Here is a 72,089-nt window from a genome sequence, read left to right as displayed (position 1 = left end):
CCCCTCAGAGGACAACAAAAGATCTTGAAGGACCGATTTGAAAGCTCTCGAAAAGGTTGATGAAACGCATATTATAAATCCAAATAGATTGAAACTAGGTTCAGACTGCAGCAAAAACGTGTTAAACATGAGAGACAAGGAAAACACACACATACACACATATGTTTTGCATAAACAATTTGATGCTTGGAGAGAAAGGTATGTAGCCAAGGCAGGGATAGATGCTTTAATTTATTTTATTCAAATAACGTAGTTTTTCCTCTTATATTAACTAATCGTATTAAATTTGATTCTTTGCAATAAAAAAAGAAAGTTACTTTCAATAATCTATGTAGGCTCAAAGATACTATGCTTATTGCCTTCAATTTTCATGAATTATGCTGATAATAACCGATAAGCAAGATTTTTCCTAAGCCTAACAAACGGTCTTAGGCTCTTATTAGATGATGATCTGCCATAGCATATAATTGTTTAGAATCCCCATCTATCTACATATTATAGCCATGTCTTGGGTTATCTCTAAATGCTCTTAATTAGGGAATGTATAGTAAAGTACCATAATTTTTCCAGCATAGTAGGAATGTATCAATTTTGAAACAGGGTTTTTGCTTCGGCATGTAATTGAAGTCAAATTTGACCCCCCCCCCGCCCTTTTAATTTTGGACAAACAAACGCAATGCTTGAGGTACAAGAAATTAGTCCCACGAAGATGTTTATACTCCACTTGCATGTGCAATCTAATATATATATATATATATATATATATATATATATATATATATATATATATATATATTCTATACATACGGTTTTAGGGTTACCTAAAAAAAATTAAATACTCATGTAAAAATATTTTTATATAAAAATAATAGTTAAAATATTATACGTGTTAATCACTTTGGTAAGATATTGATGAGTTTGAAAAATTTTAAATTAATTTGATAATGATCAAACATTATTAAGATAATTAATTATAAAAGTATTAATATGAATTTTAGTTTATAATTGTTGATTAATAATTGTGGTATGTAGAATTTGTGGTTGGGCTGAAAATTGAAACAAGCCCAATATAATGATCAGCCTTGTGCAGAAAATGTCCTTAAAAATTATTGGCTGAATTATTATTGTGCTATTCAGGCCAGAAAATTGAGAAGCAGGCCCAATTGTTTTTTTTTTTTGTGAAAGACCAAAAGGTTTGGTCTGAATTGAAAAAAAAGAAGGATGGAACTTTGCATGCTTAGTTCGGTTACCTCATTCACTCCTTAGTTGGAATTCAAATTTAACTAATTTGGGTTGGTCGAGTGGTCAGCTCACTCGTCCGCTTAAGCAAGTGTTGGGGGTTCGAATCCCACCTTGTGCATGCAGCAACCCATTGGCTAATTAGTTCTTGGCTTGTTGGGCTGAGAGATACCGTGGGCAACCAGTTGGAATTCAAATTTAATTACAAAACATGAAAGAGGAAAGTGGGTTTTAATTGATTGTAATTGTTTTTAATTTCCTTTTTTATTTTCTTTGAAAGCATTCTCTTTCTTCTCTCTCTTCCCTTATCAGTTTCGGTCATGTCACAGAGAAGAAGAACAAACAAGCTATCAGAGATAAGGCACTATAGCAGTGAAACTACAAGCAAGAAAGAAGCCATTGTAATGATGGCGTTAGAAAAAAAGAAGTTCCACAATAGGGTGTGGCTGAGATCTTTGCCACTTATAGTAAGAAGTGGTGAGAAAGTCTCAAACTCTCCATACCAAAAAATGGAAGAAGATCCAACTCGATCAGAGGTTTGTAAGAAAAAATCATAAAGCAAAAAAGGCAGAGTATACAAAATTAAAAGAAAAACAACCATAGATGTCCTTAGAAGTCCTTTGTACATCTATGTTGTGTTTTATGATTCTGTGGGAATCTCCTTGCAAGTTAGGTTAACACTTAGCAGTTGAAAACTTGGTAGGTAACCAAGTCAAGTTCAGGATTGGGGATAGATTCTGGACTTGTCTCGGATAGGAAGGGTAGTTCCTAGGAAGAATTGGTGTCTGTAATTTGCTTGATTATAGTGAAATTCCATCATTGTTATGATGGAGACTGGATGTAGGCTGCACTGCACTTAGCAGCTGAACTAAGATATTTCTGGGTGTGATTTTCTCTCTCTGTTCTATTTAATCTCTGATTCTGTTTGTAGGAGACAAAATTAAAAAATATCTCTTCACTGGTTACGAGACAAAAAGAAAAAGTCTGTTGACTAGTGACGAAACAAAAAGCAGGAATATCTCCTAAAGCATTCTAAAAAACAACAAGTGTTACTAAACGAAAAAGATGTTAAGATTCAACTCTCTCTTCTCTTAGCTATTGATAACCATCAAATAGATTAAATTATTTAATAATTTTTAATTATTATTTTTATATAAATAATCATCTTCAAAAAATTGAAATCGTTTCCCTCTACTTTAGCTATATCGTACGCTTATTAAAAAGTTCTACAAACATATAATCTTTAAGAATATTTTAATTAATAATATTATAATTAGAATAACTACCATCATAGTTATCAAATCCAGCCTAATTTGGTTGGTCGGATCGAAATTCGGTCATCAATCTAAGTTAGGTTATCATTTAAATCGGTTAAACAATTAATTTGGTCAAACTTAATTAAATCCAATAAAATTTAGTCAAATTTGTTTAAAATAAGTTTAAAATTTAGTCAAATTTGTTCAAAATAAGTTTAAATAGTCATAGTTAAATTTTGTTAACTAAAAAAATATTTTTTTTATACATAACTTTTTTTATGAAATGTATTACATAAATAAAAGTAAATTATTTTATAAATTTAAAGAAAAAATGTTTTATTAATTATAATATATTTTTTATTTCCATGATTGTTATTTTTTTTATAAATACTTAAAAGATAATAAATATAAATTTATAAATATTTGAAGAGTATAATAAATATAATTAATTGATGAGTTATTAAAATTTAAAAATAATAATTAATTTAATATAAAATAAAAAAGATATTTATTATAGAAATAAAAAATAAAATAAATTTTATATAATTATTTAATTATGTTCGTATTAACTAGTTCAACATGTGATTCACTGTTTGAATTATAACCCAATGATTCGATGATCTAATTGATTTGATTACTGATTCGGTTATGATAACTATAATTACGATTTGGGAAGTGTTAGGTAAACAATGATTATCTTGAACAACATAAACAACTACCAATCAAATAAAAATACATTACACTTTTAAATTACTCACTTAAATCTTACTATTAAAATAACCATCCGTACACCTAGTAAAATAAATATCCGATATATCTATTGTTCACATTGTCTACCTATACTTTTTCTTATGATTTACCATACTCAATCAAGGATCACATAGTCCTTAACAAAACTTTAAGGTTGCCTTGGTTCTAAGGCTAGGACTTAAAATACTGAAAACAATACACAAAAGACAAAAATATAAAAATTAGTGTATGTTCTAGTATTTTGTTTGATGATAAACTAGAATAAATTATGAAAGTATAATTTATTATATTTGTTTATTCAAAAAATTTGGAATAAAAAATATAATTATAAAAAATTAATAAAGTTAATAAAAAATAAAATAAAATATAAGTTGTATCTTTTATTAGTGCTCTATGTTTTTTTTATCAGGATGAATACAAAATATATTAATTCAATATTTTTAGATATAATATCTTTATTTATATCTCATCTGTCAAACATGATTTTATATCTTTATCTTTATCTAAATATCTCGTATCTGTAAACAAATACAGCCTAAATGAACAAGCGGTATAACAAAGTTTTTTGAGACATTCCAATTTTCCCATCCAAAACAACTTGATTTTAAAAGATCGAATAGTCTCTATTTTCCAAAAAAAAAAATTTTGATGTCATTTTTTATTAAAAAGAGCAAATATATCTCAAAATAATTAAAAACTGCTTTATCATTTATTTTTTATCATTAAGAACCGCCACGTATTTTTGGTGAAAATGAAGAGTAGCCTAATTGAATATTACCTCGTATATAATTATACAAAATATTGACTCAATATTTTTTACTTGTCAAACGTGGGTTCCTGTCATTGTTAATTGAATATTCTTGTAACTTGTAAGACTCGTTATAAGCTATAACTTTAAGTTATAACTCATGTATATTATCAATCAATAATAGATATTCACGCTTAATCTTGCAGCCGGGTAAGGTAGATTTTTCAAATAATTCAGAGAATTGATCGAATTTGCAATTAATGGTACGGTTTCCTTTTTACATCGTCTAAAGTAATAAGAGTAACATTAGAGTATCATCAGAAGTTTTTTTTTTGTGTCTCGGGATATTTTTTTATTAGATAAGTTAAAAATTAATCTATTATATATCTAAATTTTTTTTTAAGGATCTGTTACAATGATATTTTCTGATTAGTTAGATTAAGAATTAATTTATTATATATCTGAATTCTTTTTAAAAATCTGTTACTAATAAATGAGTAGCTACATGTACAAGATAAAATTTGAATTCTTAACGTTTACTTAAAAAAAAAAAAGAAAAAATTCAGCACTCGACTAGTTTAATGTTTAAAAGTATGAATTAAAAATATATTGTTAAACAACTAAACAAAAAATATTAGTCACCAAAAAAAACTAAACAAAAAATATTGAATTAATGGCTAAAAATATTGGTTAAAACCAATAAATTCTACTCACTTGAATCAATTAATTCAACAACTAACCCCAAAGAAGAAAGATATTCATGAAGATGTGAATTATTGAAAAATAATGATATATTATTATTACATACCTCACTAGCTATGATGACACCAGCAACAACGGGCAAGAGTGTTGCATAGGTAAGCCAAGCCTCTCTTTTTCTGGTGACAAAATAAGCACAAACCGCAGTGAAGAAAGGTGTGGTGGCACCAATTGCTTGATTGAAAGACACGGGTATGTAATTCAGTGACACATTTCCACAAACAACTGAGAAGCAAAAGACAAGGCTCAGAACACAAATCTTCACCAACTGTTCCTTTGATTGTATGCTTTGAAAAGGGACAATGTCCATCACTTGAATACCAATGAAGCTGAAGATAGAACAACACATCATGTGGCACATGGTGAGAAACACTGGGAACTTGAACCCGTATTTTGTTAGAAGGTACTTGTTCATAAGGAGCACACCGATGTTTGAACTGTACCATGAAGTCACCACCATGATCGTTGACCATGGAATTGAGTCCATCATTATCATCAATATGATGATCTTAATCTAAAAAGAAAAAATGGGTTTGTGTTAAAATATGATTTTTATTCTCTCTTTTTTATTTTTTTTTTATGGAAAATTAAACCTCAGAGAAAGAGACAAAAAGAGAAACTTTGGAAAAAACACACACCTTAAGTTTAAGGATGATGTGTTAGAAAAGAGAGAAGAGAAAGTTCAATAATGTAGGAAGGTATAAATGTATAATTAAGCTTCATTCCAAATGCATGCTGATATATAAGGACAATTAACTTGTTTCTTTAGAACTAGGCTCCTATTTCGTTCTCAGAACATAATAATAAGATATTAAGAATAAAATATAAAAATAAAGACATAAAAATTAGTATTATTATATTTTATTTAATAATAAATTAAGATAAATTATAAAAATTTAATTTATTTTTATTTTTTATTTAAAAATTTAGAAAAAATATAATAATAAAAATTATAATTATAAAAATTAATAAAAAATAAAAAATAAATTTTGACTATTTTTTTGTCTACCTAACATTATTTAAATAAATACAGTTTAGATAATTGAAAAAAAATTGAAAATTCATTACTGGTTGATTTCGTTATACACTTTCAATTTTGAAAACTACTTGTGTTTTTAGAATTTATATGGTGATTTTATTTAAAAAAATATTAGAAAAGAGAGACGGAGTGAGAGAGAAACTTATTAGAATGCGTTTGATTTGTATTTTTAATTTTTTTATTTTTATTTTTAGTATTTTCTGTTTTTTTTAGATTTTGTGAAAAAAAATAAAAAACAATAAAAATAATAAAATTCTATTTTCTATTTTCATCTTTTATTTTCACTTTTTTTCAAAATTTAAAAAATAAAAAATACTAAAAATAAAAATAAAAAATAAAAATACAAACCAAATACACCTTTTGTTTAATAGTATTCTTTAGTCTCTACTCTCTACGCAAATTTCTGCTCTTTTTTACAATAAATGACTCATCTCACTTGATACTCCATAAATCACATGATTATTATTAATTGATAAGTCTTTTCTCACCTAGCATAACAACACAAAGAATGAAAATATAGGTTTGTTTTATTTAATTGATAGTCTTCAATAATTTCTGTGATTTTAATAAAATATCAACTAAGCAGGCTTTATTATATTTCTTTAGAAATTAGGTAACCAAAATATAAATATTAAATCTATTTAATAAAATGTATTATAATAGATAAGTAACTTATAGAATCAGGTAATCCATAGGATAAATTAAATAACTAATTTTATTTCAGTGTACAGTGTAAGTTCATAGTATACAATATATAACCTGTGAGAGGGTATGTTATAGCTCTAGGTGAATCATAATTCATAATATACCACAATTCCAACTAGAAGCTGACAAGTCATTAGTACTAAATAATATATAATTAATTGCCGTCCTTAATAAGTTAATAATAATACTAACAAGAACGATGGATTATTAAATTCGCATTGAAAAAATTGTAGTGATGATCGAGCCCAAACCAAGGCGCAATACAAGATAGTAGCAAAAAATAAATATGTAGCAGAAGCGTAAATGAGAAAACTCAACGAGGTTTGACTACTTAAAGCTTACATTTAGGCAAAAAGGTAATCCAAATTAAATATTAATCAAAAGATAGTACTAAAATAGTGATATTATCTGCATTTCTACTAATCTCAAATTCAAGTTTCAAATGCACATGAAAAGTATTTCGTAACAATTTGCTAGATTCAAACCATTCCACTACTACACACAATTCCTTATGCAAGATATTTTGCGATAGGTTTTAGGTTTGGGTTTCGATATATAGAACCCAAGCATTAGTATATACTATATAGTACTAACGTGCATTAACGTACCACGCACTTTGTCAAAAGAAGACGCCAATTTAATCTAATATCAATCATTTACCATGCCTTTCACTTGCCTAAATTTGTTAAAAATGTTTAATTTGTTGTAAAATAAAAGATATATAAAATAAAAATGTATAAATAGAAGACTCTATTATTAATATAATTAGCTCAATAATTTTTATATATATATAATAATATTATATGTTGTATTGTGTATATATATACAAAGATAAGAAAAAGTATTAAAAATAAAGAGAGAGAGAATTGCATTTGTTTATTGTTACTATCTCAATATAATAAAGATGGTTAATATTGCTATTAATATTATATGTAAAGAGTAATAGAAAATATAATTTAAAATACTTATAAAATAAAAGAAGAGAAAGAATTGTAGTAGAAATACAAGGAAAAGAGTATTTGATTGCAGCACAAAAGAGGATTGATTTATTTGTATGAAAAGGAAGGGAGAATAGTATTTTGTTCTGTTGTTATGTAACTTTCAGAGGCTTGGACCTCTATTTATAGATGTACATAGGATAGATTTTCAAATGCTTATTAAAAGCATTCTTCCTTGAGAATACTACACCGCCCTTCATAAATGGGCATCCACGTAACAAATCTTATCTCAATACTCCCCCTTGGATGTCCATTTAGGATTATTGCCTCGTTAAAACCTTACTAAAGAAAAACTCAGTGGGAAAAAAAAACCTTAGTGAAGGAAAAAGAGTACAATATCCTTTAGTGATGGGGACTGCCTCATTAAAAACCTTGTCAAGAAAAACCCAATGGGAACAAAACCTGACCAAGGGAAAAAGAGTACAGTCTCCCCCTCTTGCCGACATCATTTAATGTCTCGAAATCGGCGCATTCCAATCTCATGTACCAATCTTTCAAAGGAGGATTTTGGGAATGACTTTGTAAATAAATCTGCCAGATTGTCACTTGAACGGATCTGTTGGACATCAATTGTCCCTTGATTTTGAAGGTCATGAGTGAAGAAGAATTTGGGAGAAATATGCTTTGTTCTATCACCTTTGATGTATCCACCCTTAAGTTGAGCAATGCATGCTGTATTATCTTCAAACAGGACAGTTGGAGCTATCTTATGATCAATCAGTCCACATGATGATAGAATATATTGAATCAGGCTCCTCAGCCAAAAACACTCGCGACTAGCTTCATGAATCGCCAGTATTTCAGCATGATTAGAGGATGTTGCAGCAATCGTCTGTTTCGTGGACCTCCAAGATATAGCTGTACCACCATATGTGAACAGGTATCCTGTTTGAGATCTCCCTTTATGTGGATCAGACAAGTATCCGGCATCTGCATAGCCAACTAGTTGTGACTTGGATCCATAGGGATAAAATAATCCCATATCAACCGTTCCATGAAGATATCGAAAATTTTGTTTGATTCCACTCCAATGTCTTCTAGTTGGAGAGGAACTATATCTTGCTAGTAAATTCACAGCAAATGATATGTCAGGTCGCGTATTATTAGCAAGATACATTAGCGCTCCAATGGCACTAAGATATGGTACTTCAGGACCAAGGATATCTTCATTTTCTTCTTTAGGATGGAATTGATCATTTTTCACATCCAAAGATCTTACGATCATTGGTGTACTTAATGGATGTGACTTATCCATATAAAATCTTTTCAAGATCTTTTCTGTGTATGTTGTTTGATGAATAAAGATCCCACTCTTTATATGCTCGATCTGCAGGCCGAGACAAAACTTAGTCTTTCCAAGATCTTTCATCTCAAACTCTTCTTTTAGAGTTTTTATAATTGTTGGAATCTCTTCAGGAGTCCCAATGATATTTAAATCATCAACGTACACAGCAATTATAACGAATCCAGATGCAGGTTTCTTTATGAAAACACATGGGCAGATATCATCATTCTTGAATCCGTTTTTGGCCAGATACTCAGTAAGACGATTATACCACATTCGTCCAAATTGCTTTAGACCATATAAAGATCTTTGCAATTTGACTGAGTATAACCCTTGCGAATATTCATTGGATGGTTTAGATATCTTTAGTCCTTTAGGGACTTTCATATAGATATCCCGATCTAATGAACCGTACAAATAGGCTGTTACCACATCCATTAAATGCATATGCAGTTTATGATATGCAGATAAACTGACCAAATAACGCAATGTTATCGCATCCACTACAGGGGAATACGTTTCTTCATAATCTATACCAGGCCTTTGTGAAAAACCTTGTGCCACAAGTCGGGCTTTATAGCGCACAACTTCATTTTTCTCATTTCGTTTTCTCACAAATACCCACTTATATCCAACAGGTTTTACATCTTCAGGTGTACGGACTACCGGTCCAAAGACTTCACGTTTTGCAAGTGAGTCTAATTCAGCCTTCATGGCTGCTTCCCATTTTGGCCAATCATTTCTTTGTCGACATTCTTCAACTGATCTTGGCTCAAGATCCTTACTTTCATGCATGATATCTAATCCCACATTATATGCAAATATTTCATTGACAATTGTCTTATTTCGGTCCCATTTCTCTCCTATAAAGACATAATTTATCGAGATCTCGTCATTTTCACAATTTTCAGGTACCTGAACGTCTTCTGGCATTATATCAGAATTTTGGACAACTGCAGGTGTCTCTACTATGTCTTTTTCAACAGGAATATTATTTACCTCTTTTCTCTTTCGAGGATTTTTATCTTTGGAACCGACAGGCCTGCCACGCTTCTGGCGTGTATTTGCTTTCGTGGCTATTTGTCCTGCTGGGACATCAATTCGAATTGGGGCATTTTCCGCCCTGCCACGCTTCTGGCGTGAATTTGCTTCAGTGGCTACTTGTCCTACTGGGACATCAATTCGAATTGGGGCATTTTCCGCTGGTATATAAGATTTGGTTATCCTCTTTGTATCGGAAAATGCATCAGGCAATTCATTTGCTATTCTTTGCAAATGTATAATCTTTTGAACTTCCAGTTCACATTACCCTGATCGAGGATCTAAATGCATCAATGATGATGCATTCCAGTTAAGTTCCTTTTCAGGAAACTTATTCTCTCCCCCTAATGTTGAAAATTTTGATTCATCAAAATGACAATCCGTAAACCGGGCTTTAAACACATCACCAGTTTGTATCTCAAGATACCTCACTATAGAGGGAGAATCATATCCAACATATATCCCCAATTTTCTTTGGGGTCCCATTTTGGTGCGATTAGGTGGTGCAATGGGAACATATATCGCACACCCAAATATTCTTAAATGGAAAACATTTGGCTGCTGGCCAAAAGCTAATTGCATAGGAGAGAACTGATGGTAACTCGTTGGCCTCAAACGAATAAGTGCTGCGGCATGTAAAACTGCATGCCCCCAAATCGAGGTTGGGAGATTAGTTCTCATAAGTAAGGGTCTAGCAATTAATTGGAGGCGTTTAATAAGTGATTCTGCTAACCCATTTTGTGTGTGAACATAAGCTACTGGATGTTCAACACTTATTCCGTTAGCCATACAATAAGCATCAAAAGCTTGGGAAGTAAATTCACCAGCATTATCAAGACGAATTGCTTTAATTGGGTTTTCTGGAAATTGTGCTTTTAATCGAATAATTTGAGCCAGTAATCTCGCAAACGCCAGGTTGCGAGAAGATAATAAGCACACATGTGACCATCTTGAAGATGCATCTATGAGGACCATAAAATATCTAAAAGATCCATATGGTGGATGAATAGGCCCACATATATCACCTTGAATCCTTTCTAGGAATTCAGGAGACTCAAATCCAATCTTTACTGGTGATGGCCTTAAAATTAACTTCCTTTGAGAACATGCAGCACAACAAAATTCACTAGTTTTAAGAATCTTCTGGTCCTTTAGTGAATGTCCATGAGAGTTTTCAATAATTCTTCTCATCATGGTTGTTCCCGGATGACCCAAACGGTCGTGCCAAGTTATGAATTCATTTGGGCTAGTAAACTTCTGGTTTACAGTGGCATGTGATTCAATTGCACTAATCTTGGTATAATACAACCCAGATGAAAGTGAGGGTAATTTTTCTAATATAACTTTCTTATTTGAATCATGAGTTGTGATACATAAGAACTCATGATTTCCCTCGTTCATAGTCTCAATATGATATCCATTTCGGCGAATATCTTTAAAGCTCAACAAGTTTCTACGAGACTTGGTAGACAATAGTGCATTATTTATTATGAATTTTGTTCCTCCAGGAAACAAAATTATAGCTCTTCCGGAGCCTTCAATCACATTGCCTGAGCCAATAATAGTATTAACACATTCTTCTTTTGGCACCAGATGGGTAAAATATATATCACTTTTGAGAATTGTGTGCGAACTTGCACTATCCGCAAGGCATACATCTTCATTACATATCCTTGCCATTCTCTTCAAAAACAAATAATAAAATGAGTAGTATGCACAGTTAAATTGAATACTTAATCAGAATTATTTTTCTAAGAAACACTGTACATAAAATAATGTCATATACTGAAATTTTATTTTAAAATTTGACACATTTAATAATTTCAAAATTCATATTAATATTTCATTATTTATGTACATCACATTTGAAACTTAAATACATAGAAAATAAAACTTAACAATAAGTTCTTTACATTATTTATTTACATATATACTTCACAATCCCACATGTTAAACTATTCCATCATTGATCAAATGACCAATATTTCCTTCAGGGTCCTCAAAGAAATCAGATACATCATAATGAGTGGTGGAGTTCTCAGCATCATTTGAAACAAAATTTGTTTCCTTTCTTTTGTCGTTCTTTTTCAAAGATGCCTGGTAAAGATCGACTAGGTGCCTTGGGGTACGATAGGTACGTGACCAATGGCCCTTTCCACCACAGCGGAAACACTTCTCCTCGGTTGATTTATTCTGCCCGATATTCCTTTCTTTATCCCACTTCTGGTGAGATCCTCTCTTTTGAACATAATTCTTTTTCCTTCCATAATTTTTCTTGTTATTAAAAGCTTGCCATTTACCTCTTCTGGGATAATTTGCCACATTTACTTCAGGAAATGGGGCGGCGCCAGCTGGGCGCGCTTCATGATTTTTCAATAACAACTCATTGTTGCGTTCAGCAACAAGAAGGCAAGAAATTAACTCAGAATATTTTTTAAACCCTTTCTCTCGATACTGCTGCTGCAGGAGCACATTCGAGGCATGGAAGGTTGAGAAAATTTTCTCCAACATATCATGATCAGTTATTTTTCCCCACACAATTTCATTCGTGAGGTGATCCGAAACATTGCAGAATTATATTCATTTATAGATTTAAAATCTTGTAAACGCAAATGCGTCCATTCATATCGGGTTTGAGGAAGTATTACCGTTTTCTGATGATTATACCTTTCTTCAAGGTCTTTCCAAAGATCTGCTGGATCTTTTAATGTAAGATATTCATTTTTCAATCCTTCGTCAAGATGACGACGAAGAAAAATCATGGTTTTAGCTTTATCCTTCTGGGATGCATTATTTTCAGCCTTAATGGTATCTCCAAGATCCATTGAATCAAGATGGATTTCAGCATCTAGTATCCATGATAAATAATTATTTCCAGATATATCAAGAGCATTAAATTAAAGATGAGAGAGCTTCGACATAATGAAAATTTGTTACCTGAGTCTTCCTAAAAATTTGATCAGAGTCTCGTGCTGATAACGTGTTGTAAAATAAAAGATATATAAAATAAAAATGTATAAATAGAAGACTCTATTATTAATATAATTAGCTCAATAATTTTTATATATATATATATAATAATATTATATGTTGTATTGTGTATATATATACAAAGATAAGAAAAAGTATTAAAAATAAAGAGAGAGAGAATTGCATTTGTTTATTGTTACTATCTCAATATAATAAAGATGGTTAATATTGCTATTAATATTATATGTAAAGAGTAATAGAAAATAGAATTTAAAATAGTTATAAAATAAAAGAAGAGAAAGAATTGTAGTAGAAATACAAGGAAAAGAGTATTTGATTGCAGCATAAAAGAGGATTGATTTATTTGTATGAAAAGGAAGGGAGAATAGTATTTTGTTCCGTTGTTATGTAACTTTCAGAGGCTTGGACTTCTATTTATAGATGTACATAGGATAGATTTTCAAATGCTTATTAAAAGCATTCTTCCTTGAGAATACTACACCGCCCTTCATAAATGGGCATCCACGTAACAAATCTTATCTCAATATAATTTTATTTTTAAAAAATTTTATTTGTATCAAATATATTTCTAGTAATTAAATTGTCAATAAATTTAATACCAAATCAACAATAATACTTAACAACTAAGCTAACTTTATTATCCAAAATCGTAAGAGCTAAATACTTTAGCAATGGTAATGCTATAACGACAGAAATTGGAATCTTATCTTCTTGGGAATAGAGAAGCATACTGAAAGATCGAAAGATTGTTAAAAAAGATCTTAATTGGGTTGTGGGTACTGGTGAGAATATCCGAACCTTTGAGAATCCTTGGCTGCCTCCTCCATATCCTTTAATGATTTCTGACATGCCAAATAAACAGGCTATTTCTGAGTTGGTTCCAAGAGTTAAAGATCTAATTACTGAAGATAGGAATTGGAATCAGAATCTCATTCAACAATTATTTTCCCAAAACATTGCAAACAGGATTTTGTCAGTTAAAATTCAGCAGAGTAGGGACAAATTGCAATAGGATTTGAACAAATCCAAGCAATATGATACAGCTTCAGTTCCAGAATTGGCTATTTATTTTACCATCTGCCTCTGGAGCTTTGCCCTAATTATATGCAGCAGAAAAAACCGTGGATTGATCTATGGAAGTTGAACTTACCTCACAAAATTAAGCTATTTATCTGGAAAGCTCTCCATGGCCAACTTCCGGTGCTTCCTCAGATTCATCACCGCATCCCATCTATATCACCAATATGCCCCTATTATCATGAAGCAACGGAAACAGTCACTTATTGTTTGATCGATTGCTCTAGAATTAAAGACGTATGGTTTCAGAGTTATCTTCGTGACTGTCTTTCCCCTCAGAGTTCTAACGACTTTTGGACATGGTGAACTGCATCAACAGAGATATTTAACCCGTTGAAGAATGCTGACCGTAATTCTCAATTGATTGCCAGCATTTGCTGGAACTGCTGGAAAACTCGCAACCAGTCGATTTTTGAAGGTTCTACTTCTATGTCGTCTGCCATTCTAACAAACTTTGTCAAGTTGTTGCGTAAAATCCAAAGAACTCCCAATTTAGGTCATCATCTCCATGAGGCAAGCTTTTAGTTGCATTCAATTTGATTTATTATTCTTTTTTCTTTAAAATTTTTCTACTTTTTTCGACCACGCACCGTTGGATGAATACCTTCAGTGTAGTGTTTTTGGAAAATTCCCATCTTTTATTATGCTGTCCTGCTTTTAAACATCTTTGTATTTTATTTTTCAATAATTAATAAAATATAACCTACTATTTTTGAAAAAATTGAGCTAACCTTGTGAAATTATCGTTAAATTGATTTTAATTTTTTTTAAATTAACTATTAGTAGTATATTTTATATAAATAAAATTTTTTTATAACAATATTAAAATAAAATGAAGTTTTTTTTTTTATTTTAACAAATTTCAAAAACAAAAAGTATATTCTACCTTATACATATTATTAGCTAGACTATACAAATTGGACTTAATTAGTCTAAATTCTCTTAATTAGCTTCGAAAACAAGCGTAATCAATTTTGTTCCTTTGCTATCAATGAAAGCCTTCAAAAGTCAACCTATTATATATGCAAATCTCCACCTTAATTTAATTTTTTATTAGGTCTTATATATAATTGACAAAAGTTTGATGAGGACTAATAATTTTATTTTTTATTGGTAAGTATTTTTAGTTAGTAGTCTAATAATTTAGTTCAATAACTCAATATCATGTTTTTAGTTGATATTTTAAATATGGGAAAGTGTAGAGCAGCATGTAGCCAGCAGAAAAATGTGAACTATTGGATGAAATCTCACACCAATCTCACACCATCAAATCATCATTAATTGCTAGTTAATGATCCCTAGCATTGCTCTTTAAATATTGTTAATTTATCGATAATAAAAAATAATAAATTTTAATTTTTGTAATATTTCTTTTTATAATTTTCATAGTCGCCCTTTTTCAAACGCGCCAGGACAAACTAAAAACAGCATCCTTTAAGGAAACATATGCATTATAGCTCCACACAGAAACAAAAAAGGCTTTAGCTTTATGAATAGTTTGAAGATCACATTTTATCGACAAAAGAGAATATATTACTATTTTTCATTTTTAACATATAAAACTATATAGATATTTTAAAACAACTGCCTTAATTAGTGTTTTTAAAATCTAAAAATATAAATACATAAACTTTTAAAATACCAAATAAAAAATATTAACTTATACGTTCAACAAATACAAACACATTTTCAATAAATATTACTAAACTCACCCTTGGAATAAAAAATGGTTTTGCACTCAGGGACACATATGTTTGGGAAACAACTGGCTATTGATGTGTGCTGATAACATACACCTCAGCATCATTCTACAAGCAGGGCTCCCAATAGTTAGTAGTACTAATCGGTTAATCCTATTCACAAATAACCAATTCAACCTTTTTTAAGTTTGATACTAGGTTTATAGTAGTATTTTTTAATAATATATAAAACTTAATGAACTTAGTATTATATGGAGATCACAAATTTAATTTTTTTTATTTATAAAGTATAATTTTTTTTTATTTTTAAAATATAAAATCAACTCTTCAATTTGTAATCTTAATTCTTATGTAAATCTAACCTTTTGATTTGTACATGTTTTAATATTAAAATTTTTTTAAATATATAAATCGAATTCTCTAATTTATAATTTCCTTCGTACTAAATTAAAACATACTACTTTTTATAATGGAAAATAATACAACAATTATTTTTATATAAAAAAAATCAACTCCAATTCAATTCAATATATTTGTGGATAGAATTGACAGTTCAATTTAATTTACAGCAAGATTAAAATCAAAATAGAATAGACTAAAAATAAATTAGATACGAATTTAGGATAAATTCTATATAATTTATCCATATTTTTAATATATTATAATATATAATTAAAATTTATTATATATATAAAATAAATTAATTGAGAACTAAATTTATTTTTTAAATTTTATATAATTACTAAATCAATCATTTTAATTAGGACGAGTTATCTAAATAAAATGAATGAATTTTAAAATTATTCAATTACAACTTTCTCTGAAGTATTACGCGTTTAAACTTTTTCATATATCTATGTAAACTGTTATAAGATGTAGCGGTTTCCAAACGCGGTTTAGACTTTAGATAGAACTAATACTAAATTAATACTAATAGAATATTAGTAAAATAAAAATGAAACTGTCTTTTTTATATACTTTTTCCGATTCTGTTTTTATTGTGCACTTTACGCGGTTGATCTGATCGTATAAATATCCCTCTAACATAACGTAGGTTCTTCTGGCGAAAGGTTAGAAATGTTTTTTAATAGAACAGCTTTTTAGAAGAAGAAGCGATCACAATTTCTTGGCATTTTTTGTGTGTTTGAATTTTTCGTCATCAAAGTATTTGAACAATAGGTCTAGCGGTTTTTAAAGGAGTTATTTATGTATAAACTATTGGAGAGAACAGCGATTTATGTTAATATGTTGCTCTTAACTATAATTTTTTACTATCTATGATTCTAATATACTAAATAAAAAGATTAAATTAAATAAAAAAAATATTAAAAAAACTAAACAATACTAAAAGTACTAAAGAGTACTAAAAATATTAAAAAATATTAAAATTTATTTTAAAAAATCATTTAAAACTTTTTTATTTTATTATTAATTATTAAATTTTCTTTCTCATCTTCAATCTCATAAATAATAATGAAAAAACTAAAAACACATTAAGAAGGTTAAAAGAAATATAAATAAGATAATATATTTATTTATTTAAACTAAAAATATTAAAATCATCTCTAATTAATAATTATACATACACTTTACTATAAAATGAACAATTGAAGGTGGAATAACGATTTTTATTACTTGAATTCGAGTTCATATTCATTTATTTTTATTTAGAGTAGTAGGTCTGTTATAAAAAAAAATTTAATAAAATAACCTAATTTTAATTCATATTTCAAATTAATATTTTTTTTGACACCAAAAAAATGTTTCAAATTAATATAGTTAAGTTGGTTTAATTGTTAGCTCATTAATCCTAATTACTAATGATTTTTTCGTATTATCCTAGACAAAATTAGAAGGTGTTGCATAATTCGTTACAGAGTGCAGCGAATTATCCTAGGCAACATATTAACATAAACCAATGTCCCTTACAGTGTTTATGCATAAACAACTCCTTCAATAACTGTTAGACCTATAGCGATTTCTGTTCAAACACTTGTTCCACCTAACCGTGCTAGCCTCCCGTGTTTTTTTCGTTGATTTTATAAACTACTACATTCTCGAGCAGTTTACATAGATAACAGAAATTTATTTATAGTTGACTTTATATGATATTATTTTTAGATAGATAACACGTATTATTATTTGGTTTTAAAAAAATTGGTTTATTTTATACAAATAATTTAATTAAAAAATCAATTGATATAGTTATGATGTTAGATTTTTCACCGTATTTTATTTTAAAAACAAATTGACTAATTTAAATTGAGAAATTGTAGTTAATTACTTAATATATAATTTTTTTAACCAAAATTATAATTAAAAATCATTAAAAAAACAAAATTATCTAGTATATTAGACCATCTCAATGTTAATTAGGTTTTTTTCTATTATAAAATATAAAAAAAAATTATTCTCAACAAAAAAATCATGTTATTTTTTAGGATTTAATTTTTTTATTGTGTTTTTATAAAGTTTTCACAAAATTCACCTATCACATTAACTAAACTTATTTATTTAACATGATTAACATGGTTTTTTTTTTTTGAAAATTAATTTTTTTATATTTCATAATAGGAAAAAAAACTTGATTAACATTGAACTGATCCAATATACTAGATAATTTTATTTTTTTAATGATTTTTAATTATAATTTTGGTTAAAAAATTATATAGTAAATAATTAACTACAATTTCTCAATTTAAATTAGTCAATTTGTTTTTAAAATAAAATACGAAAAAAAATCTAACATCATAACTATATCGATTGGTTTTTTAATTAAATCATTTGTATAAAATAAACTAATTTTTTTAAACAAAATAATAACACGTATCATTCATCTAAAAATAATTTCATGCGAAGAGCAGGTGAGTTTCCACCTACATAAATATATGAAAAAGTTCACACGTATAACACTTTAGAGAAAGTTGTAACTGGACAATTTTAAAATTCATTCATTTTATTTAAATAACTTGTCCTTTTAATTGTTATATATATTTATTTTTTTATAAATCTTACTAGAAATAAACTTAATATAAAAAAGAATTTTAATTTAGATTTAATTTTATATTTTTTATTAGTATGTTTATGAAATGTAAAATAATTAAATATTATATTTAGTTAAAAATAAATTAATTTTCTTGTGAATAGGATTGATTATGATAAATTTTATAATTTTAGGCTACGAATAAGATTAAAGTTAAAAAAATTTTAACTTACAAATGAAGATAAGGTTAAATTTTTAAAAAATTTTAAATCCACCAAGAAAAGAATAATACTATTCATCCATTATTTTTATTAATCAAGTTTAACCAAGTTCATTAATTTAACATCAACAAAAATCAAGTATAAATAATATTATTTCAAGTATTATTATTTAACTTAATTAGACTTAATTCATAAAAAAACATAAATATATAATATTACTTCATATAAAATTAGAGTAAAATTAAATTTTATTCTATCTTATTCATTGTCATCCTTATTTACTCCTCTTTTATTGCCTAGCTACCAATCTTACATGATTTTTCAGATTTTATGGAGAAAAAGTTAAAAAATCTCAACATTTTTACTTCAACTTCATGATTAAAATTCATTCGTTTTACCCCCTTTTTTTTCGAAACAATAAAACAACTCAATAAATGAATTCTCTGTGAAAAAGATAGAAAGATATTTTTTCTTTGTAAAGCACGATTTATCAATATTCAAATATGATATAATATGCTCCTTATTTATTGTTATATTAAGAATAAACTAAAAAAATGTCCATCAATTATCAAAGTGCTGAAAAATATTTCTTAAATTTATTAATCATAAAAATATTTTAAAAATATTTTAGAATATGATATAAACAATAAAAATATATCTTTTTATAAATGATAAATAATTTTTATATTTAACAAATCACTTGTATATTTGATTGAAATTTTATCAGAATATTTTGATAACAATTTAAAAGTACATAAAAAAATACCAAAATTTGATCTCTATTTTCTTTTTAATTTTTGAAAACATTTGTGGCCATTTACAAGAAATTAAATTTGTGAAAGTTCCAAATCAAATAAGATTATGTGTATGTCATTGTGCGTAACTCTCTATAAATTGAATTCATTAAATTCGAATTATGTATTATAATACTAAATCGAATCAATTTGATTCCAATTAAATAATGCACTAAAACTTTATATAAATCGAATTCATTGAATTTAAATTAGTCTTGATGTACTAAATCAAATTAAATTATCAAGGCTAATACAATATGTTAAAAAAGTTGATTCGATTCAATACTATTAAGGCTAATTCGAATTCATTGAATTCGATTTATATAGAATTTTAATGCACCATGTAATTCGAATCAGATTGATTCGATTTAATTACTATAATGCATAATTTGAATTCAATAAATTCGATTTCTATAGAGTTATGCACAAAAATATACACATAACCTTATTTGATTTGGGACTTTCATTAATTTTATAATGGGTTTCAACATGTTTTACTCTAAATTTTATCTATTAACATAATTTTTTTTATACCAATAATTATTTCTTTATATATATATATATTTAATTACACAAGAAATTTAAAATTTTTAATAAATATTATTCTTAATAAATTTTTAACCCAACGATTGATTATTTTATCATTTTTTTTACCAAAGGTATTGTTATTATATTTCATATAAAGATAAGAAATACATGATTCAAATTGGAACAAAAATTAAGAGGTGGGGTTCTCCTAAAAGACATAGTCCTAGACTATTGAAAGGAAAGAAAATTACTTAAGGAAAAAAAATCACAAAATCATTTAATAGGATACGGAGAGCAACGATAAACTTTTTAATTGGGACAAATCTCTTGCTGCAACTTCATTGCAAGGTTGAAGGTCTCTCGCGGCGCTGTCTTCGTTCCTTCGAATACTTCTTGATTCTTTGATTTTCATAGACTCCAGCATAGAAGAGCACACAAGGTCAATTTTCGGTCGCCTTCTTTTCCAATTCCATTTAAAATTATCAACTGTTTCCACCACTCTTCAAAGATACTCATGGGTTGGTTCAATGCTATCGCTGCTAAGGTAGACAAATCCCAAATCTCTTTTGCATTCTTGCAAAGTAGGAGACAATAGCAAATGGTCTCTTCTTCCACACCGCATCTTGGGCAAATCGGTAAAGTTGTTGAAAATCGTTGATGTAGCAATTTAAGAATAGGAAGTCTTTCATGAATAGACTTCCATAAAAATAATTGAATCTTGTGTGGTATTTTCAGCCTCCATAGTCTTCGCCAAATTGCTGGATTTTGCATTGCCGGTGGAAATTGCTCAATTAGGGCATGAGAGAAAGCATAAGCAACTTGATAACCAGAGGCCACATCATATTTTTCATTCCTATTCCAGGCCCAAGTGATCTTGTCAATTCCATCTCCATTCAAAAGAACGGCGCAAATTCGAGCAACTGTGTCAGGGAAAAAAGTTCGTTTATCAGCTCCAAGTTCTAACTCTTATCATTTCTCAATAAATCTTTAACTCTATAAATTGTTGCTGTTGGATTATTGGTAGGATTAATATAAAAGGGGTATGGGGGGCAGCCAAGGGTCTTGCCAAATACGTACTGATTCATCAGTTCCTATACTCTATCTTAGTCCATTCTCCACTACCTTCCTACCTTCTAATAAGCTCTGCCAGCCCCAAGAAGAATTAACACTTTTTTCTGCTGTTAATGACGATGTATACCGAAAATACTTAGCCTTTAGGATGCGAGCCAGTAAGGAATTAGGATTAATATTTATCCACCAAAACTGCTTACCTAGTAGTGCCAAATTCTGAGCTTTCAGATCCTTGAGACCAAGACCACCCTCTCTCTTTTGTCTAGTCATTTTGTCCCAGCTGATCCATGCCATCCTCTTCTCTGTCCCTCGTTGACCCCACCAAAATTGCGTAAACATCCTATGTATTTCATCTAAAAGCATTTCTGGGAGTTTGAAACATGATAAGGTATACACATGAATTACTTCCCCCACTGCCTTAATAAGTACATATCTTCCTCCTGCTGACAATAAATTCCTCTTTTAGGCTTGTAATTTCTTCTGAACTTTATCTTTAATAGCTCCAAAGGTAGCCTTTTTGGATCATTGAACGATAGATGGAAGACCTAGATACTTATCTTGCATCCCTATATGCTGGATACCAAGCCTATTAGCTAGTTCTAGTCTTAACGAGTCTGCTATATTTTGGCTGAAAAAAATTACCGATTTGTTGAGATTGACTTTCTGCCCACTAATTCTTTCAGACGTTTCTAAGAGTCCTAAAATAGCATTGCATGATTCTAGAGATGCCTTACTGAATAAAATAGAGTCGTCTGCAAAGAGAAGCTGATTAATAGTTGGACACCTTCTGTGGATCCTGATGCCTTGAATATTCCTGTTTTGCTCAGCCTTGTGTAGCAAGAAGGAGAGTCCTTTTGCGCAAAAGAGAAATAGATAGGGTGATAAAGGGTCTCCTTGGCAGATACCCCTTGTTGGTTTAAAATAACCAAAAGGTTGACCTTCCACAAGAATCGAGTAAGAAACAGTTGTGACCACCTCCCGAATCCAAGCAATCCATTTCTCATCAAAACCCATCTTCGACATAATAAACCATAGGAAACTCCATTCAACTCGATCATAGGCTTTACTCATATCTAATTTAATTGCCATTTCATTCTCCAAACCACTTCTTTTAGTTTTTAGGTAATGCATGCATTCATGAGCTATTAATATATTGTCAGAAATGAGCCTGCCCTTTAAAAATGCACTTTGATTCACACTTATTACATTATTCATGAACGACTGTAGTCTATGCACCAGTATTTTAGAAATAATCTTATAAAAAACTGATGAAAGACTAATAGGTCTGACCTGTGTCATATCTCTGGCATTAGGAATTTTAGGAATTAGGCAAATTTGGGTGTGGTTAAAACATTTCAGGATTCTCCCCCTACCAAAGAAACTACAAACTGTCTTAAATACATCTCTGCCTACAATATCCCAATAAAATTGGAAGAACTTTGCCGTGAAACCATCGCTCCCCGGGGCGCTTTGTGCACTAACACTGAATGTTGCCCTCTTGGTTTCGTCAAAAGTAACTGATCTCAGCAACCTTCGGTTCATGTGAGCTGTAACCGAAAGATTGAACTCCTTGAAATTCATACTCTTATTAGTACTTTGTGCCGAAGAAAAAAGCTGTTTAAAATAGTCCTCAGCTACCTTGGCAATATTTTCCGGAGTAGTGGCAAGAGTACCATCCGCTCCAACTAGTCCCCAGATTTTATTCTTCCGGTTTTTAGTTTGGAACTTTTGGTGAAAGAATTTTGTGTTTCGGTCCCTACTCTTGAGCCAATTGCATCTCGACTTCTCTCTCCAATAGCTTTTCTCTGCTTTGTATGCTTCTTCCAATCTATTTTTTAGTGCATTTATTTCAGAACCTCCATGGGTACCCTCAGCTCTCTGCGCCTCCAGTTTGAAAGTTAGCTCCTCAATTTTCTTTTTAGAATTTGACTTATGTTGCTGCTAACAAGTTACCAATTTGTGTCTGCATAATTTGATCTTTTGGGCCAATATAAACATGGATGATCTCTGAATTTCTGTCCCCCAAACCTCCAAAATCAGCCGTCTAATCTCATCATTTCCACATCAACGCTCCTGAAATTTAAATTGCCTCTTACTTTTCCATGTGGGTGGGTCAGAATCTAGCAAAAGGGGAGAATGATCAAAATCATTCTCAGATAGTCTTCACACTACAGTCAACCCGTATTGTTCCCTCCACTGCATACTGACCATCACACGATCCAGCCTTTCTCTAATCAGTTCATCTCCTCTTCTTCTATTGGTCCATGTGTATGGATTGCCTAACATCCCCAAATCAATTAGCATATTATCATCAATAAAGGAGTTAAAATTTTTCATTGAGACCTCAGAACGAGGATTCCCACCCTCTTTTTCTCCCTTATTTTTAATAGCATTAAAATCTCCTAAAATTATCACTCTTCCATCACCCTGTTGGATTACTGAAGATAACTCCTGGAACTGCCCCACTCTTGTTGCTTCGTTTGTGCTAAGATACACCCCAAACAGTCGCCATTCTAGATTGCGACTGTTATCCTTAATAACTGCCTCCACAAAGTATTCATTACGTGCTTCAATTCTCACCTCCGTGTGCTCCTTCCATGCCAAAATTATTCTTCCAGCTAGTCCAGATAGGTCTACAATTTTCCAACTGTTGTACCCACATGACCTGATCTTCTTTTCTACCAATCGAGGCTGATTTTTTGTTTCACATAGAAAAATTACCTCGGAAGAATGGGATTGACAAATCCCTTTCAAGTTGTGAACTATCAGGGATCTCCCTAAACCCCGACAGTTCCACGTGAAAATTCTCATGGTGATTTGGGTGCCAATGGTCGGTTGGCACCCTCCACCATCTTCAAGTTCAGGTTTGTCTTCTTTTCATGCAAATTTTGATGCTCTTCATCCGCAACTCCTTCTACTTCTCTCCTTTTAACTCCACTAATAGTTTCGACTCCATCCGTCCCTTTTCTAGCCATGTTTTTGAGTCTTTTGAACCGTCCAGGCGACTCTACTATTACGGTATTGTTCGACCACGTTTCTGACAATAATTCAACAGTCCTTTCAGTCTTCCTATCATTTTGAAGCTGAGAACTTGGGCTCCTTTGGGTGTCAAAGGTAATAAGAGAATTTTCTTCAAGTGGGACATTTTCTTTTACACTCCAATCATCATTCATTTTAGAGCCCCTCCCAGGATTGCTTCCTTTAACTTTCCCTTTCACTTTAAGTCTCATAAAGCTTTCGATTAAGCAATCAGGTGTAGGTTTCTTCCTCCGGCCGTTGCTGCCTTGCTGGTTTCCTTCGCCTCCCGAGTTTCTACCACTCTCTTTCTCCTCCACCCTTATACCAATTTGATTGGCCTTCAACCATTCACCAACCCAACCCTATCCTCTTTTATAATGTTCAACTTCAAATCCTCCATGAGTTGTAAGCAAGTTTTATGATCATGTCCTATTTTAGCACAATATGTGCACACAACTCCCAGCCTTTCATATCGAATGACTACCTCCAGAATTTTTTTATCTGGACTAGCCACCTGCGAAATGTCCTTCACCCTTTGAGTTGTGTCGACCTCCACTCTTGCTTTTATAATTCTTGATTCTCTTCCCCGTACATCAAAGAATCCTACCTCCATCACCTTACCTATCCTTTCACCTAATTTTTGAGCCACTTCCCTAATTTTGTAGTTTTCTGGCAAGCCCCAGAATTGGATCCACACCGACAGACTTATGAGCAACTGATCTTCTATCTTTACCTCATCCTTCCATTGTTGAACATGTAGCGCAAAATCTTTAAATAACCAAGGAGTTCCCTTTTCAATTCTCATAGCATCTATCTTTTTTTCAAATAATAATTGAAATTGATTATGACTAATCACATTCACGCGAAAGCCCTCTGAGCAACCCCATATCACCCGCAGAGCCTTCTCCATAGTTCTAGCTGAAAACGATTTATCTGTAAATAATCTTCCAATAAGACTATTAAAGCACGCTTGTATTCCTTCCCTAATGTCTTCCTCTTCCAATTGTATCACCCCTTCGGTCTCCTCATCGCTCCCTTGTGCTACGCTTTGTATGGCTCTACGTAATCTAGGCTTTCTGTGTAACAATGTGATTGTGGTGAGAGTCTACGACTCACAGTAATTATGGCTGAACACGTTGACCTGACGGCATCGAAACTCTTGTAGATTCAAAACCCTAGTAGAGCATAATTTGCCTTTGACGACACATTGTTGCTTTCTATCTAATGTTGATTAATTATTTTATCATTTATTTACAATAATTTCATATAATTGATTAAAATAATTGTCATTAAAGATATTATTTATTATTAGCAGATTTTTTAACTTAACTATTTTATTTTTTTAGTTATACTGAGAGAAAATAAGAATTAAAAATAAATTTAAAAACAAAAAATTCATATAATTAATAACATATTCGAAAATAGTAGTTGTAATATATAAATTGAAACAATAATTTAAATTTTTTAAAATTAATTTAATTAAATACTAATATTAGAACTAAATTATTTAAATAATATCTAAGATATTCTAGTCCTTAGATACATATAAATTAGAGTCATTCTATTAACGACACCCAACTGAAACAATGTTATCATCAGCTCGAATATTTAGAATCCATGAAAATACAAACCATCCTCTATTTATGTAATGCGGTAAAGTATAGAATATTTACACCAAAAAATTAAATTGACATTCATCCCCATCAATGACATTGCATTATGCAGCAGAAAGCCGATAGTTTCTGAAAAAAAAATCACAATATCTTATAAAATTATTTTTATTATGAAAAATTAAAAAAAATACAGTACCAATATTTAAAATTGTATATCCAAACTTGACATACTTCTAGCAAAATTAAACCTAAATTGAAAAAATTAAATCTTATTATATGGTATTATGCTCCACTTCAAAAATTTTCAGGTAGACATAGAAAGCATGGAGGGGATGGAATTTAAACCTGGCCTATAAAACCCCTTAGAAGCAACTGCTCGATAGACGAAAAGAATAAGTTTGAGTAAGAATAGTTATCAAATTATCAAAAGAATAATAATAAATTGGCTACATAAAAATATCATAAAAAATTTATAATTTGAATCTTAAAAGAATCAAGTTTGATGAAAAACGAAAAATACATTCTTATTCTATGAAGTAGTCAAAGAAGAATAACAAATTTAAAAAATTAAAAAATACTTTGGCTCTCAAATTTTGAATTACAAAAAAATACTATATATAACCTTTAGTAACATAAAATTAATTATAAAAATTAATTATTGATATGATATTAATTTGTCGCTAATTAATATACAGATGCATTATAAAGTATTTTAACAAAACTATTTATGTTAGTATCATATTTATGGCAATTAGAATCATAAATTTACATTTTATTTTTTATTATTGATATGATGATATCAATATCAATTTGTCATTGATTCATTGATTATGTTTGATTAAAATTATATTATAACGATTGATAATTAGAATGATTGATAATTAATATAATTAGAATGATATATTGAAAATATTAATAATTGACAATTAGTTTAATTATATATTAAATGCTGATTTTTATATATAATTATGAAGATACTTTCCTAAAATAAGTTGAGAAGAGAGAAGTATGTATAATGGTACTATAATGCATCACGTTAATATTTTTGACGTTAAAATGCTATTTATTGTAGAATAATATAATGATTATAGTAATTTTCTTATTTATATATATGTATATATTAATTATTTGTTTAATAGTTTCTTTATTTTTAGGATATATTTATTTTGTTAGATAATTCTAAATATTTCCTTATTTATAGATACATATATATTAATTATACATAAATATATTTAAGTCATATATATTAATTATTTTTTTATTATGATTATTTTATTTTATACCTGAAATTATTCAATAATTTTTTTTTGTTCTTTATCGTTCATGTCATCGTACATATAATCTTCATCAATTACGATAATTTCTTATTTATGTATGTATATGTTAATTGTTTAATTGATAATTTTTTTATTCTTAGTATATATTTATTTTTTTTAAATAATTTTAAATATTTTTTTATTTATATATATATATATATATTAATTGTATGTAAATATATTTAAGTTGTATATATTAATCATTTTTTATTATGATTATTTACTTATATATATATAATTATTTTTTAGCCTATAATTATTCAATAATTATTTATTATTTATTATTAATATTATTGTACTTGTAATCTTTATAAATTACAGACTAATAAATTATAATTCAAATGACATAATTTTTATATATTCATTTAAAAGGTCACAGGTTCGAATCTTCCTATCTTTAGTAAAAAAAAAGTCTTTATAAATTACAGTAATTTTTATTAATCACAATAATTTAATATTATATTAAACTTAAAGTTTGAACATAACCCAGTAGATATAAAAAAAAATAAAGTTTAAATATAAAAATTTACAATCACATAATATATTAAGGGAACGTATATAGGATTTAGAATTGATCTACTCTAAATTAAAAATAGAAATATGCAACTAATACTAAATTAATTTGATTATCTATTTTAAAACAAATCATTATAATTATTTATTTGATTCTCAAAATTGAAACCCTATGATTTTTTTATTTAATAGAGTTCTTATTTATCCTACCAGAATATATTAATTATTTAGTTAGTGGCTATCTTATTGTTAGTATATATTTATTTGTTTAAATAATGTTTTTATTTATGCTACCCGAATATATTTATTTGTTTAGTTATTATAGCTGTGATTTCTTATTAGTTAATGGTTATCTTATTCATAATTGTCATGTCAAAGGTATTTCATATTAAAAATTTAAAAATAACATTTTTAAAAATTAATAGTTATAATATATAATTTGAGACAATAATTTAATTTTTTTTAAATTAATTTAATTAAATACTATATTAAAATTAAATTATTTAAATAATATTTAAGCTATTCTAATTCGTAGACATATATATTAGAGTCATTTTCGTAACGACAACCAACTGAAACAATGTCATCAGCTCGAACATGTAGAATCTGTGACCATCATCTTGCTAAATAAGTTTCTATCATTCGCTATCTATGTAATGTGATAAGGTATAGAATAACCACGCTGAAAAATTAAATTGACTTCTATTACTATTAATAGTATTACATTTATGCACCATAAGGCCGATGGTTTTTGAAAAAAAAAATCACAATATATTATAAAAAATTATTACGAAAAATTTAAAAGAAGAAAATTTAAATATAGTACCAATATTTGAAATTGTATTTCCAAATTTGACACAAATTTAGCAAAATTGAACCTAAATTGAGAAAATTCAATCTCATTATATATTTCACTACAAAAATTTTTGGGTAGACGTAGAAAGTATAGAGGGGATGGAATATGAACTTGGCCTATAAAGCTCCTTGGAAGCAATTACTCAATTAAAAATCGAACTCCTCCTAAGAAAATTAACTTTACCCACATTTTATTAGGTTGGTCATAATATATAAGTAAATCCAACCATACGTGAGTAAAATAAAGTTCATTATCCCTTTGTGAACTCTTACATTCATGTAATTAGAACCTGAATCAATGAATACAATGAGATGGTATTTGATGGATGTGGTGCATTGTAAACAATTACGATAAAAGACAATCGCACTGAAACGTTAGACGAAAAAAAAAAAGTTAGAGTAAGAACAATCATCAAATTATCAAAAGAATAATATAATAAAATGACTACATAAAAAATACCATAACAAATTGTAGCAACTTTAAAAAGATCAACTTCGATAAAAAACGAATAATGTATTCTTATTCTATGAAGTAATCAAAGAAGAATAACAAAGTAGATTTTCAGATCTAAGCTCATGAACAATAACAAATTTTAGCAACCTTAAAAAGATCAACTTTAATAAAAAGCGAATAATACATTCTTATTCTATGAAATAATTAAAGAATAACAAAATAAAAAAATTACTTTGATTCTCAGGTCTAGGCTCGTGAAGTACAAAAAAAACTATATATAGTTTTTAGTAGTACACAATTAATTATTGATATCAATTTTAATTTATAGTAATTAGAATTATAAATTTATGTTTAATTTTTTATTATTAATATCTTAATTTTTTTAAAATATATTTTGTTTTTATAAAATATAATATTTGTACCATTTAGACTTTTTCTATTATTATTATTATTATTATTATTATTATTATTATTTGATATTAATATTATTTTGTCACTATTAACGTGTATATCAATTTGTCATTAATAATACTTGATTAAAATTATTACATAATAATTAAAAATTAGAATTATATTTACTAATATGATTAGAATGATTAAAAATATTAATGATCGATAATTAGTATAATCATATATTAAATATTAACTTTTATATAATTATAATAAAAATATTTTTTTTAAATTAGTATGATCAAATATTATTTATTAAATATTAATTGTAATATAATTATAATAAAAATATTTTTTAAAAATAAATTTAAAAGAAAAAGTGTATATATTAATATTAAAATACATTACATCAATTTTTTTAATGTCAGAATACTATTTGTTGTAAAATACTAAAATATTATAATAACTAGGTAAAGGGTTTAATTGTACAAATAATTAAGATATGGAATAAATTTCTAAACTTAGCTATTTGAATATAGAATACTATATTTGAAATTAATTCTAGATAACTATCTAATTTTATTATTTTTATTTTTATATAATTATAAAATTTGAAAAAAATTTTGAAATCTTAAAACATGTTAAATAATACGTGTTTTAAACATTTATTTTTATTAAAATTTTAATCATATTTTAAATTGATTAAATATATGATTATTTTATATGTTAAAAATATATAAAATAAGTTTATTATACAAATTACAAAAAACATAATTTATCTTTTAATTTCAAAAGAATACGGCACAGAACAATTGCCCTATAGAATGTATAATGAATTATTAATGATATATACAAACTAATTACAAAGGCATGGGTTATGACATGCTATATTGATCTAATATAGATCGAATTTAACACTTACCTATTAAAATAATAAAAATAGGGTCTGTTACACGTACAAGCCTTCGTGATTTATAAGTTTTATAAATTGGGCCAAGTCCATCAAAAACCACACGCACCATATTCTCCACACTCGAGCATAAATACACACGCGTTATTCAACCGTTTCTTTTTTTCAAAACGTGCTTATTATGAAAGACTATTCTTCTTCTTTCTCAATCGAAACCCAAATCCTCAAAATTCAAGTCACATTTGAAACTAAACAAAGCTATGAAGAAACCGTCCAACTCATCGCGAAAAGTAGAAGAAATAAAAAAAAAATATACAAATCTCCATAAAAAAGCACCAAAAAGAACGAACAAACATTATTCAAGTTACTGTTTCATTTTTCTTCTAGGTTTTTCATATTTCTGTTTCTGATTTTGAAATCGAAGCACTATATCGTCATATTTCTCTCTTTGTTTCACCGTTCTTGGTTTAGATCTCATATTACTGTTCTGATGAAATTATTCAAGTCGTTTATGCTGTTCTAGGTTTTTCTCTATCGTTTACTAGTGAATGGTTTAACGTATGTTTTGATCTATTTTTGTGCATGTTTCGTCCATGTTTGCATATTTTTTAAGTAGGTTTGTATACATATAAACTTTGTATTGAATTTCAAGTGGCATTTTGAACTTAAAAGTAGAGGTGTATGGGACTGATATGGGACTGGTGCTGTTGTAATTTGGGTGTATGCGGCTGGTATTTGGGTGTGTATGTCTCTGGTATTTGGCTGTATTTTTTATCTATTGACAGTATTTCTTTTTCCTTGCTATAAAAATGACAACCCAAAACCAAGGCGAAAAAAATACAATGTAAGCGCACATATATATATATATATATATATATATATATATATATATATATATATATATATATATATCTTAGAACAAGTCATTTTTTCTAATACAAATATAGGTTATTTAAATGACTCTAATTTTGCTTTGTTTACAGCAAACCAAAGACTTGAAGTGTGCCACGAGACTATTGAGTGAAAAATTTGAAAAGATGAGCGAGCCAAAGAAAGCGATCGTTCGTGAATTAGGTTTTGGTAGACTCATGCACATCCCACAAATGAATGTGCCTCACAAACTATTAAAAGAGTTGGCTAACTCCTTTAAATTGGGCAAAAACACACTGAAAACAAGCTATGGTTCCTTTAAAGTTAAATCCAAAATAATAGGGGTTGTCCTTGGCCTCAATGCATCAGGTAACTGATTACAAAAAATCTCTATACTTCCATTCTTTGTAATATGTTCTTCGTAATATCTTATTCTGATCTCATGTAATCAAGTAATAAATTTAGGTGTATATGAGTGATATTTGGGTCTATTTCAAGTTATTTAGAGTGTAAATTATTTTTTTTTTGTAGGAGATCTATTTCCTGATAAAGTCAGTTATAAGAAACTTTTTGAAGAGAATAAACTTACTTTTAGAAGGTTCTAGGGGAACACTCTAAAGAATCTGACCGATGACATGATAAGTATCAATGTTAAAAACGAACAAGATTGCCTGATGTTCAAGAGAATTTTTATCCTCTATATTCGGATGGCATTCTTGTTGCCAACAACAATAAACAAAGTATCTCCTGTGCACCTAATTCCAATTTTTGAGATGGACAAAATAACGGAGGAAAACTGGAGAGTCTGTGTGATGAATTTCATCATCAAAGGCAAAACTAATTACCGTCTGAAAAAGAAAAAACAATCGACGACTGCTTCTTTGCCTTGATGATAATCTATTTCCATTTGGCAAAAAACACAGACAAGAAAGAAGAAAAAAACCCTGGACCGCCCTGGATTAGCAACTAGAATAAAGAGCTGCTGGTTGCAAGGATACGAGTAAAGATAGATGGTCATATGGTAAGTGATCAGAATACCTTCTCTAATTTGGGTGTATTTTATTTACGTAGATGCTGTAAACTAACATTTCTACTGTTTCAGAGCATCGTTAAGAAGGCAGAAACAAAAAAGAAATTGAAAGAAATGAAAAAAAAAAGAAAAGAAAGAAGAAAAGAAAAAAATAAAAAAAGAAGACAAGTTCATCATCTGAGAGTGATCCATCATAGATTGAAGTTAATTTTTCTCTAAGTCTGAGTCTAAAGAAGCCTCAAAGGAACCTAGAAGGAAACAACCCAATAGGACGGCCAAAAAGTAAGTAATATTTTTGGGTGTATTTTGTGAGTTTTGGGGTGTTTTATCCTAATAATTGTTTGCTTTCCAGAATGGAATCCAGAAAGAGGAAGTAGATTTTAGAGGATTCTAGTTTAGAAAGCAAAAGTGAATCCAATGATGAGTAAGATTCTGAAATTATCATCACTTTCTTTTCTGTTTCTATCAAAATTTAATGTATTAACAGAGGATTTCTCATTTAATTTCAGGAGTGAAGAATCGTTGCCAATTAAAAAATAAAAATCAAGGAAAAAAATTCAGACTCCCGCAAAAAAGTATGCATTGCTTTTGAGAATATTTCAGCATCAATATTGTTGTATTTGTCTGATTCATAATCTTTTGATTTTTAGGACGCTATCCAAAAAAAGAAAGCACATAATTGAGGATTCGTCTTCTGAAGAAGAAATTCATTCCTATGATGTGTAAGATACTTTCTGAAGTTATTTTACACTTTATCATCAAAACTATATTTTGTTAACATGTACTTTTGAATGTACTGTCAGAACTGAAATTGGAACTGAAATAATAGAAGAATTTTCAAGACAATCAAAAAAAAGAAGAAAACAAATGAAGAGGCTACTGCACAGGGGTATGTTGAATTTAGGTGTATATTACCGTTTTTGAGGTGTTTTGGTTGCTGATTATTATTCTTGCTTTATTTTATAGAATTTTGATATTCTGATTTAACTAAATAGTATTTTTACTGAATGATATTTATTCTATACTTAGAATGTCGAAGGTAAACTTAGAAAACGAGACTGATCCTTTGTTTCAATGACAAACAGATCAAAGCAGTGTAAACATATCTTTGGATAGCATGTAATTTCTTTTTTTATACCATTTTCTAAATTCTTTTTTTTCCATATTCTTTTAATTCTGTATATATATTTTGTAAAACAAAAAGCCCTTTAATGTTGTATTCAAGAAATAAAGGCAGGAAAAAAAATAAAAATCTGCAACTACGTAAGTTCTAAAAAAAAGAGACTTTCAGGGTGTATTTGGTTATGATTTGTGTATTGTTTTCTTATTTGGGTGGATTTCAGATTGAGTCAGGAAGAAGAATCGGTGAGTGACCCAACTCAACAACAGATGATCGTTTTTTAACTGCCCTCTGAACCGCGTAATATGTAAGTTTTACAACTAAATTTCAACCTTTTAGTCATCTATTTTAAAGGGATTTCTTAACGTTTTATTTTTGTCTTATTTAGAGTTCCAATTCAACTATGTCTGCCTTCATCCCAGACAACATCAGTAAGTCCTATGCCACCAATCGAACTATCCCCCGCAACAGAGAGGTGAGAAATAATATTCGGGTGTATTTAGTTATGGTTTGGGTGTATTTTTTTCTTATTTGGGTATATATCTTGAAAATTGAGCTGTAATTGATTTTTTTATAATTTGATTCATTTTCTCTAACCTTGCAACACTCCACAACCCCAGAAATTTGATGAAAGCACATCGACGGTACCACCAGCTCCATCTAAAATGTAAGTTCAGCACAATATAACTTGGTTTTTGATATCATTCATCTATTTTTATTCTTATAATACGATATATGTCAACACGCAGTGATCCAGCCCCTAAAGTCACTGTTGCTGCACTATTGATGATGGCCCAGACAGCATCCTACATACCTAGAGAATTTTTGTTGCTATCATTCAGCCTCGCTTTCACTTATTCTAGCCAAGAAGAAACACAGACCCAAGAGGGACAGGAGCAACCAGAATCTCAGGTGGGAAAAAGTCCGAAAACCAGAGTACTAATAGATGAATTAGATGAGCTGGTGGAAAAAATTACAAATAGTGGAGTAAAGACAGCACTGGATTTTACAGATGGTAAAAGTCCCCCAATTGAAAAGTAGATCGTGGGTTAGATTTTTGACAAGTTTGAAACTCTTGCAAGGAGCAATTTAATGTCAGCCGAAATGAAAGAAAAATACTACCTCTGCGCCACACGTATAAAGACATACGGGGACGAAAGTACTAATGAGTATGATCTAGTTTGCACACTCAATGCCCAATAACCATTGGTGTTGTCAAGAGTCCACTTTCCATATCTAAAAGCTACTTCATATATCGAAGCCGACGTAATATTAGAATAAGATGAATGATTATATTATGACATGTGACTGCAATATTGATTGATGTAATTAATTTGGGTATTTTGTTTTTCTAGATTGTCACTGCTATGTGCTGATCCTGAACCAAGAAAATATTAAAAAATTTTAGGAAGAAATTTATTGTCTCCCGCCTAATATTGTGGTAAGGTGTAATGTAATAAAATTTGGGTGTATTTGTGTGATTTTTTGGGTGTATTAAAAATTTTCTTTTGGTGTTTTACAAATGCTGTAGAACATGGCTATTGAAAATCATGTCGGTGGGGAGTTCTTAGAGCCAAAATCCAAAAAGCCATTTATGGTCGAAGAATACCCAATGTTTATACCCTTTTTGGACCTAAAAAAATTAGCATCACATCCATATATAAGTTTTCATTTCTAAAACTTCTTATCACAATTTTTTGGTTATGTGTGAATTAAACTAGAACACTTTTCAATGTGGACATGCTTCAAATTTTTGCACCTATTTGCTATTCAGAGCATTGGTGGATATGAGTGGCTGACGTAAGAAAGAAAAATTTTTATATATTTGACCCATATCACAAGGAGTGTCCCTCCAAACACAGAATGAATCTAAATAAATTTGTTGCAAGTTGATTATGTTTTTTGCATTTTAAAATTTGGGTGTGTTTCAATTCAAAGTAAGGTGTACAATGTAACACCCTTACTATCAGAATGTCACACTTCCGGCTGCGTCACTCTGATAGCTCAGAAATTACGACGATTTTAACAATATTTAATATTAAAATATGAGTTCGTTTAAAACTTAAATCGCATAACCACTGAAAGAACTTTTTTAATAAGTAACATACATCCATACGCGCACACACACATATATATGCATAAAATTAATTTTACAAACATTACATAATCCATATTCCTATCCCTCTTATAAAAACTTGTAAGGATAAAGGCGAGGGAAAAAGTAACTAATACAACACAACATAGCATTTAAACAGAAATGAATTAACTAAGCTCTTCCAAACTTCGTCGTACATCGTCCTTGAAAGGGTTTCTCACTATAAGGTTACAGAATTGCTATAATAAAATATGAAAATAAAACTATTTTTAAAATTCAGTGATTAATAACCGCCTTATGCTTCTTTTCAAAAGTCGAAATCCTTTCTAAAAGGAAAAGCTGTTAATTTCTCAGAAATTCAAAAGCCTTCTTAAAAGTTTTTTTTAGACAGCAGAAATGACCAAACTATTCCAAGCATAGGTTCATTAAGTCTATGCTGAACCAGTTTAGTTTTTCATACTTTTCTAAACCAAAAACACACACCAAGCACGGCCATGGGTACATCTTATAACCAACCACGGTCCTAAACGCAAACAATTCAAACAACAGCCAATCCAACCAATTTTCAATCACAAACACAAGTAGAAATGTTCAAGCACAATCAAGAAGTTACATCAAGTAGAGCAATTAGCAATTAAACATAACTATACACATAGGCAAACCAATTACAATATGCACAGCCAAACAATGTCACATAGATGTAGGGGTGGCAACAGGGCGGGTAGGGGCGGGTTTTTGCTCTACCCGACCCCGCCCCGCCCTACAAAAAACCCGCATCAAACCCGCCCCGCCCTACCCGCGGGTTGTAAAATGTTAAACCCTAACCCGCCCCTGCGGGTACCCGCCCCGCCCCTACCCGCCCCTATAATTATTAAATCCAACAAATAAAATTAAATTTTAAAAATTATATAACCACCATTTACATACATAATATAAATTAAAATAAAAATTTATATATGATATAATATTATTAATCATTTTACTAATTATTTTATATATGTTACATATATTATATATTAAAAATATATATATTTACATATATATTATATATACCGGGGCGGGTAGGGGCGGGTTCAACCTAAACCCGACCCCGCCCCGCCCCGCCCAAGAACCCGCCCCGTTAAAACCCGCCCCGGTGCGGGGGCGGGTAATTACCCGCCCCGAGCGGGTAGGAGCGGGGTGGGTACCCGCGGGTTCGGGTAGTGTTGCCACCCCTACATAGATGCATATGATGAATGTCTGCCCTATGGCTGATGAGTCTTATCAGTCAGTTATCAAGCCGGCCCGACAAGTCCGGTTTGCTAAACCCTTGAACTGTCTCCCAACACGTATCCCCATGAGTCTATGCATAACTTTTTCTCATATATATATATATATATATATCAAATTGCTCAATGGGGATACCATTCCCGAGAATTTATAAGTGCCCGGTCACCCTTACGTTGTAGGGTCAACAGAGTATCGAGTCTAACGTAGAACACGTGGTGGCAAGCCACAATACTTTACCTAGGAAAACTCGTATCTCAGATAAAAGAAGTACAAATGCCACATATTCATTTATTCATCATCATTTCCGCACTTCATTACAATTCATATCAAATCAATTATCATTCAAGCCAGAAGTCACTTTTTTCTTTAAAACCAGAAAACAAATTCTTCTTTGTTTCAAAATTCAGAATCCTCATATCTCAATTGTTCCAAGTTCATATTCCACTTTTCTTTTAAAATCAATCCTCTTTAAAAGACACAAACCTTTCGCTTTTTAAATCATCTGTTAAACTATTTTAAATCAGAATTGTCAATTAATAACCTTGGCAAAGACTCAAGACTCTAGTGAAGAATAGCCTACATCATTTCTTAAATTCGTTAGATATCCCCGAAATCATAGTTACTTAATTTGAAGTCAATTGAGATAAAGACTTAAAGCAAAAACCAAAACATGTTTAAAATACTAAGTTCCAAATCAATTCCATTTCATTCTTAAATCGATAACCTTCCCAAAGGCCCGGAATTGTTTAATCTTGCTAAATCAAAATTTAAAGAGTATTTTAAAAGCAAAACGAACATAATTAATCAAGGTTCAATTTCTTCTAAAATCAACTAAAAATTCTCCCAGAAGTACTTCTATAGTCAAACTTCAAAATATAGGTTCTTTCATATTTAAATCAATCTTAAACATAAACTTCCTGTAAACAAATTAAATTCGAAATATCTATTTCTTAATAAATCAAGAACCAAGCAATGGAACCTCTCAAATTTATTCTTTTTCTAAATCATATTTTAAAATATAATCTTAATTTTCATAAAAATTTGATAGCATCTCCTCTAAAACTTGGACTTTGCTACCCTTTTCAGGTCCCAGCCAAACATTTTCGCAACCCGTGTCTAATGGGTTCAAGACCAAATTAGTTTTCAATAAGACCAAATTCAAACTTTCAAATATTAAATATCATTTCAAATCAAAACAGTCAGATATCTCCATTTAACAAAATCAGACATTATTTCAATTTAACAGAAAACCATATTCATCCAAGACAAATCAGATAATAAATAAGACTTACATAATCACCAGAAATACATTTAGCAAGTCATATCTATTTATAACAATTCCAATTTAAACTAAATTAGTTTGTATAAAAAAGTCCCTACCTTGACATGTTGAAATCACAACCCAAATGCCTCACAGAATTCTTTTCGCCTCAACCCGAATCGACGACAACCAAAACCTTTACTCCGTTTGCTCTCTCAATAACAGAAACAGCCCCAAATGCCACATGTAAGCTTGGTTACTAATTCATAACACATTAATATTGCAAAGACTTTAATACACGTAACAGGACACTAACGCAGGGGTTATTAGAACATAAATACTTACTATAAAAGAAAACAGAGCAGTGGTGATCTCTGAACTGATCTGGTGGCAACCCCGACAGCCACCCCAAGCGGCAGCGGCGACCTGAACAACATGCAGCGACAATGAAGTTCCCAAAAACTCAACGGAAAGGAAAACCAACTTAAAACCCTTACCGAAAGTGGCCGTGGTGGTTCCTGGAATGGCGGCTTCCAACGGTGACTGTGGCGGACATGAACGGTAGTGGTGGCAGCTGGCGTTTCCTAGCGGCAGAAGCTCGGCCACGGCGGCGCGGCTTCCAGCAACAGCGGTGACGGAGCTCGCGACGGCGGCGCATCCTCTTTCCTCCACGCGACCCAAACGGCGGCACGGATAGCAGTAGCGGCGAGCTTCACAGATGGCGACTAGCGGCCTCCTCTCCTTCGCGTCTCGCGTGGTCTCCTCGGTCGGTGGCACAAATGGCGATGCAATGGCGCGGGACCTCGGCAACAGCCCGAACGAAGGTGGCGAGCTGAACGGCGGCAGCCCCCTCTCTTCTTCTCTTCTCCCCTGTCGCAGCTCCCTCATTCCCGTCACCCTCTTCCTCTTGGATCTCCTTCTCCATTGCCAACAGCGGCGGCGGCGGTGACACCCACCGCGCCGCCTTCCTCTCCTTCCCCCTTCTCCCTTTCCTGCGTCTCCCTTCCCCTCTCTTCCCTTTCTTTTTTCTTTCTTTTTCCTTTCAGCTGAAGCTGTATGTGTATGTTGTGATTTGGAGGGTGGCGGCTAGGTTTGGGTTTGGTGAGGTGAATGTGTGTGAAAATTAGGGTTAGGGTTAGTTTAGTAATTTTAAATAAAAATAAGAATAATATAGTAATTGAAATCCAAATTAAATCTAACTCTAATCATATATAAAAAATACTATTTGCTCATTAATTTTATAAATTATTTTTAATTAAATGCTCAAATTCAAGATTTAGAGATGACATAGTTAATTTTTTTTATTTATAAAAATGGAAGTATTAAATTCTAAAATCTTAATTATTTAAATCAATTCATATAAAATTCTTACTATTTTACAATTACTAAACTCTAGAATTTAAATATAGAGAAACTCAATAATTGTAAGATTGGATAAGAATCTTAATTTATTTCAAATTTAATTAATCAAAATTTGTATTAAATATTTTTTAATAAAGAAATCTCTGGAATTAAAGTCACAAATAAATAATTTAATTCAAAATTAGTTTATAATAATCATTTTTAAAAGTTCTAGGGCTTATATACAGTGTGATCCTTTGAGTGTATTCATTTATTAGATTTATTCTTTCTTATATTTTTCTTTTTTTTTATTTTTAGGGGTACGTGATTTCGAGAATTAAGGTATATGCCGAGGGCACCTCTCAAAAAAAAGATTGTGAAATTGAACCTCCATACATTGACATTTCAGGCCAACAAACGCCGTATAAATCTTTCACTTTGAAAATTGTGTTTCTTCTTACTGTCCTATTTTAATTTGCTAAATTATTTTTTGTTTTCAACTATGATTGTGCTGTTTATGTAATAAAATTATTTGAAATAATCTAGCCTCAAAATGTTAAAAAGGAAAAGTATGAGTGGAAAAATTGGACTCAAGTAATTGTGTTTAAAACTATATAACTCTGTATTACTTTTCTAAATTAACAGAGTTAATTAAAAGAATATTCTTTTAAAATAGGTGGAGATGGACCACTTTAGAGTTAAATTTGCTTCCAGATTCTTTTTCATGAGATGAATCGTGACAGAGATACATTGATTAGGGAAAGTGAAGCAATGAGATTGTCCAAGCCATCTGAAGTGTTGTTGAGTTCATATTGTCAAGTAGATTCATATGATATTGACAGTGACAGTGATTAATTTCAATGTTATCTAGTCTTAAAATAATTCGAACACTTCTTGAAAATTTTGTGAATATTTAATCCAGTTGTATTATAAATTTTTTTTGCATAAATAAAATTTTTGTGCTGTATTCAAAAGCTGTAAATTACAGGTTCAAAAAAATAAAGAAAAACAATACCAAACCAAATAATACACCCAATTACTTTAATAATACACCCAAATATATACCCTAAACCCTAATCCCTAAACACTAAACCCCTAAACCCTAAGCCAGCTAAACCCTAAACCCTAAAATCCTAAAATCCTAAACCATAAACCCTAAACTCTAAACCCTTAAACCATAAACCCTTAAACCCCAAACCCCTAAACCCTAACACCCTAAACCCTAAATCCTAAAATTCTAAACCCTAAACCCTAAAACCAAACTCTAAACCCTAACACCATAAACCCAATATCCTAAAATTAAACAAAACACTAATTTCTAACATAAACAACAACATCTGAAAAATATAAAATTAAAATGTCAAACACAAGAGAATTCAGAAATACACTCAAAAAGCTGAGCATTACACCAATATCCTGTAACTATACACCCAAAAATCTATCTTCTGCTGTTGGATCTCAGAACAGATAATTCATAACATGTCCGTGATATTTGTTGGAATTTGGTTGCACCACTGATGCAGTATAAAAAAGGTTTAACTGGAAATAATAATCTCACATATTATCAAAACTATTAATAAAATAATTAAACTCAATTACCACCTATTTAAAGAACATCACTTTTACCTTGCTTAGAGCTTTCATTTTCTTCTTCTTTGAGGCATTTGTAATCTGTTTGTCCAACTTTGAACCTAGCCTATTTTTTGGATGTCCTCTTGTTCGAACCCTTGGAGGGCTTTGAAGCTCGTTAACAGATTCCAAGTTGGCATCTTCATGAGATAACGAACATGTCTCCTTCCTTTTGGCTTTCAGTTCTTCCATCTCAAGTATGACGTTATCATAGGCACGGTGCAGAGTGATAGTTAGTTCCTCAGATTTTGATGCAAATTCGCATATATTTTGTGAACGAAACACCAATTTGTCAAATCTCTTTCTTCTTTGCTCCAACAGTGGCTCATCATGGCTGCTCTTGATGTGTGTGTGTTGCCTCTTTACCTTCTTGCTCCATCGTTCCAATATATATCTCGGTGAAACTTGGGTTACTCGTTCAAAGCTTAACACGCTTAGGGCGTGACGGCACAATATCCCACTTGACTCGAATAATAAGCACTAGCATTTCACTTGGGCTACTATTGAGTCGTAAGTAACCACAAACTTGTTGAATGTTGAGTTGGAAATTTGTTCTCCAACTTCGTATACCGAATAGCCTAAAGTGGAGTTCATTAATCTTGTGATGCAATTCAGCTTCTCGCTGAATTGTGCTTGAACTTTTTTAAACTTTTGATGAGTGTGCACATGTTGAAACTGAGCTTCTTTGAAGGATTTTTTTGCACACGGTATGACCGTGTGAAAATCTGTAGCATCCGATTCTCTCCCTCTCTTTGCTCCCTGCTTCTGAGGCAATTGTCGTATTGTTTGACGAATTGAATAAGTGAGCTATTCCGGGTAATGAACTTGTTAAAAAATGAATGCATGCTCTCGCTCCTTTGTGTGCTTCTCATCCCGGCCCAGAAGTGGTGATCCAGATAAATTGGAACCCATATATGACGATCTTCATAAAGATATGCAAAATACATCCAAATTAGACTATAATACACCCAAAAACATGCAATTTATACCTCTGCTGTAGATTTTAAACGTCATTACCTGAAAGTCACTTGTTGTCCATAAGACCATACTTCAGCAGAAAATCATCCCAATGCCTATCAAATGATTCTTTGGTATGAGAGTTCCAAACAACATGACTCATTTCTTGTTCGATTTCTATGTGTCCCTTGTAGCCGTTTAATTTAATTAGAATCTTCTTCATGATGTGCCAAATACACCAACGGTGAATTGTTGTGGGCATACAAGCCTCGATAGCCCTTTGCATTGATGCACATTGATCGGTGAGAATCCCTTTCGGAGCATTTCCTCCCATGCAACGAATCCAACATTGAAATAACCATTTGAATTATTCAATATCTGCATTTTTCATCAAAGTACATCTAAGAAATGTTGACTGACCGTGGTGATTCACGCTAACAAAAGAACCACAAACCAGAGCCTGATACAAATTACGACAAAACAGAATTAAAATCAATAAATACACCTAAATAATGATCTTATACACCAAAAAACCTCCAATATACACCTCTGCAGCAAATTCATAAAACAACATTAATTCAGCATCATAAACCAGAACAACATATTACCTGTTTGTATTGTAGGTGGTGTCAAATGAAATAATATATCCGAAATACTCACTGGCAGCTCTACTCCTTGCATCCGCCCAAAAATCAAGCTTAATGGACTGATTGTCCTCGAGTTCAAGCTCGAAAAAGAAATTCTGATTCTTCTCTTTCTTTCTTAATAAGTATTTTCCGAATTCTTTTGCATCCTCTTGTTCTGAAACATTCCGCACTTCTCTAGTGATGTAATTCCTCACGTCTTTTTCGATAAAATTTAACTCGCGGTGACCCTCGGCTGCTGCAACAAATGATTGGAAAGTTTTGCTAGGTCTGATATCGGCTTCCTCGTTATTCTCCATTGTACAACGCACAGATATGATTAGTTCCCTATGTTGTTTGAGTATCTGTGCTTGATCTGTATAGCAAGGATGTGAATGATGCAACACGACCTTCGAAATGATCCAAACACCAACATCCTTTAATACGTGTATATAAATTCTTGTAGGACAATTTAAACCAGCTGAGGGATTTGTCTTTTCGGTCGGAGATATTTTTTATTTCCATTTTCCCTCTCTGCTACATGTAATCAATTGATTCTTAATTTGATTTCCCTTCTTATTTGTGCTCTGAACTCTTGTAGAAAAACCTACAACATTCGAATAATTCTTATAGAATTTTGCACCATCTTCAAGGGTGTTAAAAGTCATCCCAACCTTGGGGACAAATTGGTCATCAACACCACAGAAGGTATGCAAAATACATTCAAAATACACCATATTAAAACAAGCATAAACTATGGAATACAAATACAAATATAAAACCATCATCAAAAATAAGAAAAACCATATTCATGAATCATGACTAAACAGAAACTAAAATAATTCAACTAAAATAATAAGACAATTTACCCTCCGTCAAATGAAAAGTCATAAACTGTAAATATACCCAAACTTTCTTAAAATATACCCAAATATTCTTGATCTACACTCGAATGTCTGATATAAAATGGACAAAATTATTTTAATTTTAATGAGAACTAGTACACTATATTCAATTCAAATAAGGAAGAATAAACAGCAAATATCACAGGCAAGGTTCACGCATTATTCAGCTACACAATTAAAAACTACTAACTAGATTCAAATTAAGATTCAATCACTAACTAAAACTAAATTATACCTCAGGAACTTCATTCGATTCAGTTTTAAAATCCATTTTGCTTTGGTTCAGCTGACAATCTAAAGTTGAATCATCCATTATCTTCAAAAACGATTTCACAGTTTGATGTAAAAAAACATTGGATAAATGTACAATGAAAAATCTGAAGTACGTAAATGAAGAAGGAAAAAGCAAAGAAAAATGCACGTAAAAGACGAAGGAGAAGGAATAGAGAAATGCCGCGTTGATTGAATTAAAGGTAACATCAATTAGAAGACTTGACTTGTAGGGTAAAATAACTTGTATGTAGAGATTAATTGTAACTTGAATTACTAATTGATCACTTTTAAATTCTTAAAAAAAAAAAAGAAGAAATTACTTTTTATCGTGTGTGTTATTTCTTTTTTCTTTATTTAGAAATTGTGAGGGTGAAGATTGAAGAACTCGTTGTACGATGAAGGAGGCAGCTGCGGCCACTCCACTCTTCTTCTTCTTCTTCTTCTTCGCTCACAAGAAGTTGCAGCAATAAACATTTCACAATCAAATTACACACGTTCCCAAAGGTCAGCGTCAGCAACGTTTCTTTCCCAGTTTCCCTCCGCCATTAACGCATTCTGCTATCATCACTCCCTTTTTCACTGTTTTCACTCTTCCAATTCTACTCAGATCTGTGCGAATTGGACTGCAAACAGTGAAATCCCTGTTATGCCCTCACCCTAATATCAGACAGACACTTCATCAACTGCACCACCGACACTGTAGCCAATACCCACGCCGCCGTCCGGTGTCGTCCTCCTCCGCTGGCACCATTAGTCCTCTCGTGTCCCTCGACGGCAGCCTTCTCCGTCCAACGCCTTCGACCAGGTCAGTTCTTTTTCCCAATTCTTTTGGGGTCTAAATTTATATTTTCTTCGTTTTTTTATTCATTTTTAGAGATTTTGTTGCTGGAATTTAATTTTACGCCATTTTTGTTAATTTAATTTTACACCGTTATTCGGATTTTAGTATAAAATAACAGTCCGACGGTGCAGTTCTAGTGCAAAATTATGTGTTGCTATAGTCTGAAATGTTGTTATTTCTTTTGTTCGGTTGTGTTTAGATGTCTAAAGACAATGACGTGGAAAACCCAACTATTAACCCAAGCATCAAAGTTGAAAAGGATGCCAATCTGAGTGCTACTGCTACTGCGACTGTTGCTGATGTTGATATCAAGGGAAATTGGTACAATGCTTTGTTGCAACAAATCTCCGTGTATGGTGTTGCTGCTGGTTATTGTTTATCTGCATCACTGCTCTCAATTATCAACAAATGGGCTATAATGAAGTTCCCTTACCCGGGCGCATTGACAGCCCTGCAATACTTCACTAGCGCAGCTGGAGTCTTTATCGTTGGCCGGCTCAAGTTCGTTGAGCATGATCCGCTTGATTTATTGACAATGTGGAGGTTTTTACCTGCTGCTATCATTTTTTATCTCTCGCTCTTCACCAACAGTGAGCTGCTCTTGCATGCCAATGTGGATACGTTTATTGTGTTCCGGTCGGTTGTACCGATCTTTGTCGCAGTAGGGGAGACTCTGTTCCTTCACCAGCCATGGCCCACACTGAAGACATGGGCATCCCTGGCCACAATCTTTGTGGGGAGTGTGCTATATGTTGCAACAGATTATCAGTTTACTTTCATGGCCTATAGCTGGGCGCTTGCGTATTTGATCAGTATGACCATAGATTTTGTTTACATAAAGCATGTTGTGATGACAATCGGATTGAACACTTGGGGTCTTGTGTTGTACAACAATCTTGAGGCTCTACTGCTTTTTCCGTTGGAGCTGATGATTATGGGTGAGCTGAAGAAGATTAAGCATGAGATTTCTGATGAGTCAGATTGGTACTCTTTCGAAGTGGTTTTGCCAGTGGGATTATCATGTTTGTTTGGTCTATCTATTTCTTTTTTCGGGTTTTCTTGCCGCAGGGCGATTTCTGCAACAGGGTTTACAGTTCTTGGTATAGTGAACAAGTTGTTGACGGTGGTGATTAATCTGGTAGTTTGGGACAAGCATTCAACATGGGTGGGAACTGTGGGACTTTTGATTTGCATGCTGGGTGGGATTATGTATCAACAATCAACAAGTAAGCCAAAGGCTGCAAAAGAAGCAACTGCACAGGAAGGTGAGGAGGAAGAACAGAAATTACTTGAATTGCAAGACAATTCAGTGACCGACAATAATGATAATGAAGTCCTTAGTAAATCAAGGGAAGAAAAATGATTATTTTCATGTAGGAAAAATTTCTACGTTTCTTTTCAAGTGTATGTTTATTTTCATAGGTATCTGATGTGAATTATAATCTCAATTTTCACAACTATTAATATACAATTCTTTACCAATTCTGTTTCTTTGAATAGCACGCTCATTGTTGTTCTATTATGTAGGTCTTTATAGTGGTTGTTATTTGATATGTCTGTTTACTCTCTGATAGATAAGATGCATCTCAATGTAGTCCTGTTTTACTTTTTTGTTTGTTAGCTGAGGAGTTGTAAAATTTAATTCTCAATTTGTTCCGTTCTTGTTTTGGAGGTGTCAAATTGAGATTATCTGCTTCTCTTACTCTAAATTGGTTACTCACATGACTATTTATGAATTATGCCAAGCCGCCAAGGTGTGTTAATGACATAAGGATCAAATGATTATTATTTTACTTAAAAATAAAATTTGTTGTTCTTTATAATTTGTTATTGGCAACTTTGCCTGGTTGGTTTGATCGTTTTTCTGTTGGATGAATCTGGATACAGGATTTAATGTTAAATCTTTTTTTTTTTCTCCTATTCATGAGGAGTATCACTAATTGGGGTTTTGATATTGATGTCCAGAATATCATCCTATTATTGCTAATTTTTTCAATCCAAGATTTTCTTTTAGAACTAATGATGTATGCTGAGAATCAGATGCCTGGCTAGTGGCCTTCCAGTACTTAGATATTGTTGCTCTGTAATGGCAATTAATATTTTATGAGCATCACCATTTCTGGGTTGTCTCCTATCGTAATGTTTACTGCATGTGCATGTTTCAGCCTATTTTATTCTTCAGGATCAAGTATTGTAAAGTAAACTAAGTGATTATGATTGATCTGTTCATGATAGATACACTAGCATGTCCGCAATCAGTATTAGATCAGTTCATAGTGGTAGTTGTCTCAGTGCATCTAACATTTTATTACAACCAAAATACTAGATTATTTTCGCAGCTGTGAGAGCCACAGGGGGAACTGAGAAGAGTAGAAGACTGATAAAAGCTATCTCTCCACTTTCTCTTGCTCCCACAAAGTTCACAACTGTCTTGTCATCTTAAATGTTTCATCTCTGGTGCAGTGGTAATATATTTTCTCTCAATGGGTTTAAGTTGTATTCATCTTCTTGTTTCCTTTTTGCAGTATGTCTTTTACTCTGTGATATCATTTCAATTGTTGCTAAGTGTGATTTTTGGAAATTGATGCATTGTGGTCTGTTACGTATCTAAGGAAAATGGGAGACTGCTTCTTAAAAGCTAGCTGTTAAGGGAAAAGAACTACTTTTCTTAAATCAATCTATTTTTTCATGGAATGCTTCAAGAATTTGTTTCTAAGCTTTTGTGAATTAGATTTGATTTAGATTTGTAGTTTGAAGTAGCTTATGCAGTGTAAAGTTAGAAGCAACATAGCTCCTACATTTTGACATTGAATTTTGGATTGTCTTTAATCTTAGAACTATGATTGCTGTTACTAATGTAATTATTGTGTACATAATAAAGCAAACAGATACAGATTAAACTGCTGTTGTAGTTGATTGACAGGTTTATCTGCAATTTCACATTCGAAAATTATTTCCTCTCCAGTTAATGAAGTTATTGTTGTCCAATAACAATTAGATCTTTATCTGGTTGCTGATGGTCCAGGATGTGGACTAAACAACCCTTGATTGATTGATCATAATGTTGGACTTAAATAGACTTTCACAGTAACATTCGGACACGGCAGCATAGGCATACAACTTTATTCTTGTAAGTGCTTAATTCTTGCAGATCTATGATCTTTGTTTGCATGTACTGGCTTTGAGCTTGCCATTGTGCAATGCTCCTTTTGATCCCCATACTGGTGACAACTATTGTAAGAGGACAAAAGTGCGGCTCAGTTTGAACTTCAAAAGTAGGCTAGCTTCAATTTTTTGTCACTATTTAATGCATACAATTAAATTGCTTCTTTTTGCTTCTAGGGTTGGTTTGTGAAGTGTTTTTTCCATAAAATAAAAGGGTAGAATTCAATATCAATATTCACCAATTCCAATGTGTTAGCTGCACCAACTATCCAGAAAATGATTAAAGTAATATGTAAACTACCCAAATGTTTTAACTTGGTGCATTGAAAGTTTCTCTGGGACAAGCAGATTGAAATAATGACAAAGTGTGTTGTTTCCTCTCCTTTCTCTTAGCCAATATAATCTATTAGTTTAAGACAAAATATGTATCAAAATATTTTCGTACAAACGTTTCTTCACGGTGTATCAAAATAGTTTTTTGGCAGTATAATAAGCCTAACAGTTTTCAATTAAATATTTAAATATGAATACTGCATACGCAACGGAAAATGTAAAATTAATAGAAAATTAACTAATATGTACTTGTTAATATTTAATGCCAATTTATCGTTTGTACGTATTAGATAAGATCTTGACCAATGCAATCCCTTTCGCTCTAGTCACTGTCATGTTTCATGTCGTAGCACATATAAGATAGGAGATGGGAAAGTAATATACACCTCACTGTTTCATAACCTATGGTATTTTTTCTTGCACAATACATACAAAAAGCACTGGAATGTGTCCCAATAATAATGCTATAGCCAACAAAGGAAATTTCTTCTTAGTTTCCTTCTTCACTTCACTTTCATGTTTCTTCTATTCCAGCTACAACACACAACCCCATTAATAACAAATACACTGGGAATCAAGATAAATAAAGCATAAGAAATACCCAAACCTTGCATTAAAATTAGTGCATGTGAGTTTTGTAATGGCTTCCAATATGGCTCCCAAGCAAGAACAAACATTCACCTTGAGGCTTTTGGTGGACAGAGAGAAAAATCGTGTAGTTGTGGCTGAAGCAAGTGGAGACTTCATAGACACTCTCTTTAGCTTCCTCACTCTTCCGTTGGGAACTATCATCCGGTTACTGTCGAATAACCAACAGCATGATCAACCGGCCGAGCTTGGCTGCATTAGCAATCTGTACCAAAGTGTGGAGAATTCAAGTGTTGAGGTTTTTTGGAACCATATATGCAAGGAAATGCTGCTTCGTCCGCAGAACAATTGCGAACCCCTTTGCCGAAAGCTGAAGTTGAATGTGGATGACACAGAGTCCTTAAGGTACTTCATGTGTAGCAACTGTAAGAAGGGGAGTAATTGGTTGTTGAGTACGTTTACTGGTGCTAGTTGTTGCTCTTGTGGGAAATCGATGGACAAAGAAATGAAACTCTTAGGAGATTCCGAGGATGAGACGCATACCGATGGTGTCTTTGTTAAAGGGGAAGCCATGTATTTCATCTTGGATGATCTGAGAGTTCTTCAAAGCTCTCCTAACAACTTTGTTAAGGAACTTACCCAACTTGGCTACAGGAACTTCCATAAGCTTATAGACATATCCCCATGTGTTGGACTGAAGGAGGTAACATTTTAGTTTTGTTTTTTTAAGATTTGCAAGTACAGTTCTGTTTATGAATAAGTTCATATTCAACTCAGAATTTTTAGGCTTATTATTTGTGAGATGATTGGTGTCGCTGATTATAATACTCTTGATTAAGTTCCTTAATTAGCTTCTAAACTTTTGTGTGAACTGTATCTTAATTTGATAAGAAAAAATGTATGAGTCACTTATTATGCATAGTACACTAGGGCAACTCACATTTCTATTATCAAGTGGGTCACACTTCATCCACTGATAATAAAGATGTGAGTTAACTTGGTACAAGATACAAAGTGAGCACATATATCAATATTCGATAACAGAAAATTGTATGGAGAAATTATTAGGTATTCATGGAGTATTTAAGTAGATTTATGCTCATATTATTAACAAATTGACTTTTTAGCTAAACATACAAGATAATGGTGATTGGTGAGTCTTAGACAAAAATGTCTCTTTATTAATAGTATGAACATAATCCACCTAATTACTCTCTGTGCACCTACCTAATAATATATTTTTTAATGATGCTTGATAATGAGAAACATTCTAATAACTTTTTTTTTTTATCTATAAAAATAAAGATTCTGGACTTACTAAAGCAGGCATTGACCTCCAAGTCTGCTCTCAGTGATGTATTCTTTGCATATGGAGAATCTTTGGGGATGTGCACTTTCTCACCAAAAATTGGACCAAAACATGAAGAACCTGGATTTGATTTTGGTGTTTCTATAAACCTTAAGGTAATATTGAGAAAATCAAAGAAGAAGATAGTGTATGCTGAAGCAGAGGGTGATTTTGTTGATTTTCTATTCAGTTTTCTCACAGCACCCCTTGGATCCATTCTAAATCTTTTGGATGGATATTCTTCTCTTGGATGCATTGACAACTTGTACAAAAGTGTGAAAGAACTCAATTCATCACGGCTCACAATCACAAGGCCTTCTGGAACTCCATTGCTTGATCTGCGAGTCGCGCCACAATTCAGTTACAGGAGGCAGCCATTGAAGCTTCCTGAAGAAGATACTCCAAGTTATTGGTATGGCAGAGGTTTAATAAAGAATAGCATATGCTATGTTAATCCAAATGGTGTGATTTCTAAGAAGAGGAGTTTGGTGGAGAATCCTGATGCAATGAAACTTTTTGATCCAAGATCACCTGATGGAACAAGAGAACTTGCTGTGGGATTTGTGAAGAGGCCATCACTGTTTGTTGTATGGGATGATTTGAAAGTGATGCCACTGGCAAATGCTTCTAGCATTTGTTTTATACAAAAGATGAATCTGCCATTGGATGATTTGGAGGAGCATGTCTTGTGCATTAGGGAGGTAGAGGTAACAATGCACTTCTCACTTTTATCTTAAAGATATCATGGAGAATTGCTTTTCTTATTAGAATACTATGATAACTATGTCAAGAAATATTTCTCTTTAAACCATATCTAATTTAGTGTCCATTTTTCTATTCAATAAGAAAAATCTATACCAAATCAAGTTATGTGAAAATTAAAATTTTCACTGAAACTTTCACCTAAGAGGATCATCATCATTTACAGGTAATTTTCACTAAAAATCAATTTATTGAAAACTCTGGTTATATCACAAATATATTCATAACTATCTCATTTCCTGGGTAACCAAGATAAGTAATAAAGGAAAAAATGTAATTTTCTGTGAGCGTGTCTATATCCGTAAATATTATATTTATTTTATTTATCAAATAAAAAAACCCATATTTCAAAGTAACTATTTTTACCCTCTAGGTTCTGAGATGGAAGTAATAACCTTCATAATCCATAAATTTTCATTCAGGCACTAAACTTGTTGAGGGCTTCTTTGACATCCAAAGCTGCATTGACAGAAGGTCTATCCTACCTCTTGGAAAATCCAAACCAAGATGCTAAAGCTTGATTTTTTTTCTAGTTGGTGTGATGCTGAATAATAGAATAACCCCAATAATTTGTTTTATATATTAGAACTAGCTATCATATATGTTACCATTGAGTGAGATTCTTCTGGCATTTTGATTTTGATGCTTCCTTGTTCTATTTTGGAAGTGATGATAAGTTTGATAACTGCAAGCGCTTTGTTAGCACTAGCACAACATAACACAGCTTGACTGTTGATGCTGAATATTACGCATCTTTTTGTATATTCATCATTTCATCACTTTGAGACTCAATTGTATTATGTAATAGTGATGAAATAAAGAGTTATAGGGGGTGATATTACTGTGAAACATGAGGAATTGATAATAATGGCCAATGTGGTAGTGCATTATAGAATGGTTTTGAAAACTTTTGTCAACATCATGTTATAGAAAAATGGCAAAAATAAGGTGTTTTATTTAGGTGACACCAATGCTTTCTAAGTGTTCATGTTCATGTTCATGCATAGAAAACTATGACCTCATGATTATTCAACTTCGCAAGGAAATAGCGAATACATTTACACCTGTCACAGCATATTGTTTTATATATAAGGGGATATTATATGAAAGAGCAACAAAGTGTATAGTATAACAATAACATTTTTACAGGATTATTTTACCCCCCTTTAAACTTGTTGCAGGTTAAGAAAAATGCTCTGGAGAGGGACAAATAATAGTTGAAGATTATGGCCAGAATTCAGCAGTTTGTCCCGTATGCTAAGAATAAACAGAATTGAATACAGTAATTAATGATTAATAAGTAAAAATAACATGAAGCATATAGCTTAGGCACCCCCAAGAAGAATAATATGATTTAATATCTAATTTGTTTAATGTACAAAAGCCACAAGAGCATAGCACAATTCTGTACCATCTATACCAATTGTAGAAAATAAGATTTAAGATTAAGATTCTCAGGCTATCCTCGACATGTCAACACCGAAACAATGAAACTCAAAAGAAAATGACAACTTCCAAGCTAGCATTCATGGATCTTCACTCAGCTTTCCATTGAATACCATAGTAGCCAATATCAAATTACCAAAAGAATCCTTATCCTTATCAACCTAAGGATATGGAAATACAATCTATTTACACATCACTTGACACTCCTTGTCTGGTTGGAAGAGCAGGGTTCCCATTCAAGAATATGTTCCACCTCAGAGGGAGTCATAAATTTGGAATCCTAAATAAAAAAGAGAACCCAAAATATAGTTAGGAGGAGCACTCACGAATTATAAATACAGTAAGAGAAGAAAAATAGATGGAAAGCTTATGTTTGCAGATTGGAGAAACAAATCAGTCGACAGCATCCTTAAATATAGTACATCCCAAAACAAACTATCACCAACATAAATTATCTTCATCTCATAAAACTCATCTTTTATGTATACATATGTCATGTGAATTAACCAGATGCAGCACCACAATGTCAAATTAAATCCACACACACATATACATAAGAAATAACCAAAGCAGGTCATAAGCAGGGAGTATCACGTATTCCATGTCATTTCTTAATTCCTACTCTAACCCCAAAATTTGAAATAATTCATCTCACCTCCTTGCTATTGTTCATTAGTAGACCTTTACTGATCATTTCACTAAGAAGCTTTAGTGCTTGCTCATTCTCATCTCTAGCAAGAAGTGCTCGAATAACTGTTTCATAACTTGCAGCATTTGGAAGACAACCATTTCCTTTCGTTTTTGAAAACAAGGTCACCGCTTCGTCAATCAAACTCTCTTTACAAAGCCCCCTTATCATAATATTATAGGTCACAACATTTAGACGATAATTATTGATCAAAAGATGCTAAAAAAACTCCCTTGCTGTCCTTACTCTTCCACATTTGCACAAACCATTCAAAAGAATACTGGACGATGCCCTTTTGTCAATAATTTTCTGAAATAGTGCAATTGTCTCATCAAGATGTTGGATTTTGCATAAAGCATCTAATAATATATTGTAAGTGAACAAATTAAGGGGTTGTCCACTCATGCATTTCATCAAGAAGATCCTGTACACATGATATTCTCCCTCATTTGCACAATCCATGAATAAGGAAAGTGTAGCATCTAGGGATTAGATTGCATCTAGGAAAGCAAGAAATAGATTTATTTTTGAACAGGAGATTGTGGCTCCAGGGAAGACAGTTGAAGCTCCCTCCAGTTACTGTTACTGGAAGAGATGAAATCTAATCCCTAGATGCTACACTTTCCTTTCCTTTTCTTTCCTTTCACTTCTTCTTTAGTTATTAATATTTCCATTTCATTTTTAGTGAATTAATTGGGATAACCCTTATTTTATTTGTTTGTTTTCATTTGTCTGTCCTATATATGGACCCCACTGTATTTTTTCAAGCATTGAATAAAATACCATTAACTCTGGAAAAAAAAATAATAGCATTTGCTGACTTACAAAGATATCATCACTTACAAAATAGAACAACGTACAAGAACCAAAATAAGAAACACCATACATGTCTCACTCAAACATAACATACTCAATAGTTAGCGAATTTCAGAAACGGAAATATCATGGTAATGCTCAATCATTCAGCCCCCGTATCACCAACTAGAGAAAGTTTCAAGCTCTAGCATCTTGATTTGGCATCTCCAAGAGGTAGAATAAGCCTTCTGTCAACGCAGCATTGGTTGTCAAAGAAGCCCCCAACAGGTTTAGTGCCTGAACATGTATGCATACATTTATTTTAGACTAGTTATAATGGAAGAATTTTGTGCTATTAAAATGTCAGACAGATTGTTCTTGAGAACTACTATAGAAACATACCAAATTAAATTTTCAACTCAAGAATCACACTGCACTAGGGCATTCCTTGATGCATTTTATATTTGCCAGTATAGCATTATGGATCATTTTATCTCTTCAACACTGCTGATTAACATGGATTATATAAATAACAGGATCTCTGAAGGTAATATTATAGCAATATTACATTGCCTGCAAATATTATTATTTTAGGCAAATATTTGTCCAGCAATAACTTGCATCCACATTATAAGAATTTGCACACATTTAACACATAGTTTACATCTATATTTAGGAGAGTTTATACACAAATAAAATGTATTTATTAAGGATAATTTAGTGTTTGTTCTAGTCAAATACCGACCAAAGATGCCAAAATCAGCTGGCCCCCAGGATTTTCTAGAAATTATTCAAGAATGGATTATTGGATTATTACCTCTGCACTCCCAATTCTGATGACATACTCCTCCAAATCATCAAATGGAACATTCATCTTTTGCATAAATGAAATGCTGGAAGCATTAGCCATTGGTATCACATGCAGATCATCCCACACAACAAACACCGATGGCCTCCTCACAAACCCCACTTCTTTCTGGCCATTAGGGGATCTTGGTTCATAAAATTGAGTGTTCATATCGATAAGTGACTTTGGGATCAATAGTCCGGAGATATAGCCATACTTGTAATCACAAGTCTCACGAATCTGTAACGGCTGCCATTTCTTGAAACCGAATTGGGGCGCTACGTGTGGATTCAGCAAGGGATGTCTTGTGACGATTTTTTCTGTGAAGAACCATGATGAATTGAGGTCCTTGACACTATCGTACAAGTTGTCCATGCATCCCAGAGAAGCATTTCCATCCAAAACATTTAGAACCGATCCAAGTGGTGCCGTAAGGAAGCTTAATAGAAAATCAACAAAATCCTCCTCAGCTTCGGCATGGAGTATTTTCTTCTTGGATTTGCTCACAGTTACCTTAAGGTTTCTGTAATAATCACTTCTACCATGGTTGATGGTTTGTCCAATTTTTGGTGAGTAAGTGGACATCCCCTTAGAGAATCCATTTGCAAAGAAAACATCTCTTAGAGGTTAATGCTTGCTTTAGTAAGTCCAAAACCTAAAAAGAAAAATGCCAGAAAGAGAAAAAGAAATCAACATAAAAGCAAATTGATTGAAAGCTTTTTTAGCAGCTTCATCACTTCTACCATGGTCTTTGGGTTGTTCCTATATTTGGTGAAAAAGTGGACATCCCCTAGACTCTATTTGCAAAGAACAAATAACTGAGGACAGTCTTGGAGGTTAATGCTTGCTTTAGTAACTCCAAAATCTAAAGAGACAATGCCAATAAAGAGAAAAAATCATCATAGAAGAAAATTGATCGAAAGGTTTTTAGCAGCCTCATCAATCATTACATATGTCTTTAAGTCTTTAGTTAGATAATAAAAATAGGGAGATGAAAATTTAACGGATGCAAAATATGATTTTACTCTTCAAAAGAAAAGCAAAGTTACCTCCTTCAGACCAACATTTTGATAAATTTCTGTCAAATTGTTGAAATCTTTGTAGCCAAGCTGGACAAGTTCCTTCACAAAGATTCTAGGAGAGCTTTGAAGCACTTTCAAATTATCAAAAATCAAGTACATGGCTTCTCCTTTAACAAATACTCCATCCTCACGACGATGAGTTACTTCACTACTGGAATCATTCACCATTATCTTCGGTTCTTTGTCCATCGGGTTCCCACATTTGATGCATGTAACACCTGAAAAAGCACTTAACAAAGAATTACTTCTCTTACAGTGGTTACTACAAATGAAGCTCCTTGTGGGCTCATTGTCATCCACATTAAGCTTCAGTTTCCTGCAAAGAGCTTCACATGGGTTTCGCGGTCGAAGCAGCATTTGCTTGCATATGGCGTTCCAGAAAACCTCATCAGTTGCATTTTCCACGCTATTGTACAGATTGTTGATGCAGCCAACCTTAGCTTCTTGATGCCCGTTCAGCTTATTCTTCGAGAGAAGCCTAATGATAGTTCCCAGTGGAAGAGTCAGGAAACTAAACAGAGTTTCTATAAAATCTTTACTTGCTTCAGCCATAACTACACAGCTTTTCTTTCTGTCCACCAAAAGTTTTAATGGGAATGTTTGTTCTAGCTTCGAAGCCATGCAACGTTGCTACTTGCTACTACCACGTAAGAAGGAAAATTTGAGTGGGTTTAGCGCAAGGAAGAAGGTGATTCCTAGAATGTTAGGTAAGTGAAGGGATGTGATGTTTGGAGTTGCAAAGAGAATATGCGGAGAGAATTAGTGTCCTCGGTTACCAAATACTGCCAAGTACCAAAGCATGCGTTAATTATGAAAATGGTGAATTCCAGTACAGAGAATAGCTTTTTTCGATGCTGAAGAATTGAAGATATATTGACCACGAATGACCTGAAGACACCTGGAATATAGAGTCCACACCATTCAACTTGGTTTAATTCATCTAAAACAACTGCAAATTTCTTAGTTTCAAAAATAATTATTATTTATCTAATTTAGAAAGTTAATTATAATTTTACTACTAGATCACTAACTAATAAAAAATAAAAATTTATCTATCTTGTGTTATAAAGATATAATAAAATTATAAATTAAAAAAAATTATTAGAAATAAAGAAAATCAATTTTTATTGTATTAATTTTATATTTATTTAAAAAGATGATACTCTTAGATCTAATTTGGATAAACAGTTTAATTAAACTCTTTTTAAAAAAATAGTTTAAACAATAAATGATTATATTAAAAGTAGCTTATAAATAAGTTATTTTGTGTTTAGATTTTTAGTTTTAAAAGTGTTTATTTTATTAAAATGTGATAAAAAGTAGTAGTGTTATAAGAAAAGTCATTTTTTTAACTTCTCTGTAAATTTTTAAATAGCTTCTTAAAAAACTGCAATTTAATTTTAAAATTGTACCAAACATTAATACTACTATTTTTCATAAATTAAAAGTATAAAAAAATTACTTTTAAAGCTTTTCAACTCATTTACACAATAAACGATATATCTACGAACTTATTTGATTTAAACTATAAACGACATAAACAAGATGCCCACCTACATAAGCAAATCGTTTATAGTGTAACTTTAGTTATTTTTAAACCATTTTTTATTTTCTTTCTCTCTCTGCCAGTCATTTTTATTAATATTATCGAAGTATTCAGACATTATAGCACGAATAGATGCATGAGAGGATGACATCAACTGTTTGAATGCGACCTAGTATATCACTAGGGCGATCAACTTTCAAATTAGTATTGTTATTTTCTTGTTTTAGTTAAATAAACATATAGTTATAATTAGGATATTTTTATAGATTTAATATATGTTAAATGGTGGGATGTATTTTTAATAAGTGTTAATTAATTAATTTAATTTAACTTATTAATTAATTTGATTTATTTAGTAAATGTTTATTATATTTTTTTATTTTTTTAATTAATATTTTATATTTTAATTTTTAATATGCTAAATAACTTATTTTATTGTTATTAAATGTTTTCATGTGTATTACGTTTGTTGGATAAATTTTTTTAATATTTGATTTTTAAAATTAATTATTTTAAATCCAACTAAATTATGAAATGTTAAATAATTGTTTATTATAATTTTTATTTTTTATTTCGAAATTTATATTTTTATTTTTGAAATAGATTTGTTATTAAAATTTGTTATTTTTTAAAAGAGGTCTCGCCTACTACTCTCTAGGCGAGTGAGCCCCACTTTTGCACCACGCGGCGCCATTTTTTCTTACTTGAAGGAGGTTAGATTTGGCGACATGGTGCAACTCAGAGACTTTGTATTTGACAACTTCCTAATTACTACATTTGTGAAGTATTAGCATCCAAAAACCTACACTTTTCACCTACCATGGGGTGAGTGCACCATCACCCTAAAAGACGTTGCGTATCATAGGTTACACACTTATGGAGAGCAAGTGGGCTGCCAGTGACGGATCCAGAAAATTTTGGTAGTGGGGGCAAAATTTATATGACATTATAATTATTTTTATAATAAAAATAATATATGTATATAAAAAATTAAATATTAAATTATTTATTAATTATTATATATCTGTGTATAAATATGTATTGTTTAACTTATTTTTAATGTGTATTTTATATTTTAATATATATTTTATACAAATAATTATTTTTTATGTACATATAACATAATTATTGTTATGATTATATTTTATTATTGTAAAATATGATTAGCCTTCAAAATATCTAATATATAAATTACAATACTAAAATAGTAATTTAAATAATAATATATAATTTAAATTTCTATTATTTTAGGTTTTATATTTTAAAAAATTAAATAATTTTTCTGTTAACTACCATCAAAATTTCTCTCTTTTTATATATATTACTAAATAATTATTTAAAAATTCACTTCCTAACACAATTAGAAGTCGACTCTTATTTATATTTATAGTTAAAAAAGTTCTTTCAATTAATACAGTTGTTATGAAAAAATTAAAGCTAATTTGAAAATAAGATAAATAATATTCTTTTAAGTTGATTTTTAAAAAAGAACACTAATTTCGTTTAAATTTGAGAATTGATCATTCTAAGTTTTAACGAATTTCTAATATAAAATTTTTAAATTGACGATTAAGTACCAAAAGTTGAGTAAAAATTTATTGTGGGGTCAAATTTAATAATCTAATGGGGACAAATAAATATTATTATCATATACTACTCAAAAAAATTTCAAATTGTAGTGGGGGCGCTTGCCCCCACAACAATGTATGTAGAACCGTCCCTGATACCTGCACTCGACTTGGAAGTGGGTATAGGAACTCATCGATGCTAGGTCTCCTCGTACTCAGTAGCAGGGGCACAGAGGAAGGAGTCATTTTTCATCAAACTGACATAGTTTAGTGACTGAGTACGACATATGTCAGCTATTGCATATGCAACCTCCCTTCGACAGTACACGAGGTGTTACATCCTGTTGTTGATCGAGGGTTACATGATGTCAGATAAGTCAAATAATCAGGTTCATTTCAGGTGGTTGTTTATATTAAAGGACTTTAAGAGGTGTCACAGTTTGTATTGGAGATCCGCTGTACTTATATGGACGTACCACTCCTTATACTCTACAACACATCAATCTACCACTGATATTGTTGGATACACTTTGCTATTAGTCTCGTAGATATACCATAAATTTTTTCAGTAGTGTCCACCTGAGAGATAAATTCTAACATTTTTCTTGGCCATGAGGCAACTATTTTTATATACGATTTTTGTCCTTTCTATTTATGTAATTCAACTTCTTTTCTGCATAAACTGAGACATTGTTATTGTTACATATATCCACAGGTTAATAGGTATGGACCAATAGAATAGGAATCAGTTTGACCAATAAACTGAGACATTGTTATTGTTACATATATCCACAGGTTAATAGGTATGGCCCAATAAAATAGGAATCAGTTTGACCAAAGAATTTTTCGATGCGTCTTTCATTGGATTGGTTGCAATTGCATAAAGCACACAAAATTATTTTATTTAGTTGTCTCTAATTAGTTTTCCTATATAATGAACGTAACTTGATTATTATATTATACTTTGTTTCGCAATTTCTGTGGATGTTGTACGATGATCTAGTTTTGCAGGCCATCAGCCCATACTGGTTGAGAGAGGAGGCAGAGTGGAAGACATGGATTATTGTAGCTTCTTTTGTCTGTTTCTGTAAGAATTCGATTTTTGGTAAACTGACTTTTTTAGCTATTTTGTAACTTATTTCGCAAAATCTTTAACCACAACCCAAAAATTATTAGTAAGGCAGACTCAATGGTAAAAAAATTAGAAAATAATAATTAATAGGTCAAATTTAACTTTATGAGGATAATTAATTTCTCTAAGTCAAATTTGACTAGTAAAAAATAAACACTTTCTTGCCATTAGTTTATTTTTCTCGCTAGAAATTTTTTGAGTCAGGAATTTACTTTTAGTGATGGTTTTGCGTGCACAAAAAAAAGTTAGTAACCAAAAAACTCAGAATCAATGGTAAAAATAATTTATACGTTAGTAATTGTATCCCAATATTAATATCAGCCATCAATTAATAATTTATTTCTTTAACAATAAATTTTAGTTATCAATTATTTTACCACACGATAAAAGTTACTCCCGAACCGAATTTCTATCTAGTATTCCGCAAACGATTCTTAGAGATTCCGAATCTTCTTACTTGCCACCCAAGTAACTCGTTCCTCCCTCTCAGCCTCTAGACCGAGACTATCTCAGTCTCTTACCTACTTGACTGTATTTTTAACCTCAAATAACTAATTGCGATTAACTGTAGATAAGCTCGACACGCAAGCACTGACTAAACTTTCTCGTTTTCACGCCCTTTCTTTATTAATATCTATTTCTTGTCCACAAATATTTTCAATGTCTTACCACAATTAATCTACCTTAAACTCAAATTTTTATTTAAGGAATCCTTGATCACAAAATTTATGAAACACTTTATGTATTTTTGTACAAAATGGCCAAGTTTTAGGGAGAGAAAGAGTAAATTCTTGCACTCCTCCTCCATGTCCCAACCATCATTTCTACAGTTCTTCTATTGTTCTTCAAGTGTTCTTCAAGACCAAGTTATACAAAAATAATTCTTTGTCCGTCTTCACTAATTCTCGTGTTTTTAACGAAAATTCAATAAAGTGAGCTCTTGTTCCTTCTTTATTTTTTTTTATTTTTTCTGCAGTAATCATGATAAATTTTTGCACTTTTATGTATCTAAAAAACCTCTCTTGAAGTCCATATAGAATACATCTAATGAGTTATACAAATTCAAGCACATAATGATTAAATTTTAACACTTTTTGCAATGCTTTTAGCCAAACAAAAAGTACACCATAGCCAAATATGTTTCCGTCTTTGTGAGAGTATTTTATGGTATTTAAGAGGTCTAGTAACTGAATTAAATAAGAAGTGAGAGTTAAGAATAGTTAGAAGATATTTGTATTTAATTTGGTGTTCATATAAGTTATTTTTTAGTGATTTTTGTGCTTAATTTTATAATATGTAAATTTAGTGGTACTTCTCTATTTTTGACTTGCTATTTGAGTTATTTGAGTGTTATATGAAATTTTCTTTGAAAATTATGTAGAACCACTGAAATTATTTAAAACACTCGGGTTTAAGTTTTAAATTTTAAAAGTCATTACAAGTGAAAAAAAATATAAAAAATGTACCTCTAAAAATTTCAGCTTAAGAGCACAAAAATTAGGGTAAAAAAGAATTAAAAAGGAGTTAAAAAATATAAAAATAAAATGGGTGTTATGTAACTAGCCCTGAAAAAGTACTTGACATAAAATAATCACTTATCTTACATTTGATGGCACACAGTTACAGATCAAAAAAATTTTATCCGTGGGATAAAATATATATATATATATATATGATAATAATTTTATAATTATATATTTTATTATTATAAAATATAATTAATCTTCTAGTTATTTAACTAATAGATTAAAATAATTGTTTAGTAATTTAACTAATAATATATTACTTAGAATTTTATTCTTCTAAGTTTCATAGTTTAAAAAAATTGAATAATTCTTTCATTATTAATACAATTAAATGTTAATTTTTTGTTATATGTTAATTAATAATTATTTAAAAATTAATTTTTTTTCATAAGATTGAATTACAAAATCAACTCTTTATAATATACATAATTAAATTTAAAATTTCAATTAATGTCATTAATTATTACTAATAGATATTTGTGTATTTAGATTTTATGTTTTATTTCAATAGTTAATATTACTATATCTCAAAATTTAAATTTTGGATGAATCTTACTATTGAATGAGGGACTAAGGACAAATAAATTTTTATGCCATATAATACATGTAACTTTATAAAATCTCAATGAGAACATGGGAGCTACTCAAATGAAGATGCAAAAAACATCTTTTTATGAAGATGCTTTGTATAAAAATGTGATTTATTGATTTGGCCACACTTCAAATAAAAACAACACTTTTATAACATATCAAAATCTAACCCTACACTCTATCATCTAAGGGTCAAAAAGAAAAATCATCACATGAAGATAATTATAATATCTTCATGGGAGTACCCACCTGAGAACATTTGCCCTCACACTCTCCTATGTAGATCCGTCCCCAGGGTACACATGAAGCACCTTGTGGGCTCAGTGTGATCCACATTCAGCTTCAGTTTCCTGCAAAGAGCTTCACAAGGGTTTCGCGGTCGAAGCAACATTTGCTTGCAAATTGGGTTCCAGAAAACCTCATCAGATGCATTTTCCACACTATGGTACAGATTATTGATGCAGCCAACCTCAGCTTCTTGATCATGGTTCTGCTTGTTCTTCGACAGAGGCTGAATGATAGTTCCCAGTGGAAGAGTAAGGAAACTAAACAGAGTTTCTACAAAATCTTTACCAGCAAAAGTTTTCATATAAGGGAAAATGGTCTCCTCGGTTACCAAATATTAGCAAGCAAGCATGCATTAATGGAAGATAGGGACTAGGGAGTTCCAGGGCAGCGTATTGCTTCTTTCGATGCTGAAGAATTGAAGCTATATAGACAAGCGAATGGCCTGTAGACACGTGGATCATAGAGTTCACACTTTTCAACTTTGATTAATCCATCTAAAACAACTCGAAATGTTGTATGCTCCCTCGTAGCTTCTATTGTTTTATTCTCGTATGAGTCTCAATTTTTTTTTGGGTTTAGTTAATATGTGTATTTATAAAGTTATTAATAAAAAAATTTATTATAAAAAATTGTGTAAAATTTGATTTTTAATGTAATTATTGTATGTTTATTAAAACAAAAATATTTAAATTTTCTAAAAATAGTAAATTTAATATCTAATACTAAACTATTAAGAGAGGGTTGTCATGTAGTGAAAATTCAACATTTCTTAAAAGAGAGACCTTAAAGAGTTGGGTTGATTATGGTACTTTCTATAAGAGTTGTATCATCTGTGGTCTCTCTTCCTTCATTTCTTCCGCATAGGTTATATCAAAGGTAATATTAACTTCAATGGCTTTAATACTTTCTGACAACTTTTCCTCTTATTCTCTTTAACCATTAATAATTTGTTGTATTGTCTTCCTTATTTGGCTCAATTTTATGGAAATGGAGCCTATATGTGCGCTTTTCATCGATATGAAATCAAGGGGGATTAGACATGTATGTGGGGCAGAGTTTTGGCAGCTTTTGGGAGAAGAACACGGACCATCCGAGTTCTTCGTTATTGAATTTCTCTCCCCGAAATTGGATGATCCGATTTAGGATGATGGAGGAAAAAAATTTTGGTGCATATAAATCGGACCCTCCGATATGCTTGAGTTGGAAGATGAAGTCGAACGGTCCGAGTTGCATGTTGAGAGTTTGAGTTGAAGAAGACTGAAGTCGGACCGTCCGTTTTGGCTAGGAATGGCGAACCGGAAAATGAAAACGCATGGTCCGATTTGGTTGTTGGATATATTTTTGAATGAAGTTAACCTAGTCCAAGGGTCCGAGTTGAGTATAGAGGGCTATATAAAAGTGTGCAGCGAGTTAGTGCTAGGTTACCCGTCTTCTTCCCCTTCTTCAGCGGCTGCTTCTTCTGTTTCGTTTCTTTGGGTCACTTTCATACTTATTTTGATTCAGAGAAGTTAATAGTTAAGGTTAAGGTTTTTTTTTTGTCATTGAGAGAAATGAGTGACAGAGTATTAATTAAAGTGTATTATTTTGGTCAGATCTTGTTACAAACGTCTGAAGGAGTAAAGTTTATTTGTGAAAATCCATTAGATGTTGTTATTCCTTTTATCATCTCTTTTGAAGAGCTCAAGGGTGTGATCTGTGAGAAGATTGATTCTGAGAGGGCCAAAAAGATATCATGTATGCCATACAGATATCCCATACCGTTATTTGGTGGGTTCGTTCAATTTCAAACCAGATATGTGACGGGCGAAGCGAGCATGCAGGAGATGTTTTCAATGTATATTGAAAACCGGGCTCAGATCTCGTTCATCGAGTTGTATGTAGAGTTTGAACAATCCGAGGCCGACCGGAATATTCTACAGGAAGATTATAATAGTGACAGTGAAGAAGACTTCGAAAGCAACTATGAATTTGTTGTTCCAGACGGTGATGAAGATCAAGGTGACAGAACCATGTGCCCAGATGTGACAGAAGTGGCAAATGCACTTACAAACGGAGTGCCGTTTGAGGAGCCATCATTCATGCGAGTTTTAGACTTGGAAGCCATGCATGTTCCTGAATTTCCGGAATATATGACTGCAGGTACGTAATCGTGGTATAAGTGTTTTTGTAGTTAGACATTGATTGAGTTATGAAGATTTTACCCTTTTTTTAGCATTATTTAATCATGCGTTCTGTGTCGTAGTTGTCAGGATCTATCCGGTCCTCGACCCGTTAAGAAATTTATTTTTTTCTTTTATATGCTTCATGTGTTTATTAGGAAATAATATTTATGTTGTTAAGATATGGTTGTAGCAAATTGCATGAGTTTGTAACAATTATGTAGCATATTAGCCTATTATGAGACAACATTACATAGTCCACATGGCTAATACATTAATAAGTTCAGCAACATAATATGACACGTCACATACCTCTGTATACTGATTTCATCATTCAATTCTAAATTCTCTTTTAGATTCCGGAGCCATGTCAGTTTTATGCAGCTTGATCTACAGTCCTCTCTACGAGGTGCAATCCCAAATTGAAGCAGACACTCCGCCTCCATGGCTTCAAAACTACTCATTGCCATCCCTGTGATTGGAAGACCATCTGTGGGAAGACCAAGTAGTAGAGACACATCTTCAAGAGTCACGGAACATTCACCAATGGGAAGGTGAAACGTATGTGTGTCTGGGTGCCAACGTTCGATTAGAGCATTTACCAATGCTTTCTGACACTGAACTATCCCAATCTGAGACACATGATAGAACCCAGTAATTCGTAAATGCTCCTCCACCCTATCGTTGTACCGATCCGGAGAAACTGGGTGGTTACATGTCAACATTCTTAATTTCTACAAAAAAACATAACAAATTACTAGTCATATAATTAACAGTTACTAACTTACCATCATCAATCATTTCACTAAATCCTTATATAACTAATTCTTTTAACTTCTAAAATTATTTAATTAATCCTTAAAATTATTCATAATTACAAATAAAATTCATGACCTATACATTTATTCTTAATGAATATTCTCAACAATATTACAACAATTTAAATATTATCTAATACTAATTACTCATTTGTTAAACACATTTTTTCCTCAATAATAAAAATTATTAACAATCAGTATATGCCATCATGAACAATTCTACAAAATATTAATATTCATATTCTAAAAACTATAAACATTGTCATAATAAAAAAGATAACATGGCTTAATTAAAATAATCCTATTAATCATTAAACATTAATATTTTCTCACTCACAATAACAATAACAATAACATCAACATTTAAATTCTTCTATAACATTTTCTCACTCACAATAACATTTAATTTGGTTATATTTGTTTTAAATAATAATTATAATACAAAATATTAAAAAATCCCAAAAAAAAAATTTCGTCCTCTATTAAACTAGATACCTAACAGTCATCCGTTTACATTTTAAAATGTAGCAACCAACAAAATAATAATAATTATATTACTAACAATAATATTTACCACTAAAAATTAATTATAAAAAATCTAAAAAATTTAAAAATGTCATATAAATACGGGAGAATACTAACAATCAGCATTTTATTTATATATCTAATTTGCACTTCTAATAATAATAACAATAAGAAGTAAATAGTTTACATATAAAATATTAAAAAATTTCACAAAAAATTAACATCCTCTATTAAACTAAAAACCTAACAATAGCAACAGTCATCTGTTTACATTTTAAATTTACCATCTAACAAAATAATAACAATTCTACCACTAAAAATAACTTAAAAATGGTCTAAAAAATTTAAAAAAATTCTAATAAACCTTAGACAATACTAATATTTATTTTATTTATATTTCTAACTTGCACTTCTAATAATAACAACCAAAAGAAGTAAATAGTTTACAATAATAATTTTAAGTATAAAAAATTTAAAAATATTTAAAAAAAAACTTTACATAATCAGAATGACTGAGATAATGCATAATATGAAGCTCAGGTCGATCAACATCCTTAATTTTATTTTTCTTTGGCATGCTTTTAATTCTTCTACCATGCAAAGCTAAGAGGTGGGAGAGGAAGAAGAAGGGGGCTCCAAGGTGAAAATGAAATGTGGGAGAGTGATGTTCTCGGATGGTGAGAGGGGTGAATGAGTAAGTGTCTTGTTTCAGGGACCGTTTGGGGGAGCTGTTGCAACGCGACGCGTGTCCTTTCCTTCAGTAATCGGACCGTGCGTGTGCTCTCTACCAAAATTGGACGGTCCGTATGGTTTGTTGAACTCGGACGGTCCGAGTTGTGACACCCCTGACACCACAGTCTCGTCCAGCCCCTCCCTCCCCCATAATGCCGTCCAACTCCACTCGAGCTCCAATAACAAAAATAAAAAGCGCCCTTATTTCAATTAATTTTTTCTTCCTTTCATACTTGTTTTTCAAATTTCTTATTGATTTTCAAATTTTGAATTTCACCGTCATACATCATATATGCATTATTCTTACTTATTTATAACTCCTTGCTTGCATTGTTTTTTGGCCTTTGCTCATCCCCTCCTTTATTTTTCCAAGTCAGGAATGTTAATGTTAATGTCCCTCAACCGCAGCAGCAGAATGCTGAGTCCGTGTGGGCGGCGCTAGGGCTTGCAGATGAGCTTGCGGTGCAGCCTTGCTCTGAGGTGAAGAAGAATGGGGTTTCGCCTAGGACTGCAACAACGCTCATTCCAGGTCCGGCAGTTGTTACGTTGGGGTGGAGAGGAAGCCAGGTTGTCCTCTGAAGGCTGTGCTCACTGCTGATGTTGTTGCTGCTGTTGTGGCGGCAGCTGAAGCTTCAAGTGGTGACTCCTATTATGTTCATTGTTGTTTCTGATCTTGTCGCTGTTGTGAATGCATTGCTGTTGGTGCCCGTGGTTGTGCTTGCCAGTCATCATAACCGGGTCATTCATTTGAGTTATGAAATTTTATATCTATCTGAGTTAATTTTGTTTTCCCCTTTTTATTTTTATTTGTTTGTTATTCCGACAAACGAATCTAAAGAAACCATTTAAGTGCCTCCATATAGCTGAGAAAATAATTTCTCTCTCTCTCCAAGTAAAATGTGCTACTATCATGTCTCTCCTCTGCAATTTTTTTTTTCAAGAATCAATTATTGAAAAATGCAATGTGATTTCCACATCAATAGACCAGAGAATCCTGAACCATCTGAAACAGAGTTGAAGAGAGCTGATTTGTTTTTCAATTATGCATATGCGTTAGTTGCTAGCCGTGCAAAACTTGATAACTTTACAATTGAAGGTTAGTTATTTGCATCTGATATTTGTTAATTTTGGTAAGATAGATGTTTCAGTTGTATGTGATGTTTGTATTCGTGAGCAGAGCACCATTCTTTATTCATATGTTGATTTTTTTTATGCATTAATTAATGATTATGTCCACATGTACAATATATAGTAATATTACTTAAGAATGATAAGAGTTTCTTTCTTTTCTTTCTCTTTATTTTTACATTTTATGACTGATTTATTGGGTACTGTATTTGTATAGTGCAAATAGGTACAGGCAGTACTGGATGCGGCTGAAGCTGCCATTACAACTGTGAGATTTCTAGACATACATCATAAGTATATCTCTCAGGCTTCTTAGTTAATTTGATCATCATTCTCTTGGCATTTAATTTATTTTTTTTCATTTATCTTTTACTTAGGTTTAAGTCTGAGATTAAAGAATGTTCAAAAAAGGTCTGTTCATATTAGCGTGTGTTTGGTCTCTTTAGTTTTATTTAATATTAATAGATAGTATAAATGTGTATTGTGTTGTGAATTTTTAGACCTTTTAATTTATTTTTGTCTTCTTCAGACTTTGCTATTGGAATACTTTGAGCAGTATCCTCTGCATATGAGTTTTACTTCTTCTTCATTCTTTTATTTACTTTTTCATTTTAATTTTTTTAAAATTATTTTTATATATGTTTGGCAAATTTGCCTCTTTAATTTAGAAAATGTATATGTTCGGCAAAAATCATACATTTAAAGAATGTTTTTCAATTTTTTTTTGGAAATTTCTATGCATGAAGCATTAAAATTGTTTTTTCTTCTACTATCTTATTGATAAGAAATTATTATTTGGTAAGATTTTTGTCTCTTACCATGTGTGATTTTCCTCATTATGGTACTATTCTTTGCTTCTACATTTATTTGCTTATGGTTTTTAGAATTTTAACTCTGAACTTTGATCTATATTTGATTATAGATTCTGGGATACTTTACATCTCTATGATTCAAGCCTAAATATTTTCAGGAGGTATGTCAACATCTAAAGAGAGTCATGATTTCATAGAGATTATTGTTGGGTTTGAATAGAGTCATTGTGTTAGTAATACATATTATTATTGGGTTTGGATTATGTAGTTTTTCTTTTTTTTTCATGTTCTTATTGTTCATTATTTTCTTCTGATTCTGAACTTAGTATTAATTCCGGTCCACAGGATCAACTCTTTTGATAAGATACCTCTTGGTCTCCAATTTTCAATGTAGGCTATCATTAGATTGACACAAGTAGATAGAGTAGCGGAGCATTTATCACGTCATATTATGGAGCTTCATGAAATAATGAGTAAGTTTAAGGATTAGTTCTCACCAACTATTTTGTGTAAGTTTTAGTAGATAATGTTATGCATTTATTAGCATCCACCTCTCCTATACTATCAAAATTCATGGTTGCCAATTTTTGCGTATTGCTCTTTGCTCATTTGCTAATCCAATACTATAGTTCATGGTTCTAACAATGATATTTTATACTGAAATAGTCAACCTGTTTGCTCCAAGTTTATATACAAATTTCAGAAGCTCTATATATGGCATGGCACCTTCTACCTGCGTTTTATGGATCATTTGGCTCATTTGATTTAGTTCATCAAAGGTTCTGATATTTATTTTTGGCCAGTGATGGAATTCGAAGATTGCTAATTTCATCGACATGGTAATATAAACTAAATCATGTTTGAACAAAAGTTGACGACATTAATTACTCAGTGGAGGAAGATAATCTATTGATGGTTTTAATTTGTGCCATTCTCTTTTTTTTTTTTGTGAAATGTTGAAGTGAATTTTGTATTTTGGGGTTTATTTGGGTTAATTGCACAAATAATTCGTGAAAGTTTTTTCATATTTTGAGTTAATACCCTGTTATAGAAAACTCTTGAAAAAAAAGTTTTTATTTGATTTGATCTTATTTTTTAAGGTGATTTTTCTGATATGGTTAATTTATTAGTAATATAAAAAAAGAATTTATTTAGATTTTGGCCATGTTGAATTGTGCTCTCTATGGATCTCAGTTTTCCTAAAACAAAAATTGCGTTTACGTAGTATTTTTATGCAAAACTGATATTGTTAACTAAAGCTTTACATGAAATGATTTGGACTTGATTATTGTAATTGTCATCTCACTTTTTGGTGAGAGCTTTACCTTTAATTAAATGTAGATTGTCTTCAAATTCATGGCTGATTACTAAATTGTATCAAGCTTGCTAGGAGGCATTTTCAGGTTAAATTTTATTATTAGCATGCAATAAAAGTAAATTAAAGTCTTTAATTAAAGTCCTTATGAAACCAAAAAAATGTGTTTTACTTCTTTAAATTTCTAATTTTATTATAATTTTTAAGTTGGAATACATGGGGATTGTTAATCCCATCACCTTAAAATTTTGCAAGGATAGTAGTGGTTTTGTTAATCTTGGGTTGAATTTTATATTTTTCTTTGAAATTTAGAAGTTCTTTTCAGGTTATTGTTGGTGTGTGTACTATTTGCCTATTTGAATTTTTTTGTAATTTAGCTGAGCCATATATCTCACATTACATTTTTTCAGATACATTTTATTCATAACAATGTGGAAATCAAAATTGTGAACTATCTATTTCTTTGGATAACAGGTGTACTTACATTTAAGATTCAAAACATTCTTGACTTATATTAGACTATTAATTTTTTAAAAGAAAGAGCAAATAATACTTATGCTACTAGGCACTAGCTGTTAGTGAACAATAGTAAATATGTGAAATGTGTAATGAAATGGAATGGTTGCTGTTAGATGGTAGTTTCTTTGGTTGGAGTCACAATAGAAGAAAGAACAAATAATACTTATGCTATTTGGTACTAGTTTTTGGTGAGCAATAGTAAGTCTATGAAATGTGTAATGGAATAGAATGGATGCTGCTAGATGATAGTTCTTTGGTTGGAGTCACATTAGCAGCTAATTTGTAATACTTATCATTAACTATTGTTGTCAACTACATAAGTAAGGCAACATGCTTCTTCATGCTTATGACGGATGAGAGTAATGTTATTATGTTAATATTCAATAATATTGAATCGTCCTTGGTAAATATTAAAAAATAATTAAAATAGAGTTTGTAATTAGTTATTTCATTTCTTTCTACAGAATGCATGATTATTGATATACTATTATTATTTTGATTATTGAGAGTCAGAGGAATTATTTTTTTTTTTTATCTTTTTCAATTAAAAAATGAATAAAAAAGAGGATGAAATTCTCTTTCTTTGTTGTTATTGTATGTGTTCATACATACATCTATTAGTATAGTACAAAGTTTAATTGATCCCTAATCTTTAATTTTGGTTTAATCTAATGTTAATGTTCGGTACTTAATTGATGTATAGTTATTCATATTTTTTATGTTGTGATTTTGGTAGTTTACTTTGAATTTTGCTGTCAGATTTGGTGAATAAATGACCACGAAATTTTAACCTATTTTTCATGATGTAACAACAGATAGAGTGATAACTGATAAGTTATAATATGCAGTCGAACTTTTTTAAGTAGTTTCATTATTTTTTAAGTGTTTTGCATGCTTAATTTTGCACATTTTTTAGGTTGTTCAATTTATAAATGAAGCATTGAAGTATGACTTAATGCAATATATGATTTTTTGCACAATAGTTCATTCAATTGAGCAATTTTTATGTTACCACGTAGCAAAGTTGGTTTGATAAAATTAATATATATTATCTGAGTTTTATAAAAGCCTTTTGTAAGCAATTGATTTGGGTTATGTTGTAGTTGTTTTTTGATTATGTTTCTATTAAGTCATTTTTATTCAAGCTTCAATTATTTTATGTTAAATGCTGCTCTAGGATAATGTTTTTTTTTTCTGCAGGAGTATCATTTTAACCATCATATATTCTGTATTTGTGTTTTTTCTTTTTTTTTTTCATTATTCCTTAATTCATTTTGTCTATGTAATTTGGAACATTAAACATGCCCGTACTTCGCATGGGTAATGCACTCATTTAAAATTGATTTTTATTATGATGTATGCTTTATAAATCTTATGAAAATGTAGTGTTAGAATTTTCTCGTTAGCTTACACACGAAATTTTGTTACAGGTAAATTTGTTGAAATAGTGTTCTTGACTTATTACCTGAGTTGGTTTATTATTTATAGTCCAACTTCACTTATCAATTTGTATTTCATTAGCCATTATAACAATATCACAATGCAAATGGCCATTTTGGTAAAAATTATATTTAATTTGTTTAGGATTTGTTAAGTGTGAAGTTGCTGCTACATTTGGCAATGATGGAGTTTATTTAGAAAAGTATGTCTAGAACCAAAGATACGTCCAGACAATGTTATCATTTTTTGTCTAAGAGAACTTTGTAATTTAACTAGAGTCTCTAGGAGAATAGTGAGGGAATTTGATTTATTTAAATTGTTGATTTGATGAAAATGTTCAATTTGAGATTATTGTGTCTTTAACATATCAGGCTCTGCAATACAGAATCTCTTGCATCAAACACAATTTTTCTTTTTGTTTTTTTTTTTGTTTTACTAATTTAAATACTTTGGTTCTTTTTTTTTTCT

The 72,089-nt window shown here is 31.0% G+C and overlaps 3 protein-coding genes, 3 long non-coding RNA genes and 1 pseudogene across 9 annotated transcripts in view; 5 read left to right on the top strand and 2 right to left on the bottom strand.

Moving 5' to 3' along the window:
• LOC112719835 (probable sugar phosphate/phosphate translocator At3g11320) overlaps positions 1 to 5,366 on the bottom strand; it is a 6,630-nt gene extending 1,264 nt beyond the window's left edge. Inside the window, exons 1-2 of the mRNA XM_025770555.3 lie at positions 4,802 to 5,366; positions 2 to 105 (exon numbers count right to left, since the gene is read on the bottom strand). Of these exons, the coding sequence (XP_025626340.1) occupies positions 2 to 105; positions 4,802 to 5,248 (551 nt within the window). The 5' untranslated portion in view covers positions 5,249 to 5,366. The remainder of the gene's footprint in view (position 1; positions 106 to 4,801) is intronic.
• A 25,877-nt stretch (positions 5,367 to 31,243) lies between these two features.
• Positions 31,244 to 32,730, top strand: LOC140179717 (uncharacterized). Its single transcript, XR_011873532.1, has 4 exons — positions 31,244 to 32,145; positions 32,227 to 32,436; positions 32,507 to 32,578; positions 32,664 to 32,730. It is a non-coding gene; the product is annotated as an uncharacterized lncRNA (long non-coding RNA).
• Positions 32,731 to 32,804: 74 nt separating this feature from the next.
• LOC140179716 (uncharacterized) lies at positions 32,805 to 34,604 on the top strand. Its single transcript, XR_011873530.1, has 6 exons — positions 32,805 to 32,876; positions 32,958 to 33,043; positions 33,498 to 33,581; positions 33,663 to 33,749; positions 33,895 to 33,941; positions 34,024 to 34,604. It is a non-coding gene; the product is annotated as an uncharacterized lncRNA (long non-coding RNA).
• Positions 34,605 to 43,889: 9,285 nt separating this feature from the next.
• Positions 43,890 to 45,950, top strand: LOC112749326 (GDP-mannose transporter GONST3). Its single transcript, XM_025797592.3, has 3 exons — positions 43,890 to 44,131; positions 44,235 to 44,432; positions 44,668 to 45,950. The coding sequence occupies exon 3, from the start codon at positions 44,668 to 44,670 to the stop codon at positions 45,829 to 45,831; it is 1,164 nt and encodes a 387-aa protein (XP_025653377.1). The 5' UTR covers positions 43,890 to 44,131; positions 44,235 to 44,432; the 3' UTR covers positions 45,832 to 45,950.
• A 1,508-nt stretch (positions 45,951 to 47,458) lies between these two features.
• On the top strand, positions 47,459 to 52,126 carry LOC112749318 (uncharacterized). Of its 3 annotated transcripts, XM_072219346.1 has the most exons (4): positions 47,459 to 47,598; positions 48,669 to 49,257; positions 49,860 to 50,609; positions 51,087 to 51,513. In XM_072219346.1, exons 2-4 carry the CDS (start codon positions 48,880 to 48,882, stop codon positions 51,183 to 51,185), a joined length of 1,227 nt encoding a protein of 408 aa, XP_072075447.1. In that variant the 5' UTR covers positions 47,459 to 47,598; positions 48,669 to 48,879; the 3' UTR covers positions 51,186 to 51,513. The 3 variants fall into 3 exon arrangements, with proteins under 3 accessions (XP_072075447.1, XP_029148427.1, XP_072075446.1); XM_029292594.2 differs by lacking the exon at positions 47,459 to 47,598 and having other exon boundaries at positions 48,212 to 49,257; XM_072219345.1 differs by lacking the exons at positions 47,459 to 47,598; positions 51,087 to 51,513 and adding an exon at positions 51,846 to 52,126 and having other exon boundaries at positions 48,435 to 49,257.
• Positions 52,127 to 53,791: 1,665 nt separating this feature from the next.
• On the bottom strand, positions 53,792 to 56,143 carry LOC112719829 (uncharacterized; annotated as a pseudogene).
• An 11,527-nt stretch (positions 56,144 to 67,670) lies between these two features.
• LOC112749311 (uncharacterized) lies at positions 67,671 to 68,995 on the top strand. Of its 2 annotated transcripts, none has more exons than XR_011873525.1 (3): positions 67,671 to 67,803; positions 68,458 to 68,508; positions 68,742 to 68,879. It is a non-coding gene; the product is annotated as an uncharacterized lncRNA (long non-coding RNA). The 2 variants fall into 2 exon arrangements; XR_003175089.3 differs by having other exon boundaries at positions 67,703 to 67,829; positions 68,742 to 68,995.
• The last annotated feature ends 3,094 nt before the right edge of the window (positions 68,996 to 72,089 follow it).

The sequence above is a fragment of the Arachis hypogaea genome, chromosome 2, assembly GCF_003086295.3.
Source record: "Arachis hypogaea cultivar Tifrunner chromosome 2, arahy.Tifrunner.gnm2.J5K5, whole genome shotgun sequence".
Classification (NCBI taxonomy): Eukaryota; Viridiplantae; Streptophyta; class Magnoliopsida; order Fabales; family Fabaceae; genus Arachis; species Arachis hypogaea.
The sequence above is the reverse complement of the archived record's forward strand: the minus strand, read 5'-3'. Positions and strand labels throughout refer to the sequence as shown.

Bases quoted from the DNA above. Each gene is read 5' to 3' on its own strand.
- LOC112749326 (XM_025797592.3), top strand. From the start codon at position 44,668: ATGTCTAAAGACAATGACGTGGAAAACCCAACTATTAACCCAAGCATC.
- LOC112749318 (XM_029292594.2), top strand. From the start codon at position 48,607: ATGGCTTCCAATATGGCTCCCAAGCAAGAACAAACATTCACCTTGAGG. The intron at 49,258-49,859 runs GTAACATTTTAG...ATAAAAATAAAG, and splicing joins CATGTGTTGGACTGAAGGAG to ATTCTGGACTTACTAAAGCA. The intron at 50,610-51,086 runs GTAACAATGCAC...ATTTTCATTCAG, and splicing joins TGTGCATTAGGGAGGTAGAG to GCACTAAACTTGTTGAGGGC.